The sequence below is a fragment of the Amblyomma mixtum genome, chromosome 3, assembly GCF_055824585.1.
Source record: "Amblyomma mixtum isolate Tamu chromosome 3, ASM5582458v1, whole genome shotgun sequence".
Classification (NCBI taxonomy): domain Eukaryota; kingdom Metazoa; phylum Arthropoda; class Arachnida; order Ixodida; family Ixodidae; genus Amblyomma; species Amblyomma mixtum.
In genome coordinates this window covers 161,226,231-161,297,822 of record NC_143014.1, presented here as the reverse complement: position 1 = coordinate 161,297,822, position 71,592 = coordinate 161,226,231, and the positions used below count along the sequence as shown (strand labels likewise).

General features: G+C 49.6%; 2 protein-coding genes across 2 annotated transcripts; one reads left to right on the top strand and one right to left on the bottom strand.

Annotated features, from left to right (window-relative positions):
- Positions 1-27,809: 27,809 nt before the first annotated feature.
- On the bottom strand, positions 27,810-57,431 carry LOC149352532 (cathepsin D-like). The gene is made up of 7 exons (XM_089575703.1): positions 57,427-57,431; positions 55,988-56,072; positions 53,795-53,909; positions 51,861-52,332; positions 32,605-32,749; positions 28,660-28,758; positions 27,810-27,992 (listed from the first exon to the last, which is right to left on the bottom strand). The coding sequence occupies exons 1-7, from the start codon at positions 57,429-57,431 to the stop codon at positions 27,810-27,812; spliced, it is 1,104 nt and encodes a 367-aa protein (XP_089431829.1).
- Positions 57,430-68,732, top strand: LOC149352531 (uncharacterized). The gene is made up of 5 exons (XM_089575702.1): positions 57,430-57,484; positions 59,056-59,135; positions 60,351-60,518; positions 65,158-65,253; positions 68,670-68,732. The coding sequence occupies exons 1-5, from the start codon at positions 57,430-57,432 to the stop codon at positions 68,730-68,732; spliced, it is 462 nt and encodes a 153-aa protein (XP_089431828.1).
- Positions 68,733-71,592: the final 2,860 nt, after the last annotated feature.

Below are 71,592 nucleotides of genomic sequence, written 5' to 3'. Positions count from 1 at the left end.
TACCGAGGGATGTTCAGAGAATTTCCTTGATAACATTTGATGCCAGTCGCTGCACGTGACTGTTTCGCGGAAAGGTTCGTTTTGCTCAGTCGTTTGAGAGGGCGCCACCAGCGCCACCGTGATCGGCTGTGCGCACACCGAGCTCCAGCAAAATCACGTCTACGTCCAGGTTCCTGACCTCGGATCGCCACCAACCGTTCTACAGGAGCGCTACTTCATCGCCTGTACGCCTGGTAACCAAAATTCCAAGCGTTCTGCGCCGTTTTTTGGCACATCAGCATCTGGCTGGCCGCCCACGCCGGGCGCGCTAAGCCAAGCCTACATCTGCACCGCCGGGGCAACGCCCCCCGCGCTCGCCAGCATGCTCGCAGCCGGAACGGCGGGGAGCTCGCCTAGCCAGTCAGCAGCCCAGGCGCTGAATCACAAGCACTGTGCTCCCGCGGCGCCCCGGCAAGCCACCGCAGCCACGATCGTCATGAAATTTGCGAACCACCTCAACCTCGGCAACACTTTATTCCCTGTGCTCTGTCGGTCCGTCATGGATTCCGCCCGCCTAACCAAGACTGAACGTGACAATACCTACATCAAACTCCGCACCTCGCAAAACATCCTGGCCATCGATACCCACCGCCCAGCCGCTGCGGACAAGCTGCTCCAACTCAAGCAAGTTTCACTGAACAACATACAGTACGAAGTCACCTCGTACGTAGCTAACGACCCCCTTAACGCCCGTGGTGTTATACACGGCATCACCATGGACTTTACCGAAGACGACTTTGCCGCTAACCTTCGTGTTGACGGCACCCGACTCCTAAGCGCCCGCCGTCTCGGACGTACCAACACACTTCTGCTCACCGTCGAAGGGCCCCGTCTACCACGCTATGCCGTCTTCTACAGCGGAGTGTACCGCGTCTACCCGCAAAAGCCGCACAGCAAACAATGCACGCATTGTCACGCCATAGGACACCGTGCCGACGTCTGTCCTAACAAGCCTAGCCTTGTTCGGTGCTCGATTTGCAGCCAACCGTTTCCTCCTGACCAAGACCCAACGACTATCCCACACGAATGTGAACCACACTGCTGGAACTGCAAGGGCGACCACACACCGTCTCATCCTGAATGCCCCGCAAGGAAAGACGCCGACGCTGCAGTCCTAAAGTGGCACCGCGCCCAACGACGCCATCGCGCCCGCGCCGCCCCTCCACCCCCTAAAGCCGACGCGACCATCTGGCCGCCCCTGCCTACCTCGAACCGCTACGAGGCCCTTCAGCTCTCCTGCAGCAGCAGCAGCAACAGCCCGGGGCACGAGACCGCGCAAAGAAGTCAATCTCGAACCAAGCCCTCTGCCAAGCGGCCACCGTCCACCACTTCTGGTGCGGCAACCAGCACCTCCACCTCCTCTACTAAACCGCAAGCTTCCGTGATGCAGTCACAGACTCCACCAAGTCACCAGGTGAGCGGTCCATCTCCCACATCCATCGCACCCCCTCCCCCGTCCTTCCAAAACCGGTTTTACTCACGCCCCTCCACACCTACTCCACTTTCACCCCTCCCTACCGACAACGCTATTGCTCTCATACAGCAATCCCTTGCTCCCGTCCTATTGGCCTTACAACAACTGACGGCTCGCGTCGAGCAACTAGAGCACCATCTCCTCTCCCTCGCGTCCTCTGCCCCACCCTCTCCCGACGCAGACTCCAATGCTCCCCCTCGAAAGCGCGCAAGCGCCCCTCTAGTGCCTAACCTCGACACAATGGAGGAAGACCGGCATGATGAGTGATATCATGCGACACACATCCCCACCCCAAAACCCTCTAATTATTTGGCAGTGGAACTGCCGCGGTTTTCGTCGCAAGAAAAATGCCCTCTTGCAACACATGCAGATTACTGGCGTTAACCCAGACGTCATCGCACTGCAGGAAACGCACGGTGCCTTTTCTATGCCAGGTTACGACCATTTTACTCAGCCAAGTATAGTCATGAAGAGAAAAGGACATCAAACGCCCCCTCCTCCGCCGACTTTGACGGTTACATACATACGGCGCACGATACCCACCATTCAGGAAGATACATCCCACCTCAACTCCGGGACGAAAGAGCATGTCCTGACACACTCCACCTATCAGGGTCACCGTATCACGATTTTAAACTGCTACTGGACTCCCTCCGACTCCAAAACCAGCATCCCACCTTTGCATACGGCCCTTCCTGCCTCTAATGTCCCTACTACTTTCATCCTTCTTGGTGACTTCAACTGCCCACACCCTGCATGGGGATACGACCGTACTTCAGCCTCCGGACGAAAACTCGACCGCTTCGCCAGTATTCATCACCTCACCCTCCTGAATGACACGTTCATGCCTACACGTCTAGGATGTGGAGCACAATCCGACACAAACCCCGACCTCGCATGGATTCGCAGCGATCTCCGCGCTTCTTGGAGTAATACGGGTGACACGATGGGGAGTGATCACTGTATTCTTCAGATAACGCTCACGTCCCAGCGACCCTCCAGACCACCCGGAACACATCTACCTCCCACTATGCTCGTAGACTGGCCAAAGGCTCGGCCGGCCCTCGACTCCTTATCAGTCTCACTCGAGGACCCCGAAAAATGGTGTAGCGCCATTATGGAGACCGTCTCCCAACACACCAAACATATCCACCGATCTCCCGACTATCCATACATTGACACACACCTACTTGGGCTATGGAAACAACGTCGCCGGGCCATAAAAGCTTGGCGCAACTGTAGATCTAGCCACGCATTGAAAAGAAAAGTTGCTGAACTAACGCAAGCAGCCCAAGAATACGCTGACCAACTAGCCACGAACAACTGGCTTCAGCTCTGTGATGACATGGTCGAGAGACTCCACACTCCAAAAGTCTGGCACATTATGCGCACCCTACTTGGACAGGGTAAACCTCGCAACACACTTCAAAAGCTACAGTTGGCCCTCTCCGTCTCACAAGAAGAGCTGGTTGAGCAAATCCGAAATCAATTTTACCCATCCTCTACTTCTCCTGCCAGCTCCCCGTCATACCCTTACACCGAAGAAGAAGCAGACGAACAAGGAATGAATTCCGACTTTACATTCGCCGAACTTCAGGCTGCTCTACGCTCCCTTAAGCGAAACACAGCACCCGGCCCAGATAAAGTTACCTATGGTATACTCCGTAATCTCCCCGATTCAAAACTAGACGAACTTATTCAGATTATTAATGCTGTTTGGCGCTCCGGGAAAATTCCCGCTGCATGGAAAGAGGCACACGTAATTATGATTCCGAAACCAGGAAAATCCTCTGCGCTCATCACTAACCTCCGACCTATATCCATGACTTCTTGCCTAGGGAAGCTGATGGAGAAGATGGCCCTTACCCGCCTCGAATGGCACCTGCATACCAATCGCTGTCTTGCTCCCACTATGGTCGGATTCCGCGCCCACGTATGCACACAAGACATTGGACGGCAAATCTATGAGGATTTGTACGCCTTCCCAAGCAGCGCACAGCTTCGAGTTTTGACCGGCGTGGATATCAAAAAGGCTTTTGATAATGTCGCCCACTCCGCAATTCTCACCAACCTGGCAGACACTCGCCCTGGGGTCCGCATGTTCAACTACATCAAAGACTTTCTTACAGACAGGACCCTCCGAATCATTGGCCCCGACGGCACACCTTCCGCCCCCTTTCCCCTCACCGCAGGTACACCACAGGGATCCATTCTTTCACCTATGCTTTTCAACTTGGCAATGAAAGAACTGCCCCGAAAACTCGCTGAAATTCCTGGCCTACGCCACGCTATATATGCGGATGATATCTCTCTCTGGTCTACCACAGGAAACGCCGGGGAGCTAGAATCCACTTTGCAGCAAGGCCTCGACGTCGTTCAGGAGCATGCACGCCGCATAGGTATGAGTTGTTCCGCCGAAAAGTCGGAATACATCGTGGTTTCTAACGCTCCTCAAAAAACCGCTTCTTCCTACCGCGAACTCATTCAACTCTCTCTCGCGCAAACCCCTATTCCCCGACGGAGCCACATCAAGATCCTTGGCTTCACTTTTCAACAAGATGGCAAGTGCAACGTGTGGCTTAGCCAACTCCTGCAACAACTGAACCAAATTCGCCACATGCTGTCCCGCATATCTCGTCAAAAGCATGGACTCAGAGAACACGAACTCCGTCGAGTTATAGAAGCACTCGTTTATTCGAGGGTCATGTACGCCTACCCCTATCAACGCCTCACATCCTCTCAAGTAAGCAAACTGGAAGCCTCTCTGCGGCGCTTCACTCGATTAGCCATGGGAGTTCCCATCTACGCCGCAAATGCTCTGATCGCAGACGCCGCCATTTTCAACTCCCTCGAAGAACGCGCAGCAGCACACCACCGAGCCCAGATACACCGTCTCTCTACCTCCGAGCAAGGCAGAGACCTCCTCAGCCTTTTCGGACACACCATTTCCCAACTACCCCCGCTTCAACCATCTGCTCCCCCGTGGAAAAGCCTCCCGCGTCTTACTGTAAAACCCATTCCACGCCACATGTCTCCAACGATAAATCCCGGGCGGCGTGAAGCACTGGCGAACCATTTACCCGTACTGGGCCACGACACTTACTATACCGATGCCCATATCCTCGAGCACCAAGTAGTTACTGCAGTAGTCGGCCCTCGAAGCACCTCCACACATCTCCACACAGGAGTGCCCTCCTCAACCGACGCAGAAACTCTGGCCATAGCAGAGGCGATTACGCTTCACGACCACCTGTCCTCCACCATCACCATACGTGCAGACTCTCAGGCTGCCATACGCTCATTCGAATCACAAAAACTCCCTCCCCATATCCTAGACACTTTGCTGCAATACCTAACAGCCCACCCTACGCTCCATGTCCGCCTTGAATGGATTCCTGGTCATCAAGGTATACCGGAGAATGAGCTTGCTCATGCTCTGGCCCGTGAAAAAATACCACCGGGCCCTCCGACTGCCTGGCCAGCCCATTATAATCCCAAGGCAGACCGCGCTACACACCGACAGGACCGCCGCGAACACCTTCGCAATTTGCGGCACATGCGACGAACCCTTCCGTCACCCTCCCATTTCCTTTGCCGTGCTGACGCCTCTCTAATTCGACAGGCACAGACTAACTCCCTTCCCTGCGAACTGTATTCCCACTATATCCTTCATAAACCTGGAAAACCCGCCTGTCTCGTGTGCGGAGAGCATCCCTCCAACATTCATACATATTGGTTATGCCCCCGCGCAACTAACTCTCCCACCATACCTTCCTCGCATACCTTGCCTCCCCCCTTTCACCTCACGTGGGCCCGATGGACCGCTCCACCAACCTCTCTGCAGCCCACCCTCTGGCCGCTCCTCGCCGCCCACATCCGACGCATCCAAGGGACATGTGGCCCTACTCTGCCACCGCCGATAAATAGCGCCCACCAAACGGGCAACTAAGAAGGCTCGGACTTGAGCTGAAAAATAAAAGTTATCTCTCTCTCTCTCTCAGTCGTTTGACGTTGATGTAGCAGGGATTCATGCACTCCCACGTTACGAAACTGGAAGCTACCTGCCATCTTGTTAATGCAATAAAATGGCAAATAAGCGCAAATTTGTCTCGTGAATGAATAAGAGCGACCTGCAAAATTCACCTGGATACTTAGCGATTACCGACAATTTTAGGACCAGATTTCGCACCGACGTTGCCTGCAGTCAAAAATGAACTGAAACCACTATCACTGAAAACTATCACTGGAGCGCAGTAGCTGCATAGATTTGGCTTCGATCAGCACTGCAAGCCGCGATAACCGGAAATAGTTTATGAAAATTTCTTTCAGCGCTAAAAACCACTAAATAAACTCCGAAGAAGCATCTACACTAGCGCGGCTATAGGCGCGTTTTATGTGTGGTCCTTGCTGCTTTTTCGTGCTGAACGAGGTTTTCATCACGAAATCATTTTCAACTTTTTCTGACTAACCTTGCAACGTGATGCAACTTCCTATGCTTAATTCTACTTTACATTTAATGTGTGCAGAGGAAAACCAAAAGAAAAAGAACTTACTATGGGCGGTCTTGTCGGCTGAACCTCGTCGACGACATCCTCCGACGCGCTCGTGTCCTCCTCCGAGGCGTTAGTTGTGCATGGTAGAATAGCGCACCAGCAATTCAAGTCCCTGTTGCCGTCGTGTGCGAGGACTGCTCTCCTCCGGGACGGAACGTACCCAGTTGGGTCGTCCGGAGGGCTTCCAGTTCTCGGTTTGCGGCTTGTCCCCTCCGTGACACGGCATGCCGAAGTGGTCCGCTGAGACGGCTGGATTCGAACATTACCTGACGTGCTCCTTCTCCCTTCGGCTGTCGCACTCCTGAGAGGGTCACTAATGGCCTGCGTAGAGACGTGATACGACATTGCATCTTGCCGGCCCAGCCTTATGCGCTTCCTGGTCACTGCGCGCTTTCTGCTGGCGCTCAGGCGGCTGCATTCTGCGCCCATGCTGCCGGGCGGCAACTGCTGAGCAAGCGGAGGGCAAGACTTAGCGATAGAAAGCGCTGCTTGTATCCCTCACTCGCTCTCTCTTTCTCTCTCTTTCTTTTGTGCTGCGGACGCACTTCAGGCGGTTCTCACTATGTGGGGTGCGAACAGTACAGCACAGCGGCTGAGTACGGCATCCTTGCCCCGCTTGCAGTGCTGGGTGTTCCGCGCGGTCGGATGCAGTCTTTCAGTGGCCTCCTAAACCGCCGCAGAGCAAGCGATCGGCCGAATGGAGTGCCGTAGTTACATTAACTGGTTCATTTACGGGAGCTAAGAATGCATGCTTTTAATTACTGTGGCTATGCTGCACGGTTTGCTGTCATAATTCACTCGAAGAATGGCGTGCATAAGTTCCTCTTGCAGCACAGCCATTGAAACGAATGAAGAGAAGGAAATATATGCCACTAGGGCTGATGTAAGCACTGATACAGGCGTCGCTGGCGACATGTAGCGGTGGCCGGAGGAACGAAACAGGGATGGTTTCGTCGCCGTTTGGAAATACCCGGGAAAAACTCTGCTGCCTTTCCTAAACCATTTCTTTTACTCTAAGGTCAGTAAGGTCATCTTTCAGAGTTCTGAAACATGGTTTTTTGTTTGTCATTTGCCATAAGCTTCCGTATATGTGTAATTAATTCAAGTTCTTTCATTAAAAGTGTGCAGCGTTCTTGAGTCAAACGGTTCAGAAAACTTCGATGATTTATTTATGTTCTCTGTCTTCTCACGCTGATTTTCTTCAATCTACGAGTAAATTGTAGTAGCCGGAAAGCGATGTTCTAAGCTGCTCCGACGACCTATTCCAAAAATTGGAGGGGACACTTATGCTCCGCCTGAAGTATATTTCACGATAGCGTTAATTGGTTAATGCCCATATATGCAGGATTAGTCATTGTCTCTTAACCTTCGTAGATCCTTGGGAGTCCCCATACCACTCCTGGCGCAGTGGTTTCAGGGGTTGAGCGATGCGCCACTGCCCTGCGATGGCAGGTGCTGCCGTCAGCGGGTCTTGTGCTACCCAGATTGCTATTCCCGAGCAACCTCTCACGACCAATCATTAATTTAACTGCAACCTGTCAAGGTAGTCAGTTTGCTCACAATCCGGCGGGCAAGTTGTGATTACGCCACTAGGTTACGTGACCTGGGTGGCCCATATGCCTCCGAAGTTGCTTCTTTGGGGACTTATATTGATATTTCGCTCGCGGTCAACGACGACGACGCCGGATTTTCTGCGACACGAGCTCCTTGAGGCTATCGCGTAATTTTTATCCACGCGCGTGCCTGACAAAGATGCGCGTCAACTTTTAGTCTCCCGAAAGAAGTCAGTCTTCCAAAACTTTATCAGCAAACAAGATAGCCCACGTACAGCGATCGTATCTAATTGAAACAATTGTGAGCCTCAGCCTCTTGCTATCACTTAGTGCATATTTGCTAGTGGCGCTTTCGACAGGCCGAGTTTATTCCCGGATAAGCCTTTGAAAGGGTTTACATTTCTTGTTTGGTCACTGGCTTATAGACCTTCCAAATGTACCCTTATGGGCCCAGCCGTATTTCCACTGGGCTGTGGCAGTAACGTTTAAGTAGCGCATTCCATACAGGCAGCTTAATTCACAAGCGCGGAACAGTCCAAAGCCTACGTGCGCTCCGCCAAGCTGTAAAGAATGAGAGAGACATATATAAAACTTCATAGGCTTCTTAAATGTCCGCCAACATGAAGACAGTGTTCACGCAGGGCAGGATCCATGTCTCGCGCACTGTTTATCAGGCAGTGCTTCGCTTCCTGAGGGAATCGTGCGGCGCGACAGGTTATGATAGTGTCGCATGCTCGCCCCCTATTGGCGCCGTTGACTCTTACGTTCTGCCTCTCGTTCCTCTTTCCTATTACTCAGTGCAGAACAGCAAACTGGAACCCGCTTCTGGATAACCTGCGTGCCATTACTTCATCTCTCTCTTCTCAAATGGCTCCCGCAAGAGCAGGGAACATGCGCAGTGAGCACGGCGTACAAAGAAAAAAGAGCTGCCTGAAGTTTACCAGTTGTGGTAAGCGGTTCGAAATGCTGATGCCACTCGGCGTGTTCAGAAACTCTGGGTCGAGGTTGTTCGTTGCATTCATGCCGAATACACACGCCGAGCTGCACTAAGCAGGCGATGTTACCCGTCGTGGAGCACAGTGGTAGCAGTCTAGGGTAAACTGCGTCACGCGTGGGACCTTGAAGGTCACACACGGTCACGTACGGTTGCTTATTCTTCCGTATAAGGCAGGCGTCCAGCGTGACATGCACAGTGAGGGAAACGGGCAAGGGGTATCTAGAGCGGTAGAGTCCGAGTGCGCGCCGGTTGTGTGAGGTCCGAGGAAAGGCGGGTGCGCCACAGACTTGCGACAGGCGACTCGTGCCGAGAATTCGATGCGATTGAGACACTCGAACACTTATTTTTTCTCTGCGTCACTTTATCCCAGCCGCATCGCAAGATGATCGCGGCCAATAGTCTCTGGAACTCACCCAAAACTATTCAGAAGCACCATCACACCTATAGGCGGACAGACATAATATAATGTGAAAAACGTGCGACAAAACTAGGTATTCAAAAGCCCGAGTGATACATATCGCCAGCCCTTAGTCCGGAGAGCGTCTGCTAGTTCAGCACCACTCGGGGGGGGGGCACGGTCAACGGGGGAGGGAATGTGGGGTGGTGCAGGAGGAGGGAGAAGATTCCGCTAATCTTAGATTGTTGAGGGGCTTTAACCAGAAGCACTTTCTCTCTCTCTCGACTTCCAATGCGCACATGCACTGATGGGATCATGACAGAACTGTTGACGCGCCACTACTGGAACCGAGAGCCCGAGGATGCTATTCACGGGTCGACCAGCGATACGGGATATTCTCTGGTTTGCTAAAGATATGCTGACGAATGATGGACCGTGCTTAGGCAGTCTGTGAGACAGATTCGCGGAAATCTAGCTGAAGCCACTCAATCAGCATTTGAAGCTTAAAAATAATGCTAACACTTTCTTTCTGCTATCACTCTTGATGATAACAATCATTAGGCACTTTTATTTGAGTGAATGCAGTGAGCTTATGCCCGCAGCGGCTCTGCGAGTAACAAATGCGCATGCGCAGAACGCTACGTATCTCGCTGCTTCTCGTGGGCGCATGCATGCTACAAGACACAGCGTGCGCACGATATGGGCAGGTTACTGGATGAGTTGTCGATATAGCGGCGCGTTTCTCGCCTGCTTCGAACAAATGCATATCACCGCTGCGCTCTGAGACGCGATAGCTCGCCCTAAATGCTATAGTTCGCTTTTATTTTGCACACTCTCGCCCACACGCAGATGTATAAGCGACAGCTAGCCCCTGTTTTTCAGAAAATTTGGCCATAGCAACTACACCTGGCGAAGCAGTTCAACTTTTAGTCAATTTTTATATTTTCCTCTATTAGCATGGTTTTTCTTCTTGCAGAAAAAAAAAAAAATTGGAAGGGACACCTAAGCTCCGCCTTTAGGCACAATAGCTTTAGTGGGTTAATGCCCATATACCCAGAATTGGTCATTCTATGCTTTACATTCGTAGATCCCTGGGAGTCCTCATACCCCTCCTGGCGCAGTGGTGCCGCAGTTAAGCGATGCGTCACGGCCCTGCGATGGCAGGTGGGGTGCCACCGGTAGGGCTTGTGCAACCCAGGTTGCTTTTCCCCAGCAACCTCTTGGGACCAATGGTTTGGTTTATGGTTTGGTTTATGGGGTTTAACGTCCAGAGAGGCCGTAGTGAAGGGCTCCGGAAATTTCGACCACCTGGGGTTCTTTAACGTGCACTGACATCGCACAGTACACGGGCCTCTAGAATTTCTCGTTCAAAGAAATTCAACCGCCGCGGCCGAATTTCTTTGAAGGAGAAATTCTAGAGGCCCGTCCCGCGGCTCGCGACCAATCATTAATTTAGCTGCCACCTGCGACGGCGGTCAGTTTGCTCACAATCCGGTGGGCAGGTTGTGATGACGCCACAAGGTCACGTGACCTAGGTGGCCTACTTGCCTCTGGGGCTTTTTTCGTGGATTTTTCGTTGACGGTCAACGACATCGACGACGACGCCGGTTATTCGGCAACAGGAGCTGTTTAACGCTATCGTGTTAAAAAGGCTCGCAACGCACCCGCCCTTGCAATCAGTAATTACGGGGGGAAATTTCTTCAACTCAGCGTTGAGGTGCTTTGACGTCTTGTCGCTAAATGACGCCACTGTGTATACGTGCAATTGAGGGGCGTTGTCGTGTTTCCGCCGTTTACAGTGCACGCAACGCAGTGAGCGATGCGTACGCTACCTTACTGCGTACGCCCAAATAAAGATGCCTTTTCTTTACCCCCAAGTCACGCTTCTTCCGGCCTTTCTTCAAGGTGTGTTACTCTCTCGGGATGACGTGATTGCAGCTGACAAGTCTTCGAGAAAGCTCACTCCCCAGCTCACGTCTTTCTTATGGATCAAGCCGTTCTGAAAGCAGTCCGTTTGGGCAGTGGGAAAATTCGAGGCTGTTTCGTTACAAAACGGTACGCCATATTCTCCATGCAGCTCTTGTAAGAATGCAACCCTTACTGCTCTCTGTTCGCAGTGGACCAGTGACCATGTTTCACGTCCTTCACGGGTGCCCTCACCAGGCGGACAAGAGAGCAGTACTTGGCGTCACTGTCGAAACGATTGGACGCGAGGACTGCCTTCACTAACTGGGCGGAAATCAGGCAAGCCCAGTGCGTACCGAAGGCTCTAATCCAGTCTCGCTGTGATACAGGCCTGGACGCTCGTCCCTGAAGCAAATGTGTGTCATGTGTGTCCTGCCGAAGCAGTTCGCCACATTCATACAGACCGCTTCAAGTCATTCATCGAAAGAGTAACGTAAAGCCTGTAATAAGCCCACCCCTCATGTAATACCCCAACTGGGGCATTTGAGGTATAATAAATAAATAAATAAATAAATAAATAAATAAATAAATAAATAAATAAATAAATAAATAAATAAATAAATAAATAAATAAATAAATAAATAAATGTGCGCGTCTTTAGACACCACATGCGAGACCGGCATGGACGCCGGCATCGGAGGCGCGAGTTAAGGCTGTGTTTGTGCGTGTGTGTGCTCGTGCGTGCGCGCGTGCGTGTGCGTCTTCGGAAAAGATAAAGGACTAATTTTTGTTGGCATTTTCATTATACCTAGATACCTAGGATTTGTGGTGTATTAAGCAAACCGTTAGTTAAACTATTTGCGTACGCTCAAGATATCTATGTTTCACTTTTCAAGAGCCCACTTGTGTATCCCATGCGCTCAGTGATGGCTGTTGGTTACTTTCATTTACATTCAGTGATGTCAGCTACGTATATCTCCGTAGCAGTCTCTTCAGCAATGCATGCGTTGTATTTGGTTTGAAATTGAAGGTTTCTCAAGAAATGGTCGAGTACCTAAACTTCTCCGAGCTATATTCAGGAACACTGTGAGCTACTTGGTGTTTTGTTCCGTCATTTGTCACATTTTCTGCAGCCCCTGCATGCAGCTTCTTTCGACATTTACGCCTCAAGGCACCGTTCCTCGTGGGCGGGCCGTTCACATCGTTAACAGGAAGCAAAATTTTCACTGCGTTATCGACGCGCTAGGGCCGGGCTGATAGCACCATTGACTTTGTCAGCCACTGGGCGCCTTGGTTTTTCAGTCCCGGACTGTCCGGGACTACTTGCGGTCTCGAGTCCGGCATACGGTTTTCTCGGGCAGCCCGAAAGCTCCGCCCACCAGTCTGAAAACTGCCCGCATCGCCATAGCAACGCGTTTGTTTTTCGCCTCTGCCAGTCCGCGGGCTACTTGGGGCTGCGACAGTAGCAGACGACAGCTGCCCGGAAAGTGAAGCGTGCGTTAAACCATGGAGGAAAAACAACTGAGGAGGGAGCGCGACGCCACGCAGCCAGCCCTCGCAAGCCAAGTGCTCGTGAAGCGACTCCCTTCCTCGTTTTTCGCTCTCCCAGTGAGTCATTTACGTTTTGGTTCTGGTATGTTTTAGTCCGCGCGTCTGCGCGGTCCATGGCGCGGGGCATCTACAGCAAGGAGGTTGATCTACAGTCAGTTTGCCGTGCATGCGCGCGCGCAGCGGGGCTATATTTTATCGCACGTTATCACGAGGTGTGATCACGGGGGGACCGACTCACTCCTTTTTACTACATTTTTGCTTGTTAAGACTAGGCTTCAAGGCTGTCGCCGGGCTCTCCCTCCTCAGTTTTTTTTCCTCCATGCGTTAAACCTCCGCATGAGCTCCGTAGCTACTCTCTGAGCCATCCTAAGACTTTTTTTCTTGCATCTTCGTTTTATTTTCTTGAAATCCACTACACACAGACGCGCGTTCAGAGCTGCGAACGCGTATTAAGGCAAAAGCCTTTAATGGCTCATACTCGCGGCCATGACTCTGTCCGTCCATCCGTCCGTTACATAAAACCATAGTTTCATTATAAAACGTTTGTGATTTGTGGCGTTTACAACAAGTGGCGCCACCCATTTGAACGTGATAACCACTATGCTACGCCGGCTTCCTGCCGCAGTTCTCCTTGTCTAGCGTAAGGACTCTGGAGAGCGATGCGGGAAAGGCTTCCGCCTCATGGCGCTTTAGATCACCAAAGTGCCCCCTAGAAATTTTTTGTTTGCTCGTGTCGTCAAGAGGTTCTTGTTCGCTTGTTCTGTGACATGCTGTTCGCGCTTACCTGAGCGCATCGCAGGTTAACCACTCGCATACTGGAGCAGCTAGCGCTTGCTGTCAACATTTTTGCGAAGGCTTTCGTCTGTCTGTCTATTCGCAACGAGTTGGGCTACTTTGTGCGAACTTCGCCGCGAGCAGTAGCGGCGAGCATACCCCCGAAGCTGAGTTCTGTATTGCACCACGCTAAGATTACAGTATGGTCTTCAAATCGACTCAGTGATCGTTATCGAACGCACGGCGTTGCTTCTGCGTCGTAGTGGCCATGGCTTGCGTCGTCTGCTTGCAGATGACAGCGGCCTGGTACGGTAACCGATGGGGAGACCGACACCGGCGGCGAGTCCTCATCACGGTGTAAGATATATCTTCCACTGTGGTCCACAAGCAGCCCCTGGCAAATAGATCACGTGACCATGACGGTGTTTCCTGTCAGAGCGGAAGCCGAGACCTGTCAGCAAGTCCGGGACTGGAAAATCGAATATGCCCTTGCCTTTTTTTCCCCCCCTGCTCAGCACTTTCAATAAGTTGTTTGCGTCTTTTCTGTTTAAAGAGACGATGAGGACATTGGCAGTCTGCGCTATCGGCCCGGCCCTAGCGTGTCAAAAAGGGAGTGAAAATTTTGCTTTCTGTGGACGATATGTGAACGGCCCGGACACGAGAAACGGCGCCTTGAGGCGTAAACGTCTTTTAAGGAGTTGCATGCAGGGGCTGCACGAAATGTGACAAATGGCGGAACAAAAAGCCAAGTAGCCCACAGTTCGGCTGAATATAGCTCAGAGAAGTTTAGGTACTTGACATAGTCATGGACGGCCACCCGATCCCATAGACAGACAAAATGCGATTGCTAGGCCTGAGGTTACAAAAAGGAGGAAAGAGCGACCACACGATCAAAAACAAGTTACCCAAATTCTCTGCCCTCAACCTGGGCGGGTAGGAACAACGGCAGCTGCAATGTACACCGCAAGCCTCGCAAAATCCGCATCGCATAACGAGTGGGGATGATTAGCTTTGCCGAAGGGGTGCTGTAGCGTGAATTTCAAGGGACACTGAAGACAATGGCAAATTTTGTTGGTAGTGAAAATCCTTTCTGTGGCTTTTCATACTTATGCTGATGTTTGCCCGGAAGCAAAAGACAAATTTATTTCCGAGAAAATTTTAAAAAGTTTCCTCCTACTCGATCCAAGCTAGTGATTTCAAGACCGAAAAGGACTCGGTAAACACCGTTTCGATGTGGATTGCGGTGCGGCCAAGCCTTAGGGATCCAAGCGAAACAACAACAAAAAAAACTGCCTCGACGTACCGCAGTTTCCTATCGAAAATGGCCGGTAATAGCGACACCTATATTTCATTTTTTTTCGGCCTGTGCTAGGTCAGTGAAAGTTGTCTATTTTTCATTAGAACGCGGCTGTGTTTCAATGCAGAACTTTGATTTTCGTGAGGGAGCCTTTTAGTGTGTGGTTCAACTGGTGGTTCGGCTGTCCGTAAACGCTACACGACACGAAAAATGCCTCGACAAACTGGCGCGTTCCTGTTATTGATTTTCAGTGTACGGAAGTTAGAAAAGAACGTTCGTAGTTTTGACTGTCTGCATGGATGCTGCAGTCGAGAAATTTTCCTTTTTTTAAAGCGAATTTTAGGAGTAAAATATAGCTGAAAAGGAATCTTCCTGGGTTTTGTGGCGAACTATAGGAACCGAAATTTACTCCTTTTTTTTTTGTTAATTCCTGGCTTTTCCAAACTGCTGCTAATAAACATTGCCGGAAGTAGGAATTTGGTGGGTTTAATTAGCGGAATTTTCGGTTGCGGCATGGAACACCGCCGATAGTCTAACTTGTCGACAGAACTCAGTTATCATGTCTAATGTATGTTTTGCGGTAATAAAATTTAAATAGGGCTCATGGGTGAGACCTTGCTGCGTGAATGCTTAGCCTGCGTGCCGCAGAGATGCAGCCTCAGCTGTCGGCGCTGTTTCTTTCCAGGATGCGCCAAATAAACCGGGAAACAATGTGCTCGACGATTTTTTTTTTTTTTGCAAGGTGCACGCCCCGAATTCAGGCTGATGACTCCCTTGTGATATGTCTTTGTCCGATCGAAAGTTATTAAGTTCGCTTCCTCTCCTTCTTTGAGGCGGGTGCGTCACCGTCTATGGATGACCATGAGCTCCGTTTTTTCAGGTGCAATACTTAACCCGATCACGTGGCGCAGGAGCGGACAGTTTCGACTGCCTGCTGTAAAGTTCTCGCTTTTTCGTTCATCGATCTATCCACGGTGCGGTCATGTACAACTGGCAGGGTACAGACGATTGCAGCGACATGTACAGCGCCTGACAAGCATGCTCGAGGAGTGACAGTCGCCGGGCTGAGAACATAACGCTCATCGACTGTCCAAAGGCCGACCGGCGGAACGCGTTTAAAACTTGCGCTATTCTGATGGACCTGTGACGACGCGAGACTCGTTGCAGCTGTGGATGCAGAGTGGCCGTCATACAATGCGGTGGAATCGAACAGAAAAAGGACAATCTGTGCGTTCAGGAATCTGTAATGACGACATTAGGAAGTTTGACTTCAAATTTATTTCATTCAAACCAGGCATTCCCAAAAACGGGCAGAATCTCTCAGGTGTACGCTATATGCAGCTTCTGGAGCTGATAGACAGAGGGCACTATCATTAAATATCTATTTATTTCCGTTCGCTCTTATACATGCTTGAGCGCTCCCTTTCGATATATCGTACTGGCGTTGTAGGGTTCGGCACGCTGCCGGTTCTTTTCGTACCTGTGTTGCGAACATTCCGCGAGAGGGCAGTGGACTAGGCTGCGCGTCCCGTGCTGTTTTGTTTTAGTGCGCGCCGTTGGAAGGGGAGGAGCAGCTCGAAAACCCATGATCTTCGGTTCGTCTCCCCGTTCGTTCTTGCGTTCTTCCTTGCCACTCCAGAGCGCGGGGCTCTCTGTCGGCGTCGACCTTGGGCCTCTGTCCCGCGGCTACCCGTAATCCCGTCTCCCAGGGGGAGAAGCCACCGGCCATGAACAAGCGAGAAAGGTCTGGGTTTCGTCGCGTTAAACGACGGGCTGTGTACTAGGCCAGCACGGTAAGGAACCCGAAAGTGTCCGATAGCCCCAAACGTCTAGCGTGAATCCGGTCCACTTGGCGGAGGATTGCGCAACCGCGTACGGAGGAATTTCGGGGTGAGGGAAAAACACTGCCATCAGTTCTGAGCTTTCCTATTCGTTAAAAGTGATGTCAGGCGGGAAGCTGCAGTTAGCACAGTTTATTTTTGCGTATGAAAAGGGGCCCTTCAAGCGATGCATCCAATTTCTGGAAATCACCGGACCAACACCACTTGCACACTTTAATGGCGGGATTTGGTATGCCATAAATTATTTAAATATCCGTCTTTTATTTCGCAAAGCATTTGTTAGCGAATTGGAACGAGCGCAACTCTACAAACCGAATGGAATTAATGGGGCTCAAAACGGGGGCGTCCCGTGTCAAATCAGTGACAAAATGAGTGCGGAGCAGACATCCCACATGCGCTGAGCCTGCTGTGCTCTATCCATCTCAGCAAACATGGGCTCCCGTCTTTGAGATTGTACATGGTCTTCTCACGTGAATTCAACTGTTTTTGTGTTCGGACACTGTGTGGGATATACAAATATCCTTCATCGCCCCCGCGCCGCCGGTTGTGGGGAGAGGGGGCACCCGGCCACTCTCCACTCCTAGCTCGGACGTGACGTCACGCCTACGCTCTGGCGTCTTAGGGAAGGGGTGAACGACTCCTCTTGATTGCAACCAGTTGCTCAAGGGGGAGGCAATGTCGGAGGGGTTTAAGGAGAGCTCGCGCGGGAACAAAGGCGGTCGAAGCTGCCTCTCTCGCCGCGGTGCTACGGCCGCTCTGCCCCGCCGACACCGCTCGCCCGCGCCTGCCCGGACTATCCTACGCCGGTCGACGACGACCTGGTAAGCTGCTGAACCATCTATTACCGGATAGAACATTCTTCCGCAGTGTGCTTTGCCTGGCGCTAGGTTAATAAACGGTTTCCTAGCGTACTCTGTTCGTTGCCTACTTCGTCCGAACCCGCCGTGGCTGTGACTCTGCGCCACGGGTTGGGGACACGAGAACGCCCGCGCATAGCTGGCACGGAAGCTTGCCTTCCCGGCCGGCTGCACGCGAGCGACCCCATATCTTGGCACCCGAACGTGGGGCGAACTAGGCATTGAGCAGTGTACTTTGTTGGAGTGAACGACTGTCGACGCGCTAACAAAGGATGGCAGCTGATAGGCCTGACTTCCAGTCTTTGTTCATGCTGTCAGAGCTAGCGGCACAGAGCCAGGGCTCCCTACTTGACTTGCCTTTGGAAGGTGTAAATCTTGAGTGTTCCACGCGGAATAGCCGAGTTGCATTCCCGGGCGCGTCGGCAGGACTTAGTCCTGGTACGGAGGGCACCACATCGGGCACCTCGCCGCTCCGTGGTGCGAACAATGGGGCACCTAGGCCTCATCATTCGACACCATCAGCGGCTGCGCCCAACTCCGGGGGCGTTAGTCCGCAGTCATCCGAGGTGCTCTTGCAGAACGCGATGCAAGTTATGCAGAGCTTAGCGGGTATGTTGCAAAACAATTTGCAAGCCCCGGCCCAGGCACCCCGTCTTAGGATAGACATACCTACCTACACGGGGTACCATGACAGAACAGGGGCTAATGAGTACCTCGACCGTCTGCTGCGTTATCAGCAAGCGACAGGAATCGCAGACGCCGAACTGCTCGCGCGTGTTGTGCCTGTTTCTTTGACGGAGCAAGCGGCCCGCTGGTACCGACTAACCGGCAACCGAGCGAGGACAATGGAGGAGTTTAGCGCAAGCTTCCGCGACGAATTCCTTCCCGCTAACTACGAGTGGTGTTTGAGGAGAGAGCTGGAACTCCGCACCCAGCACCCCGACGAGTCTTTGTTAGAGTACGTCCGAGCGATGGACGAACTGTATCGCCTCGCTGACCCTCGCGCCACAAATACGGAGAAAGTTGAGCGTGTCACACGACAAGCGCACCCGACTTTCGCGGCCTACCTGAGAGGAGGCAGGTTTAGAGACCTGGACGAGCTAGCAGCTGAGGCGAAGCGCATCCAGGGAGACATCCTCTCTGCGCGAGCGTATCGGCCGCCGCCACCCGCATCGCAGTCACTTGAGCCGCGCTGCGCGTGGAATGGCAGCTCAGCGCGTAGTCCGTCTAGAGCTGAAGCGACAGCACAGTTTGCTGACGAGCGTGTCCCGAGAGGTTGGGAATTGTCCGACCGCGCTTTGGGCCCCTACAGCTAGGCGCTGCGAACAGCACACGCTGCCGCAGAGCGGAACACCTGTAGCCGAGATCGCGAGGCCGACACTCGGCCGCACGAGCGGCCCCCACCGTCCGCACCGCGAGATCGAGATCGAAACGACCGACCGGAACGTGGCGACCAGCGCCTAGCCCGTCGGAGCCCGAGCAACCGCTGCTACAGGTGTGACCAACCGGGGCACTTCGCCCGCGACTGTGGCCGCCTCCCCGCCCGTGACCAAACACAGTCGGGAAACTGCCACAGCCGCCGGTGATCGACCTTCGATCCCGCGCGGCGTACACCGAGAACACCGGTTTATTAGCGCCCTTGGCATGTCGCGTAGGAAGATCTGTTGACTTGCCAGCGCCGTTCATTGAGCTAACGATAGCTCGAAAGAAATTCACCGCGTTACTCGACACAGGGGCAAGCGCTTCTTTGTTCGGTGACGAAGTGCTAAACCATCTCCGCCAGAACAAAATCCGGTTGAGAGAGTGCGATACCACTTTTCGCCTCGCGAGCGGCACAGCGCAATCAAGCGGTGCAGCTAGGATAGTGGTTCGCTGGGAAAGACGCGTGCGGCGACAACGCCTCGTTCATCTTCCCTGTTTATCCGTTCCTGTAATTCTTGGGCGAGACTTCCTAGCGAAGACAGGCATTGTGATAGACATAACCAGCGGGGGCTATCGGGAGCGCACCACCGGCGCCTTGAAGCTTTTTGCAAAAGCGCCCGCGGCCTCGCAGTCAATTACGGCTCCGAACGCGACGCGAGCGGGGAGAGACCGTGGAAAATCACCCCCGCCGGCCCGGAAACAAGCATGCAGGCGGACAGTGGCCGCTGAGAGAGGGCCCACAGAGAATGTTGTCGCGGTAGAAAGCTGTTCTACCGTGCCAGTGAGGGCAATGCACCCTTTGTTGTCGGAGGTGAACAGCGTATCGGAGAGGGAGAAGGCACGCTTGTCATCTCTCCTCTACGAATTCAACGCGACATTCACGGATCGGCCTGGCCTCACTACACTAGTAAGGCACAGAATAGACACGGGTGATGCACTGCCTTAGAAGTGCAATCCTAGACCAATTAGCTTGGCTAAGAGAGAGCACTAGACGGCGCCTTAGACGAACTTATCGATACTGGCGTTGTGGAGAGGTCTAACAGCCCTTGGGGCTTCCCGGTAGTCTTAGTTCCAAAGAAAGACGATACATATCGGCTTTGCGTGGACTACCGCAGACTGAACGAGGTTACGAGAAAGGATGCGTACCCTCTACCAACCATTTCTTCCCTAGTGTCCAACCTAGGTGGGGCGAAGTACTTTACTACGCTCGATGCTAGCCGCGGATACTTTCAGGTTGAAATGGATGAGCGTGATAAGGAGAAGACTGCTTTCACTTGTCACAGAGGTCTTTTCCAATTCAGGAGAATATCTTTTGGCTTGGTAGGAGCACCCGCTACTTATCAGCGCCTAATGGACCGTGTTCTGGGAGATGCGAAGTGGCAACATGCGCTCGCATACCTAGACGACATCGTGGTGTACTCAAAAACATTCGAGGAACACCTGCGCCACTTGAGGGACATCCTAGATAGGCTGAGGTCCGCGAGAATCACTTTGAACTCGAAGAAGGCGCAGATCGCCGCGACCCGAATAACACTGTTGGGGTTCACGATCGACAAAGGCCGCATTCTGCCGTGCGAGGATAAACTCGAGGCTTTGCTTAAGTTTCCGTCGCCTTCAGATCTAGCTGGTCTCAGACGCTTTTTGGGAATGGCGAACTTTTATCGCCAGTTCATCCCAGATTGCGCAGCGCTGCAGGCACCTTTGACAAAGCTTTTGAAGAAGGGCGAGCGCTGGAGTTGGGGTCACGAGCAAGAGGCTGCACTGCGCAACCTCACCAAGGGGCTCGCGGACACGGCTGAGTTGCAGCTACCCGACCTAAACAGGGAGTTTGTGATTCAAACCGACGCAAGCGACCTGGGCTTAGGAGCAGTGTTGCTTCAGGAGCATGAAGGCGTCCTCCGACCGGTAGCGTTCGCGAGCCGTTCACTGACGCCGGCAGAGAGAAACTATTCGGTGACTGAGAAGGAATGTCTCGCGATAGTTTTTGCTCTGCGGAAGTTCGACTACTACGTCGACGGGGTGGCATTTGTGATCGAGACGGATCACATGGCGCTCACCTGGCTGAGACGACTCAGCGAGCCGAGCGGCCGCCTGGCGCGTTGGGCCCTGTTGCTGCAGCGTTACGACTTTACCGTACGCTACCGCAAAGGGAAGAACAACGCCGTGACTGACGCACTCTCGCGAGCGCCTGTCCAGAGCGAGGAAGGTCACGCGACCGACCGCCCGACACAGAGAGAGAGAGTGAGGGATTGTCGCCAGCCGTAGCCGATGTAAGGGACGCGGGCCGACCGTTGATCCCGGGCGAGAGCGTGAACCACGTGGGCTACGCGAGTTCCGTGGGAATCGTGTTCAGCAGAAAGGAGTTGCTCGAAGCTCAGCAGATGGATTCGTTTTGTCGAAAAGTGTTCGACGGGCTCCGGGAGCCGGGCGGCCGGCCGCCGCGCACACGGGGACAGCTGGTTTTGCTGTCGGTGCGGAGCGCTTGGAAACAGCTGGTAGTGCTGTGAGCGCGCTGGATTCTTATCTGCTGGATTCCGACGGCATCCTGCTGAGGTATATCCCCTCCGAGAGCGACACAAGTGAGGCGTTCAAGGTGGTGATACCGCGGGTGTTGAGAGCGGCACTGTTACGTTACTTTCACGACTCGTGCATCGCTGGGCATGCAAGCGACCCCAAGACTTACATTAAGTTGTGTCGCTTTGCTACCTGGCTTGGCATGAAAAGGGACGTAACACGCTACGCCCGCTCATGTCATGTGTGCCAAAGTGTGAAGCCCCGGGGTGGACGACCGCCCGGCCTCATGCAGCCGATTAACAGCCATACTCCCTGGCAAATCGCGGCGTGTGACATCATGGGACCGTATCCCACGACACCGAGTAGGAACAAGTTCTTGCTGGTGGTCACGGATCACTTCAGCAAGTGGGTTGAACTTTTCCCCCTGAGAAAGCTGACGGCACGAGTGATCATGGAGAAGCTGATGGACGTATTCACCAGGTTCGGGTTCCCAGAGCAGCTGATAACGGACAACGCGTCCTACTTCACTGCGAAGGTGTTCGTAGATTCGTGCGCTGCACTCGGCATTAAGCACAAGAAAACGACCACTTATCATGCTCAGTCGAACCCCACGGAACGATTCAACCGCAACATTAAGCACATGCTTGTCGCGTACTGTGAGAGGCACAAAGATTGGGACTCCTATCTGCCAGAGATCGCGTTCGCTTTGCGTTCGACCGTTAACCGCTCGACTGGGTATGCGCCGTCTTCTCTCAATCTGGGTAGAGAGCTGCTAAATCCGATGGACCGGGTTCTAACGGACAGCAGGAAGACGCCAGTCGCTTCGTCAGCACGAGCTGAATACGCGACGCAGCTGCGCGCTAAGATGACGGAGGCCTTACACAAGGCTCGCCGAAACCTGAGCACCGCTAGGGCGCAGCAGAAAGCACAGTACGACCGCTCGCACCGGGATGTTCACTACGAAGTGGGCGATCTGGTGCTTCGGCGCCAACACGTTCTGAGCGATGCTAGCAGACAGTTCGCGGCCTCGTTGGCGCCGAAATGGATCGGGCCGTTTCGCGTGCGAGAGAAGCTTTCCTCGCTCGTTTACAGGCTCGAGGACTTGCGGTCGAAACCAACAGGCGGACCGGTGCACGTATGCGACCTGAAACGTTACGTGCAGCGAGATGAGTGGGTCCAGGACACAGCCCGATCCGCGCCGCAGTCGGAAAACGAGCGCTGCGATCAGCCGGCAAACTCCGCGTCCCGCTATAACTTGCGCCGTAGGCAGGAATAAAATCTGCCTGCGCGGACTAGAGCGAGGGCGCAGGCCGACACGCAGTCTCGTTAGATGCATGAACGTACGGGCCGCTCATGCCGATCAATGTTACGTAAGACTTACTTGCGTTAACCCTCATGACTCTCGTGAGGGCCGAACAGCTACGTAGCACGCGCTGCGGGCGTTGGTTACATCTGTGTTGACCTTTTTCAGCGCAGATGGAAAAGAAGCAGGGCGCATCAGAACGACGTCGTTCACCACTACCACCAACTAGAACCATCTAGAGCCACCATCCAGCTTCGGCAACGCGCCGCGCCCATGGCCCGCCGCTACGCCCAGCCCGCGACCTGAAGCCGCCTCCCTGCTGCAGCCAGGCGCCCCTGCCACCTGCCACATCGCGTCGGAGCTGGCCGCCTGCCAACTGTACGTCGTCGCACCCGCCTACCCAAGAGCAAGCTGGCAAAACGAAGATAGAGCAGCCGCGGCCCCGTTTACCACCTCAACCCTGAGCCCTCGCCAGCTAACCGGGCACGCCAGGGCAGCCCAACCGCCCGGCCTCTACCATGGAAGCGCCGCGGCCCTCGCCTATGAAGCCACCTGACCCAGTCTCTGAGGGTGGCGCAGCCACGAACCTGGCCTCCAAGCAGTCGAAGCCGGTGCCACGGAGGCGGTCAACCACCTTCACCGGAGCGGTGCAAGCGCGGGTAATCGGAAGACGGCGACCGATAGCAAGCCACCTTTCGACGTCGGCATCTCGCGGGTGGTCAAGCCTTCGGACCAGCTGATCGGTGCGGGCGTGGCGCGGACATCAACAAGTGTACCGGCGGGAGCCGAAGAACTTCGATCCCTGGATGGCGGAGAAGATTAAGTAACGTTGCGCCCGCTTCTCTGTTCGGGAGGCTTCTTAAGGAGGGGAGGATGTGGGATATACAAATATCCTTCATCGCCCCCGCGCCGCCGGTTGTGGGGAGAGGGGGCACCCGGCCACTCTCCACTCCTAGCTCGGACGTGACGTCACGCCTACGCTCTGGCGTCTTAGGGAAGGGGTGAACGACTCCTCTTGATTGCAACCAGTTGCTCAAGGGGGAGGCAATGTCGGAGCTTACCGGTCGACGACGACCTGGTAAGCTGCTGAACCATCTATTACCGGATAGAACATTCTTCCGCAGTGTGCTTTTCCTAGCGCTAGGTTAATAAACGGTTTCTTAGCGTACTCTGTTCGTTGCCTACTTCGTCCGAACCCGCCGTGGCTGTGACTCTGCGCCACGGGTTGGGGACACGAGAACGCCCGCGCATAGCTGGCACGGAAGCTTGCCTTCCCGGCCGGCTGCACGCGAGCGACCCCATAACTGATGGCACTGCTTTGTGCTTTAATGTAAGAGTTAAGTGAGGCCGAAAACGAGTATTCATGCCTACATCTAGTGCAACAGCTGCAAACGTAACACTAGTTTAAATTCATGGGACGTTTTCTTGCAGGAAGTCAACGCTGCATCTATAGTGAATACGTAATAATAGCGGGAGTTCTTTTAGATTATGCTTTGAAGATCCAAAAGACCAGTGTGACCATGGCTGTCGACCGGAGCACCGAGACAACGACGGACGCCAACATTCTTTTTTTGCGATCTCCTTATCGCCATCTTTTGAACGCGCAGCGCACAAGGACGGGACAAGGCAGAGACAAACACAGCGCTGTGTTTGTCTCTGCCTTGTCCCGTCCTTCGTGCGCTGTGCCTTCAGTTTAAACCATATATCGACTAGCCCAGACAAATATCTTTCAGAAGTACAACTTCTGGGCTGCCACGCGAGGCGACACGACACAGGCCGCACACAGCTGCAGTGGTCAGTCGGCTCTTTATAAACGCTGCACGCCGCCGTAATTATCGCATAATTTTCAGTGGTCGAGATTACTTACAGAAGGGTTGAAATGTGGGCCAGTTGGTACATTGTAAACGGAGAAAAACCACTCACACAAGACGACGGACAAGAAGAGTGTACACACCACAACGACTGGACTAACAACTGAAGTTTATTGGAAAATACATAGTCCGAGCAAGGCCAGCAGAGCATGCGCAACAGCTTCATCACTAATCACTGAGCATAGGAGACAAAGACAAGAAATCTCATCTATCGTGGACGATCTAAAAAAGCAAATTCTTTTTCAAGTAAGCGCACCGAGGTTGTGCTAATACAATCAGAGCCTAACAAACCGATATGATATGCTTCCAAGATTTCCCGCTCCTGTTTTCCCTTGCCTCTACCAAGAATGGTGACATTGGTGAACAAAGGATAACAGCCACATTCATTGCAATGGCGAGGCAAGTTTGCACCGCCATCGGACCCCAGGGAGGAGTGATGCTCACGAAGCCGGTCATTAATACACCGGCCAGTTTGGCCGATGTAAACTCTCTCGCATGTGAGGGGGAACTTGTACACCACCTGTGCGACACACGCCGTGAACCGGTTCTCATGCTGCGTTCTGCAAACGTGGTTCCTTTCCCTGCCTCGAGAAATGCGCGAACACAGTCCCGACAGCTTGCAAGGAGCAGAGAACACCATTCTCACTCCCTGCTTGGCCGCAACTTTTTTGATGTTGTGGCTCACTTTATGCACGTACGGCATGACCTCGAACTTCTTTCGGTCAGTTGGCCCAACGTCAGTCCTCTTCGTGCGTCCTTTCTTAAGGTTCTGAAGCAGCGATTCAGCCACTGCCTTCAAAAGGGGTTTGGGGAACCCCGCGGCTTCCAAACCTTTGCACTGATTGTCAAGGCTGGTTTTGATGGCGTGGTGACAGCTTTTTCCCAGTGCATTGCGGAAACAGTTCATCGCAATCCCTCTCTTTACAATCTTAGAGTGCGCAGAACCGAAAGGTTAACAAAGCTTTCTTGCTTCTAGGCGAAAACATCCAGCATAAATGGCCATCGTCAAGGAATGTTAGTTGCAGTTCTAAGAACCTGATAGAATGATTGCTAGGGAGTTCATGAGTAAAATTTAGAGTGCGTGAAGAAGCTTTAAAAGCAGTCAAAACATCGTCTACAGCTGCGGGCAGAGTGTCATTAGGTGAAAGCTCTAAAAATACTAAAAAATCGTCCACGTACCTAAAAACTTTGCACACACGCTTGTCATGAAGTAAGTTTTGAAGTGTTCTGTCAAATTTTGCTAAAAATATCTGGGAAAGCACTGGGGCAACGCTAGAACCAATACATACTCCATTTTTCTGAAGGAACAAGGAACCTTTGAATTCAACAACAGTATAGATTACAGGTAAAAAGATAACAACTCCAAAAAAGAATCAACCGGCATGCCACATGCGTTCTGAAAGTTCACAGGACTGCAATAATCAATAAGATCACGCACGGCTGCAAAGAGTTCATCGTGGGGAATGCTGTAGAAGAGGTCCTCAATGTCAACCGATTACTCAAAGATTACTTTGATTAATGTCAAAGATTACTTATCCTGCGACTCTCAGCGAGGCCGTTGTGTCCCTCGGCGACGGCTTTTGCAGGCCCTTCGTTCACTATTGCGACTAATGCCTTCGGTGTGCACAAAAACTTAGCGTGCGATTTTTGTCAAACCACGTGCTGCCAGAAGTGCGCGAAAGGATGAGACAGTTTTCAGTAATGCAGCGAGTGTTGCTTGAAACGGTTCATCTGCATGCCTGCTCTTTGCGCGATAATGCGGGAATACATGCACAGAATGTTCTAATATTGTTTCTTCTCAAACCCCCCGAGGCTGGCACTTGTTGCGAGCCCCGAAGCCATGGCGGATTGCCCCACTGGATCAAATTCATTGGCTTCTATCGGTCATACTGCAAGCCACTGCGCCTTTCAGCATTACCACATAGAACAATGACGCTAACGTGTAACCAGTAAACGCAGCAAACCAGCGCTGCAGCTGCTGGCTGCACTTGTCTTTCTTGTAAATCCTAGAAGCAGCATTGGTACAGGGTTTCACTCGGTCGGTGTTATGGTTGCCACTGTGTGTTCAGGCCACCAACCACCATGGGTTCGAGCTTCGCGCAAGCTGGAGGCCTCGACCAGCCGTCACCACACGCAGACTGGGACACCACTGCGGCGCACCCAACCTACGCAGAGAGTAGAGCGGCAGAGCGGCTCGCCGTAAGGAATCAGGCCTCCAAGTCCACAAAGGCGACGTTTGTTCGCGCCATCCTCCAGCGACGCATACACTCAGAGTCACCCAGTCCTGAATGCTCAGAGAATACCTGCATGTTCCCATAACACGGTCACCGAATGCTAAACGTGCTGCTATGGCCACGCAGTTAGGCCGACCTTTTCAAACACAGTACTTACTCGTGGGTTGGTACTAATCTTTCTGTGAACGTCGCACGCAGGGCTTGAGAGACCAACTGCTTATTTTCCTGTGATAGTTTGTGCATCCGCAGAGAATGTAGTGGCGCCCAGATGACTTCTTGCATTTTCAAGAGGATGACACAAACTTGTTTAGTAAGCATTCACAGAAGTTACAAAGGCCACTTGTTGTGCATGGCGCAAAGGCACTTCTTAGCGTTATGGCAGCCCGGGGAAAGATGGCACCTGCTGTCTGGGTTTGAGAGTACACACGAGCCGGTCTCGGTGCAAGTTTACCGTACTCTAGTCTTTACATGTTTTATTTACGGGGGTTTAACGTCCCAAAGCAACTCAGGCTAGGAGAGACGCCGCAGTGAAGGGCTCCGGAAATTTCGACCACCTGGGGTTCTTTAACGTGCACTCACTTCGCACAGTACACGGGCCTCTAGAATTTCGCCTCCATCGAAATTCGACCTCCGCGGCCGGGATCGAACCCGCGTCTTCCGGGTCAGCAGCCGAGTGCCATAACCACTGATCTACTGTGGCGGCATTAGTCTATACATGTGTCGTCTCTTGTCGTTGCTTACTTTGCATTAAATTGACGACTGTATCCTTCCGATGCGTTTCAGTGCAGCGCACAGACCCAGAGCGGAAACGCACGACCATATGAATATCGTCAAGCGCGCTGTATTAAGATTTGAAGTGGAACGAGCTAGAAGTAAGCAGATAAAAAAAGGAAAACAAACTGAGTATTCGAGATAATGCCACGTAGGCACCATAAAAGCCTGTACTTTCCACATAAAAAGGCAAATACAAACTAAAAATATTCTACGTTTCGCCTAATACAGCGTGACCCGCCCAAAATATTCCTTGTTTCAATAAAAATAAGGAGTACACTCAGTTTTTATGGAACGTAAAACCAGGTTAATTAACTAGCTCGCACGGACTTCTAAGGTTTAAAGCTTGCGCGAGAGTCCAAATAGTATTTTTTTTTATTTCAGACTGGGAACGTCTCCTCTAGGCGCCAGTACTTTGGTACACCGCCCGAGGTTCGTACACTGGGATGCAATGTTCTAATGCGCTTCGGCGAAACCAATTCTGTTCGCCTCTCTGTCGAAGACGGTGTAGTATTTGCGCATGAAGACTTGGCCCAAAATCCACAGGGGCTTCTTAGTACCGTAGTCGTCAGTGGTTCCGAACCCAGTGTAGCAGCGCTGCAGATTGTCGGATCCCTGCGGATTGTCGGGTCCCAGCACCTGCATCGAGCGAACAAATGGAGCCGAGACGATTAACGAATGACGATGCATGCAACGTGGGATAAAAACAGCATTTCTTTCTCCTGTACAATGCTAGTTGGGCCCTTATCTATGCACAGTGTAGTTGCTCAACCATCCGCTCACAGCGAGACTAAGTATTCGTGAAAAATTCCTTAAAGAAATGAAAGAGCATGAGCACAAGTGCACACTGCTTCTACTGACTAACGGTAACAGAGTGGCAGTATTGTAAACAAATATAAAAATAGCCACGAAATGAGTAAGCTGATTGTTCACACTGTGAGACAGCCTCAGGAAGTGAATTTGCGCAATGTAATTCTCTACAGGAATAGTTGCGAAACAAAGTAAAAAAAAAAAAAAACTTGCGAAAACAATTTCAGTTTAAATATGACCGTTAGACCACATCGCCACAGGAGCAGATATTATTCTTTTATTCACGTTAATTCTGTTCGATTCTTGCGAGTGTATTCTCTGTCATTGCCTGTCTTCGGCGAGAGTCAACATATCGACGCACTGTTTATTTCACTGAAGGGACTAGCGAAATGACCCATTTCCATGTGAAGGAAACCTTGTTGAGGTGATGTTTCGATACGGGTCGATAACTGGGCTGATGAAATAACGGCTGCCGAGTCTAGGCCCAGCGGCTTACCTTGACTATGTAGTCCGCTCCTTGAAGCGCGTACTTTTTTCCACCGATAGCGAAGATGAGCTTCGGCAGCTTGCTTACTTCCTCGCAGTCCACACGGTACTGCACAGTTTCACAAGAGTATTTTGCCTGTTATTATCTTATCATTTTGTAGACACTGCCGGTTGCTATCCCTCCTACAAACAAGGTAGCACAAATATGGCAGCACACGCTGTCTATTTTCGTAAGAACACCACCCGCAGAAAACTCGTGTGCGCCCTAGGGCCAACGGAAAATATATGGCGACCGCTTGCTTAAGTGAAGCCCCTTGGTTCGAATACCGAAATGCAGAAGATGCGCTATATGCTGAGATATCAATGTACTCAGCGAAGAGCTTGCAGTAGGCGTAGTTAATACGAGGCTTTCCCTTGTGCGAAAAATTTTTGGCCATCTATTTCCTCTGGTCATTAGGCGCAGCAGCCCGAATTTTTGTTTTCCTTGCGCTGCAATATTAGAGGTTCGCAAATCATGAATAAATCTAATTGCAAGTTACTGTTCTCAGGCAATATGTTCAGGTTAAAGCTTTTACACAACATTAAAAACACGTGCACAACGACCTCATTGCCAATACAAGAGTCGAGACAATTCCCAAAAATCAGACCATAACAAAGACGCATAAATGCATTTAAATTTTCATTGTTCCCACGAACTGAGTTTCTGCAGCTACAATAGGCTTTTTTTTGTGCAACTTGTCGAGAATTCAACACACGACGGTGATATTTTAGACCTTATTCTAAAGTCTGCTCTGGAGAGGGTCAGTGTTATATCTCATAATAAAGGATTCAGCGCTCATCACTTTGTTCAGTTATCTATTACTGCCCTTTTTTTCACGCCATGGTCAACCAAAACAAATTCTAAATTATAGAAAGGCTGACTTCAACGTTATTAATCGTGGTCGAGAGCGCTTACGTGAATGCTGTGCTTATGATTTCTCGCCTCGGGCTGTTAACAAAAACTAGAATTTTACAAAGAAAATTAATGCAAATTTTGTGAAAATACGTTCCTCGAATACCTTGTCGTGTTAACATGTCTAAACCTTGGCATAATAAGTCACTTCCAGCGCTAAAACAACAAAAAAAATGCTTTTTTTTTCGGTGCTGTGAAGCGATTGCGCATGAATCATTCGCAAGAGCAAGATAAATTGTGTTAAACATAGCACTGCCGTGACATCCGAAAGGCGAAACATAAATTTTTATCACAAGCCCTTGAATCACTCATAAAAAATAATCGCGCAGAATTTTGAAATACTGTCTCCCCGTCATGCACGTCTGACAATATCTCATTGTTTGATAAGAACGGGTGTCCAGTTGCTAAGGGGAGCTGTCCTGCAATGTTTAACGATTACTTCACATCTGTATTCACTAAAGAAGACCATATCAACCTACGTCAACCGCAAGAACTAAATTACCCATTCACGAGTGCAATAGATATTACAATAGAAGGCATTGCATCTCTAATTAAAAGTATCAGATTATCAACTTCCTCAGGCGTAGAGGGAATAAATACCAAAATCCTGAAACGCACTGTAAATTCTTCCAGTATCATTTTTTGCCATATTTTCAAGCATTCATTAGCGAATGGAGAAATTCCGTATAATTGGAAAATTGGTAAATCAATCCCTCTCTATAAATCCGGTGATAAAAACGCTGTTAGTAACTACCGGCCCATATCGCTATAAGTGTACTATGTCAGTTACTTGAACACTCATTGTATCTAACACTGCCTGCCATCTGGAGAGCGACGGTTATTTTTTTCCCGCGCCAACATGGGTTCAGAAAATGGTTCTCCGGTGGCACAAAACTAATTGAATTCACTACAGATCCATTCAAGAACATGAACGAAAATAACCAGACTGGATGCATATTAATTGATTTTTCCAGAGCATTTGATGGCGTCGCACATTGTCGCCTCGTAGCTAAATAGTCGGCACTTATTTTAGACTCCCTCGTTATCTCCTGGATACGGAATTTTATATTTCGGGAGCAGTTCACGGTTCTCTTTTCATGACCCTTTAGTGACGTCACATCTGGCGTTGCTCAGACAAGTGTTATCTGCCCTTTATTATTTTCAATATAGATTAATGACGCCTCATAAAATAGATTATCCGCCCGACTTTTCGCCGATGACTGTATAATTTATCGTAAAAGCTGTTCAACCACTGAGCATGTCAGCCTATAGCAGGACTTGGAATGGTTAATTAGCTGTTGCACATCAGGGAAAATGACTTTGTATTGACAAGGCAAAATCATGACAGCCGAAAGCATTCAAATTCGCCGTCGTTATTCAATTATTCTCATAACAGCAATACGTTAACCCACACATCTTATAGATATTTAGGTCTACATCTGAGTTCCTATATTTCTTGGGCGACGCACATTCAAAGCATAACCATTAAATTATCACGCATGCTTGGCTATCTGAATTGCCACGTGCTTTATTAAGTATTGGTTTATGGAGGTTTAACGTCAGAAAGCGATTGAGGCTATGAGGGACGCCGTAGTGCAGGGCTCCGGAAATTTCGACCACCCAGGGTTCTTTAACGTGCCCTGACATCGCACAGTACACGAGCCTCTAGCATTTCGCCTCCATCGAAATGCAAAAGACAAGGCCGGGATCGAACCCGCGTCTATCGGGTCAGCAGCCGAGCACCATAACCACTGCGCCACCGCTGCGGTTATATTAAGTGTTGGAAAACTCTTCCGGTGTGCATTGCTAACGTGACCCGTTATGGTTTTAAAACGAATTGAGCACCTTCTTTCGGTCATATCTCATTGCACAATGCGGTCACCATGTACATGCTGAGTTCGCGCATTGCTGCTTACTATTGTATACGGTTATTTTTTGTGCTTGTGTGTGTCAATATCATCCGTTTTTCTTGCATGCTTATTAATTGCTTGCAGTCCAAAATGTATAATTTTGTTTACTTTTGTATTTTTAGACCTTGTACCATTTCTTGTCTCCAAATTACTGTAACCTTTCCCCCTCACGCATGCCCAAGTTTGGAACCTGCGAGGTACTTGAATAAATAAAGTTGCAGAATGGAATTTGTTCCCGGATGAGATATTGCGAGCACCCAGCTTTCCATCTACCATAGAGCCTGAGCACCAGATGGATTTCTTTTAGACCACACTTCCACTGTACTGGTTTATGCATTGTGTAACAAATTTTGTGATTGGAGTTACGATAAGAGTTGTTTGTATCGTTTGGGATTATAACTGATTTTATGATTTTGTTTGCGCTAATATTTCTACATTTCTGTTTTCTAAATACCTCCCACCTCCTTGCCATAATGCCGATTGGGCCCCGAACGAATTAGAATAAAAAAAAAACAAATAAAATGCGAGAGTGGATGGATGGTGCCGAGTCCTTTTTACGGGGACGCAGTTACACCAGTGAAGAAAGACTGGCGCGGACATGCTCCAACTGTGTGCTTTGTTGATGAAAAGGCAGCATATTTTGAGGCAATATCGTCAGTTTTCAGCCTGTAAGCTCGAATAACAGCATACTGTGACTGCTGTCGGCAGCTATTGGCTTCCTTCCTATGTATGTCATAACGAACCCCTCTTTTCCGTACCCTTGTCTGCAGTTGATGCCATATAGGTACCATAAGAGGGTTCCCGCACAATTGCCGCTCTCGTTGTTGGATCACATTCCGCGGTGCACTTGCGATAATACAGGCAGGACGTTCTATGATTGCCGCAATAGACTGTGGTGGCGCTGGTGATCCCTCTGAGGGATAGGTGACAGGCAAAAAAAAATACGTAAAAAGGCAGTCTAAATTAATTCACAGCCCTCCACTAGAGGATCCCTCGCAGTCCTCATGTGTCGCTTCGGGACGTTAAACCCAACGTACAAATACAGAGCAATTGCAGGCAGCTCGCGGGCTTGAAACAAGAGTACAGTACGTACGCGGCCGTGTTGTGTCTTCTGAGCGCCAATAATGACGTTGATCCTGTCTATCTCCTTACTAGGCCCTTCGATGAACGACGAACCCGTGTCCACGACCGTCCAGCAGCCACCCACGCAGAAACGCTTGTCACTTCCGGCTTGAACCCTAGAAGGAAAACGTTGTATTTAGTTTTATGGCACATAAGCAACTAAGGCCATCATGGGCCAAACGCAAGGTTTAATGAGCTTGTTCAGTGGGTAGGCAATGAACAGTTTTTAAGGTATTATGGTTTGTTTAGGATACTTGCTTCTTTAAGGAAACCAAAAACAGATGAAATTTCAACAAGTGCATCGTCTCCTACGAGAAAGCTTGGGCGGAAAAGATGTGTTCATTGTAGAATAGAGTAAAATGTTTTTTTTTTTCTTAGCTATTCGAGTTTTGTGCAAACAAAAAGTGGTTAACTGTGAGCTCAAGTCCACATTTCTCATGCAGAAGTTTGTCTTCTTTTGTTTGTAAGAAGTTGAATATCAAGTGTGTGTGCGGCGATGACGGCATAAAATCACTTCGATTAAACGTTCATGTGGGCGCATGATTCCATTCTCCTACCATGGGTTTACTCTGTGAAGCTTATTTGAGCGCAGCTCTTAAGCGCCCGTTCGTAGGTTGAGCCGTGGCGCCCCCATCGGTGTAACCGTAAATAAATAAATAAATAAATAAATAAATAAATAAATAAATAAATAAATAAATAAATAAATAAAACCATAACCTTAAATATATAAAAATACTTATTGCCGCGGCTGGGATTCGAACCCGCGGCAGTTCGGCCACTGCACTAAAGCACTAGGCTATCGTCACAGCTGATCACGCCTCGTGTTTGAATATCGCGTCGTCTTCAACTAATACTGCTATCGGACTAATATACACATTCTCGCGTGTTGTGTGTGCATTGCACGTTGTCTTCATCAAGTAATACTACTATTGAACTAATATAGTCTCCACACGTGCCGACGACCCAGCAGGGCAAAACAATGAGGCTACAGAGCTTAAGACACCTGCAGAGCTGTGCTCAAATATCTCATCACAGTATCGTAATCATCCTTATAATTTTTATTTACTTCATTATTCTATTTAGTCAGCCATTTAATTCTCAGCTTATACTGTACTAACTTCATGCAATCTTTGTAGGTAATGTGTACTTTTTTTGTTTCAATCTGAGTTTGCGCAGCGCAGCGTCGGCTCTCTAACTGCCGCTTATGCCGATGTGATTTGGAATCCAACAAAATCGTATGTCCTTGTGTTGTTACTTTTTCCATGTTATGAATGTGCATCCCACGAATGGTTCAATTCAATTTCTGAGATTTAATGCCGTGATTAGGCTCAAGGAATCAGCATAGATGATGCTGTTTTCGAAGTTCTGATTTATTATTTTGCCAACACCTACACAGACAGCATAACATTGGGTGGCAAACATAGATGCACACTTAGGCAGCCTTACTTACTGAGCTAAGTCACTCCGGGGAGGAAATGCAAAGCATAATGAATTACTTATACAGGCAGAGCAGAACGATGGGTCTAAAAATGAATATGCAGAAAACCGGAGTAATGTTCAGCAGTCTCGCAGGGGAACAGCAATTTAGAATTGGTAGCGAGGCATTCGGAATACGTGCACTTAGGGCAGGTAGTGACCGCACATCCGGATCACGAGAGAGAAATAACTAAAAGAATAAGAATGGGGCGGAGCGCATTTGGCCGGTTTTATGAGTGGCAGATAACCAATATTCTTAAAGAGGAAAGTATGTAATAGCTGTCTGTGTCTTACCGCCGCTAACCTGCCAGGCTGTAAAGTATAGGCTATGTAGTGTTCGACCAGAATTCAAGACAACGCAGGGTGCTATGGAAAGGAACATGATAGGTATAACGTTAAGGGAAATGAAGAGGGCGTAGCGGGTCAGAGAATAAACGCGGGTTAATGACATCCTAGTCGAAATCAATAGGAAGAAATTAGCTTGGGAAGGGCATGCGGTGCGAAAGCAAGGTAACCGATGGTCGTTAAGGGTAACGGAGTGGATTCCAAGAGAAAGAAAGCGCTGCAGGGGGCGGATGGGGTAACGAAATTTGCAGGGATAAGATGACCGCAGCTGGTATAGGACAGGAGTGATGTGGGAGAGGCCTTTGTCCTACAGTGGGCATAGTCAGGCTGACTATGATGATGATGCTGATGACTGTTTTTCCCAGTCAATTGCACTACAGCTAATTTTCTGTTATTGAGCCGTCTCTGTAAAATTATAACTACTTCAAATATTTTTTCTTCTAGTGCCAGGTATTTTGTAATATGTGCTCATGTGGTGCTTGCTTTTGATGAAACAGTGTTAATGTGACGTTGCATACAGAGGGGAGGCTGCACCAAGGTGGTAGTGAGTCCTTTCTTGGGGAAATAATGGGAAGGACATGAGTGTTTCCGATTCTTGGCACATATCTTGGAAGCGAAGTAGCAAAGACTTGATTGAATGGGTTTTATTATTGTATAGTGCTTTGAAAGAGCACTTTGTAACTGTGGGGTAACAAAGATGGTTCGGTAGGGACCTTATTTTCACTACGTGTGCGCATGTCAGCGTTGTTCGCCTGTCTACTAGGGGAGGTCAATTTGTTTCTACGTAAATACTATTTATGGGAGGTGTTCTGCACGCGGCAGTTGAGAGACGAAAACCGAGGTTATGCACTGGGGCCAGTCGCTTTAGATATGACTCTCGCAGACCCATACGCAATTAAACCATAATCTAAACAAAAGCGTATTACGGAGCGGTAAATGTGTAACAGGCATGTCCTATCAGATCGTCAGTGTTTCCGTGAGGGTACTCTGAATATGTTCAGGAATCAGGAAGCGTTCTTCTTAGCGGTATTTATGTGACACAGGAAAGTGAATTTTTTTGTCAAAAGCTATGCCAAGAAATTTGTATTCATTTTTTACTGGCAATAGGATTTCATTTAGGTTTTAGGGTGGGGTCGGTCTGTATGCCTCGTTTGAGCGAGAACATAACCACCACTATTTTCTGTGGAAAAACTGTAATCCGTTTTTGTGTGCCCAAGTTGCTAGTTTATTTAGTGTTTGCTGTGCTTGGCTCTCACATGGTGATATTTCGGAGGACGTGCAGGCAACCTGGAGATCATCAACATAGACTGAATACATAATGGACTTTGGGATTATACTTTTAATGGAATGTAAGTTGTGCCACCACGGTGGCTCAGCGGCTATGGTGCTCGGCTGCTGACCCAAAAGACGCGGGTTCGATCCCGGCCGCGGCGGCTAGAATTTCTTTGGAGGAGAAATTCTAGAGGCCCGTGTACTGTGCGATGTCAGTGCACGTTAAAGAACCCCAGGTGGTCGAAATTTCCGGAGCCCTTCACTACGGCGTCTCTCATAGCCTTAGTCGCTTTGGGACGTTAAACCCCATAAACCAAACCAAACCAACCAATGTAAGTTGTACAAAAAAAGAGTGTTTTGCTTGAAATACACCACTATACTCCATTTACCTGAAGGAAGTTGCTTGAGTGGGTTGATCCTAGGCGTACATGAAAATAACGGCAGGAAAGGAGGTCGTTCAGGCAGTTCAGCATCATGTGGATGCCTAGATATATGCTGGGTCGCAGTGAATTCGTACTTTCAGGTTGTGTATAAGCCTACTACAGATCAAAGAAGACTGCAAGACAGTGTTCTTTGCGAATAAACGCTTTTCAGACGGTGTTTATCAACTAGAATAAGATGGTCATTTGTTGAACACGTTTTCCTAAAACCACGCTAATAGATGTCAAGAAGTTCACGGGTTTAGATAGTAATATTCCGAACACTTTCGAAAGATCTGACCAGACAACTTTTAGGGGCTATATGTCAATAACTGCTATCAGGTGTTGGTGGTTTTCCTGGGTTTCAGAAAAGGTACAATGTTTGCCGTTTAGAGCGCAGGGCAGCTGACCACGGGTCTGGAAAATTTTGAAAAACAAGCCCACTGCATAGATGAGGCATCGAAGATAATCTCTGCAAGATACTAGAGCCATGCGCGCCCCGAAAAGCTGTAACAATTCAAATAAAAGCCCGTTCGTTCTTTCCTTCGAGAAGCAAACGTCCTCAGCCTCTACTCTGGCTCCCGAGCCTTCGGGTTGACGTCATACTGAAAACTTTTGCAAAAGGCATTCCATTGGTGCGTCATTCTGACTAACGCGCGAAGGGTGGGCATAGCCGGTTCGTCGCGTCGTCTCCTCGTTGTCGTACGCTTTCCGCAGCGCCTTCCGTTTTCGCACACGCATACATACCCGCATAGAGAGAAAAAAAAAAACTGAGGAGTGAGCGTCCGTCGACAGCCTTGAAGCCTAGTCATAAAAAGTAAAAATAGTTGGCCCGCCCCCCCCCCGCCCGTCGTGATCCTAACAGGTGATAGCGTGCTGTGATATCTAGCGCCGCTGCGTGTGCGCTCCCTCCTGAGTTTTTTTTTACCTATGCACTCCCCCCCCCCCCCCCCCTCGCAACCAAAAAAAAAACAATGTTTTGGAAGGCTGCAAGGTTTTGCAGCGTCGTGTGTCGTAGAGCCTTTCCCTCGCACACACACTGCTTATCGCTCGTTCATCTTGTCTACACTGCCACTGTCCTAGTTTGTCTTGGCTCCGTTGAACGACAGGAGCGTAGAAGAGAAAAGACACCACGGAGAAGTGCAAGCGGGCGGTTGCCGCGTCCGCGCTTCGATGTGTGTTTCGAACAAAAGCGACTCCCACCCCTCCGGTCGTACAACGGTAGGGAGGCCTAAAAAAACTTTTATGAAAAGGAGGCTCGCTAACTGGGGTTGTCACTGACAAAAACAAACAAATATGTGAAAGGATGTGCTCGCTAGCAAGTTTAGGTGGTCGAGCCGATCGAGTCTCTCGATCAATCAGTGTGTGGAGAAGATGCAACGACGCTATTTCAACGTTGAGGACAAGCAGCCTTAGATAAGACGAAGGCGTGGAGTGAAGAAAAAACATGTGTGAACCCAGCGGAGCAAACAATGCCCAATGACGAGAACAAGCGGGGCACGAACATAGGCCGGTAAAAGACAGGGGTCAAGCAGTTTTGTTGCTCACCCAACCAGGAAGGGCAGAGAAGGGGGTCAAGAAGGTGAAAAAAAAAGCTTCAGACAAACAAAAAACAACTGGGAAGAGGAAGGACAAAGAAAAAAACCGCGCCGAAACACCGCGAGGAGACCCAGCAAAACAGAGAGGGTGTTGGGAGACCCGCCGCTCCTCCCCCCGCCCCTCATTAAATAGACCGGGTACAAAAATCAAGAAAAGAATTCTTTTCAAGGCGGGGCCATGAGGTAGACATGCGACGTACTCCCCCAGACACCACGCCTCCCACTAACATGGAGAAGGAAGGGCGATTTTCCGTAGTGGAGCTTACTCGACGAGGCGCGAGAGCGAAAAATCTTGACGAGGGAACGGAAGGAGAGAAGCATGGCGAAGTAGCTCGATTGCGATGGCTGTAGCTACGCTATTAATAAGTCTTTTCAAGAAATATTTGCGGCCGCGCCTTCCGGGCACGATGTCTCGCTACCAGAGTGGTAGCAAATATTTTCGACCAGAGGGTAGTCCGTGACCCTTTAAGGGGGGGGGGGGGGGGGGTTGCTGCTAACGCCGGGCGAGTGTCCACCACATTCGCAGCCGGGCTTTCGTCGCCGACATTGTTAAGCGCCCGTTCGTGGGTTCAGCCGCGTCGTCGCCGTCGCTATAACCGAGCCAGAACCACAAGTAAATAAATAAATAAAAAAAACCCAGCGCGCCTGGGACTCGCAGTCACGGCAACGAGAACAGATCATCTTCGCTGGCGCCCCGCCGCAGTGGCTAAGTGGTTACGGCGCTCGGTTGCTGGCCCGAAAGACGCGGGTTCGATCCCGGCCGCGGCGGCTGAATTTCTTGAAGGCGAAATTCTAGAGGCCCGTGTGCTGTGCGATGTCAGTGCACGTTAAAGAACCCCAGGTGGTCGAAATTTCCGGAGCCCTTCACTACGGCGTCTCTCATAGCCTCAGTCGCTTTGGGACGTTAAACCCCAATAAACTAAACCAATCATCTTGGCTGGCCACTGCACGAGACAACTAGGCTATCGCCGCAGCCGATCACTCTTAGTGTTAAAGTGCAACACTCTCGCGATGTGCATTTGTGTTCATTTGTGATTCCACCAGAAGGTTCATTTGTGATTCCACTAAAGGGAGTCTGTGTTTTTTGGCTATATTTTTGTTTTGTTTTTTTAATGACAATGCGTAGTGTGAAGAACTAGAAACTGCAGTGAAATGCTTACCTAATATGTCTGCCTGTTCCTCGATACTTGTCTGAATGCCTGGCGTTGCCAGGAGAGGGAATCTGAATGGGAAGTAGCTGCCATTTAGGTTAAGAACCTGCTCCAACTTTTTATATGTGATTGAGCTGTTTATTGATGACATATAAATTTGCCAGGATATCTTTTCAGCACTGCGACGGACATACCGTGCTATTTCTCACGCTTTTTTTTTATCTTTAAAAGCTTCTCCTCAGTTGAATATCTGCAAAAGACACCTCAGACTTTACTTTGTTTTCTCTTTGCCTCTTTATATTCTTTCGTCCGCCGCACTTCGTGGTTACGTTGCACTTCGCCTGAGGATTGAGGGATAGCTAAGCGGGCAGCAGTCAGCATACAAGTTGTGAAAAGTTCGTTTAGTCTGCACGAAAAGATTTCGTGCCGACTGGCTTTTTCTCTAAACAATACCCTGTCAGCTAAATGCAGTTTCCAACGCCACGGTTTGATGGCGATGATTGCAGGTGAGGATGGTAAGCTGATAAAAACTGGCAGGTGATCACTTCCATGGGGGATGTCTAAAACATGCAGGTCCTAAAGGACGGCTCAAGGTGGACGGACGGAAACCGGACGGACAAAGTTTTTTGCACAAGGAGAGGCCGGCATTTAGGTCGTCGTCTCCCAGAAGTCTCCAGAGCGACACCGCCCAGACGGGCCCCCGGGTCCAGCCCATCCCCGGAGGTCCTGCTGTTGTTCCGTAGTCCACCGCGCTCCTCCAGCCGTGGTGCCCAGGGCAACCGGACCACTGATCTTCCGCCTCCTGTTCAGCAACCAATCACGGCTCAATGCTTTCAGTTTACCTTGTCGGAGCCTGTTCCGGCAGACCTCACCGATTCCCTTGAGGCGGTCGTCGGTGTCGGGAAGGGGGGGGGGGGGGGGGGAGCTGCGGTAACTGCAGCACTTCGGCAGCCTCCTCGTCGATAGCGAAAGCAATAAAAATGGTAGCGGCCAGCACGATTCTTGTAGGTGGAAAACAAGTGCCAGGGGTGCGATTTGCTGCCTCAGTGGTTTTTGTGACTGCCTTCCGTCCCCCACCACCTGTCAGCGACGACTCCTCCGTCGCAGCTTTGAGCCCGTATGGCAAGGTCCGCAGCGACCGAGCCTGTCTCCGAAGACAAGAGCCATGTGCGCAACGGAGCCACGCTAGTAAGTTTGATTTGCAGCGGGCTCCACCGAACTTCATCACCGTCGCGGGGCACCGTGCGATGCTGGAATATTGCGGGATAAAGAGGGTGTGTGCCAAGTGCGGCGCGGAGGGCCACTTTGGCGCTTCCGTACTGCAGTGCGTTGCGACTGCTGCGCTGCATACGGCCACGATGCGGAGGTGTCAGGCAGCGTGCAAGCGGTGCGGCGTTGCACACGCGATCTCGGACTGTGTTACCGCGTTCGTACGCGACCGCTGCTGCGGCTGCCGCGTTGTTACGCAAGTTGAGCGAAGGCGTCGGGGCGACTACCGACGAGCGCTCTGCCCCCCCCCCCCCCCCCCCCCCCCCCCCCCAATGAGCTCAAAGTTCCCACCACGACCCCGTCTACCATGACCCTGGCAGTGGAGTCCGAAGTGGCAAGCTCTGACCCCGCGTTCGACGACGACGCGTACCGCGCTCCTGCACCAACAGAGGACTCGGACGTGTTGCCCCTGGTGGCTTTACTGCTGGAGCTTCCGAGCTTGGATGCTTCCCTTTTCGAGGCGCCGTCCACTGCGGCGCAACGCACGCAGGCCGAGTCGCATTCCGAGTCGCCCGTATCCCCTTCCCGGCACGTTGCTCTGCACACGCTGATGAAGGACGTCAGCCAGGGTAACGTCCAAGTGGGCACGACGCGACTTCTCTCTGGGAACCTCCCGGCTGCTGTGCCCTCAAGCACCGTGACGTCGCTGCGACGGGGAGTGCACCAGCGCTGCAACTTGATGTCGCCGACGAAACGAACCGGTAGCATTCGTCCTCGGAGAGCAGAACGGCGTCATCCGCGCCTCCAGCTCTGAACAAGAAACCGAAGACTGGGGACGACGACGGCGCCGCGATGAACGTCTCGTCTTTAACGCCGTAGCCACAATGGCGTCATATATGGCTTCCAGTTTCAAAGCGCTCAGCCGTTACGGTCCCCCTTCCCCCTTCCCCTCCTTCTCTTCCTCCCTTGCATTGCGGCGGCCCGGGCGCCAGTTGCTCGGCGCTTGCTGCTAGCCGCCGCTATCGCTTCTCGCTTATCGGCGGAACGGTTCTACCGGCGCGGAGGACGAACAGGGAACTGCGTATGAGTTGTGCAGTGTGCCGGTGTGTGCATGTGGGACTGTTGTGACTGGGGTTTTAACAGTGCAGCCGCTCACATCGCTCGAACTTTTGCACAGCCCGATAATCGCAACGTATCGTCGCTTTCCCTCAGCAGCGGGGCCGTCAGCTCGAGCGCCAACGCGGGCCTGGGGCACCCCTTCAAAAGCCCCTTGCCATCGCCGGTGTGCGCCTTCACCCACAGATTTGCCAGCAAAACTCTGCCGTGAGTCCGTCGCAGTTTGTGTACCTGTTTCCAGGTTTTTTGTTTTGTTCTATTGGTTTCCTTTTTCTTATGGCTCAATTTCGCTTTCCTTAACGTGCAAGGATTCCGTAATCCCTACTAGCAGCCGAAAGTGCACGTTCGTCTCGTGCTGACGTTTTGTTTTTATAGGAGTGCAACTTCCACACTCTTAGCGATGTTATTTCTTTCCATTCGTGTTTTAATGCTTTTGCTTGCTTTTCCTCGACGGACTCACGGTGTTGCGGTGTGGTTGTTTTCTTGACACCAGAGTTTCGTCCGGGTGCGCATTGAACTTTTGGGCCTGACTTTCGGGTGACAGTGGTGGACCTCTTAAGGTCTCGACGGACAGAGGACTCGTTTGCCAGCGTGTACCGTCTTTGTCAAAAGTAACCAAGCAGGCGCGAATGGCCCCGGAGCGGGAGCGCTGCCATGAGGTGGCATTGAGCTCGCTTGTGCTTGCTGGCGAGCGCTCGCTCAGATTGCCCTTGATGTTGCTTTGCGCCCTCACACCTCACGCTTGCTGCGTGGATGGTAAAAATTTGGAGCGTAATAAGTGCGGCCGGTGCTTTCATGCGATGAAAATGATTGATTGGCGTTTGACTCCACCACCCCTACGCGTTGCGTAGAATGGTTGTCAACGAGATACTAAGGCCCTTAATCTGTCACTGGCAATGAGCGAAGAAGAGGGTGGTCAAACACAAAAGTACATGTTGGTTCTGACACCATGAGCTCAGTATTTGGGTATGAATGCGAGACCGCGTTGGCCAGATGTAAAAGGCGGTTATTGATCAGCAAGTAATTTGGTGTGCTTCAATTGCTGAGCACAAGAAAGACGTCCTGCACTTTGATTTTTAAACAAAAACGTTACCTCCAAGCTAACTCAAGAAAACATTACAATCAAGCATTTACAAATTTTAAAAGGCGTAGTCTAGGAGCAGCAAGCAGATGCATCACAAAAAAATGGCTGAGGCTTAGCTAAGGTTAAGCCTAGTCAGATGCGAAGCATATTGATGGCTAGGCTTGGCAAAGTTCCTCGCTTTATTCTTCAGTTGTTGTAGAACGTTGTCGCCGAGCCGCATATTGAGCACGCCGCTTAGCCAGACGTTCATCCCGCTCTTCATCGGTCTCTGTGGCACGCTGAAGCTTTCGCTTCTCGTTCAAATCAGCCCTGCTTCTAGGCGGCATCCCAACACCTGGCCGCCTCGTAAGTGCCCGGAGAGCGAGGCAAGCTCAGCTTTATACCGCTGCTGTAGCGTCACGTGGTCAGCTGCAGCGCCTCTGATGTGGAGCCTCCACCGCCGCGGCCGACCGCGCGAGCCGGCAGCCCATCTCTCCTCTGCTGTGACGTCATGTTGTCACGTGGTGTCACGTGGTCACGCTAAAGGTCAATGGTAGCTCCACCGCCGCGCTCGACGGGCTGTAGTGTAGCTCTAGTAATACGCTTCGCATAAAAAAAATTTGGCAAGGTTGGAAAGGACTTCAAAGAATCCGCATATTTTCGTACTCGAAGAGCATAACGCTGTAGGACGCAAAGCACTGCGAAAAAATGTTCCTTGAATTTCAAGATTCGTGTACCTGTTGTGGTGTGCAGGCCCTTGAAATGTGCAGAAAAGCGCTGTTTTGCCTATCTGTTTCGCAAGTGGTGTATAGAACCAAAGCGCTCGTTACAGTAGGCGAGGTGCGTTTCCGAAGTGAACACAAAGAACCATGAGAAAATCGTCTGCCAGCTACTTCCGTTTGCAAATTTTTCCCATGCACTGCCTTCTGCATAGCAATTGCCCTGCATTCGTGCATCGTTTATTCGCTAATCTATTTGTGCTGCGACATTGCGTATTGCACTGCATCACCGTAAGATCAACGCGTACTGCGTATGAACGCGTCCTGAGCGCGGAAAATGAAAATAACGAAAGGTACGAGTGTTTTTTCGTGGTTATAATGTGTCAGCGTAGGCTGGCTGTTCTGCGTATGCATGGCGGTCGGTTGTGTGTGCGATTGAACTAGTTTAAAGCTTTCGTCATTATATATCAGTTTTTTTTTGCTGCACTACGAAGACAACGAAGGGCTGAGCTTGCAGAGTTTAGCAAACGGTTCATGTATTTTCCTCACAGCATGTAAAAGCTGCCAGTGGGCTATAGCGGACTATCCATTCATGCAACCGTGCGCACAGCGCGTCTCAACGTCTCAACACATCGCACTGCATACGCATAGAATACCTCCTACCGTTTACATTATTTTGGTTGTACTTCATGCGAAAACGTGCTACGAAGCAGAACACAGTCGACGTCGAGTTGGTCTTGCGTTGATGCAATACAATTGGCGGTGTTGCAGCGGAAATAAATTAGAGTAAGAAGCGAATTAGCACTGCGAGTACTGCAGTGAAGCAGTCGAGCAGGGGAGAAATTTGGAACCGGAAGTAGCGGTAGCAGACGATTTTCCCATGAGCCTCTGCGCTGGATCTGGAAATGCGCCTTACTAATTATGAAGCGAAAAACCGCTTCATGCGAGCTTCGTAGGGCTTGTCCAAAAGCAGCCAAGATCACCTTTGCTGCGCTCAGCGCCCTCGCTCAGTTCTACCATGCTCCGGCGGTACAGGCGCCCAAATCTTTAGCTGGTGTGCGCGAGCGGCGACTTTTCTGTTCGTCAGCGCCATATGACGGACCGAAGTTGGAAATGGGATGAGGCTAAGCGCATGCTCACAAAGTCCGCTCAGCCGGGGCCGTCGTCTGCTAGGCTGTTCCTTCTTAAGGACGTCACCCCTTCATATCGCGTTTCGACGAGCAGGCAGCGTGAGTAGGCCAATGGTTTTGCTCGCATTTTACGTTCCGAAGAGCAGCGTTGTAGCAACCAAGCGAGGAAATAAAACTGAAAGATATGCCGAACACGCCAAATCATGCAATAAGCCGGAGAACATGGGTCGTTATCATTATGAATGGAGAACATGGGTCATTATCGTTATGAAAGGGTTGTCGCTAGCTCAGGCAACAATCTGCAAGTCTTCTTTTTTCCTGGTGAGGTAGCGAGCAGCATCTTCGATCCGACCTTCGTCCCAGTAGACACGTATGATTCTGCCCACTGAAGCCCCAGCCACTCCAGTTGCTTTAGCATCTCCTTCTGCGATGAGCCGCCCAATGACATCCCTATAATTAGGAGCCTTGTCGCTTGACATACACGGAGTGGCATCATGATAACTGTTCCGAACTGCTGCGAGCACGGCTGCAGAGCAGCTTCACTTCAGTTTCACAGCGGCCTTTTAATTTCGTCACCAAGCTGAAGCATAAAGCACGCAGAGTGTTGATAAGCGCCCTTCGTGCAGATGAAAATAGCTTTTGCGTCAGCAAGTAACACATGAACGATATATGTTCTCCGGCTTATCGCATGATTGGGAGTGTTCGGCCTATCTTTCACTTTTATTTCCTCGCTTGGTTTCTACAACGCTGTTCTTCGGAACGTAAAATGCTAGCAAAACCATTCGTCTACTCACGCTGCCTGCTCGTCGAAACGCGATAATAAGGGGTGACGTCCTTAAGAAGGAACAGCCTGGCAGACGACGGGCCCAGCCGAGCGTGCTTTGTGGGCATGCGCTTAGCCTCATCCTGTTTCCAACTTCGCTCCGTCATACGGCGCTGTCGAACAGAAAAGTCACCGCTCGCGCACGCCAGTTAAAGATTTGGGCGCCTGTACATATTACGCACAAAGTTTTATCATCCACGCAGCGAGGGTGAGGGCGCAAAGCAACGTCATCAGCGGTAGCTGCAGAGCAAGTGCCGGCGAACGCAATGCCACCTCACGGCCTCGCTCCCGGTACGTTCACGCCTGCCTGGTTAATTTTGTCGAAGGCGGTACGTGCCAGTAACGTGTGCACCGTGGCATTAACTAATGAGTTCTTGCGCTCAGCCAAGTCCCAGAGCCGCGATCCCATGCCACATGCCCTCTTTGGGGAATTTTGACTGTGTTGTGGACATGAAGCGTAGTATTAAGGGCAGGGAGCATCTGCTAACCACGCCCGGAAACTCGGCAGGTCGGTTCGGCAGATCAGCGCCTCCTATGTTCATACAATGCCAGCCACATCGCCCGCTTCGCAATGGGAGCCGTCGGTACGCCTCATTTCAGTTAGTCGTCGCACTGCGGCGCTACCCAGATGGTAGGACTGCTTGCGTCATGCTTGCGCATGGTCGCGTGGTGCTGGCGTTTTTTTTTTTTTTTATTCGAGCTGTTTGCCACCAGGCATAATGAAAAAGAAAAGAGAGTTATAAAAAGGAGTGCAAACAAGCCTCGCTTAAAAAGCGGCAAAAGTTCGTGATATAGCGATTATCTAGAGTCCACTTGGTATACTCGTCTGCAACGTCCCATCGCAGGCCAACCTTTCTTAGTAAACGTCGTCTCACGGAAGCTGTAGCCGGGCAAGTCCACAGCAAGTGTTTTTCATCACACTGGTCGGGCGCAGCACCACAATGGGGACACTTGTCTGTCACTTCGTAACGTTTGTCACGCCACCGATGACGCACAGAAGGAGTCAGAGCCGCTCCTGCCCGAATCCGGCGCACAGATACCTCCTCCTCCCGAGTGAGACTCCGGGGGAGAGGGTACGAACACGGAGGAATTGGTGATAGTTCTGTCCTACTGCTACACCACGCGCATGCCACTGGTCTGTGAGATTCTTGCTTTCTACCCCTTGTGTAGCCGTCGCTTCATCCGTGGCGCGGCTGCTTTGCTCGCCGTTTGCAGAGATGGGCTGAGGTGTTCGCTCCGACTATCACTTGTGGATCGCGGCTGGCATACTTGAGGCCCTTCTTTAGGTGTTTGCGCCGCTTATTGGTGTTCCTTGCCAAACGAATTGTTGTCACGTTCGTTCGTTTCGTGGCTCCGTGGTTGGCGAAACTTGTTTTGCGCGGGTAAATGTTGTTGTCCGCGACGCTGACGAGGTGTCCTCTCAGCAGCAGTAAAATGGCACCGGTTATGTTCAGTATGGCTGCTGCTTTCATTTTTGTGTGAGGTGTGGGAGATCTTATGCTGGTTTATGTGGAGCTGAGGAACTTCGCTACACAGACTGTAGAAAAGAAAGGGGACGTTTACGTGCATTCAGTTACATATATATCAACCATTTACAGTAATAGCATATGCAATAATTTGCATGTATCTGCTGCTATATGCATTACCACTCTTTGTATTTATTGTATTTTCGAATTTTGCCTATTTGCTAGTACTTAGACGATTTTACATTAGACGTATTTACACGCATTAGAAATTTGCATTGTAACGTAGCCACCTTTGTACGCGCGAAGAAGAAAAAGTATCTCGCGCGCGAGCTGAAGACAGCAGCGAACGCAATAAAACACACCTAACGCCCGTCTTAAGGCCCGTTCACACTTGCGAGTCGCAAACGGTCGCCCTGGTCGAAAAGCGACAGTCGCAAACGGTCGCCCTGGTCGAAAAGCGACAGTCGCGGGCCAGTCGCTCGGTGCTCGATTTTTCAGCCTCGCGACTGCGAGTCGCAAACCTCTGAACCAATCAGCGAGTGAGCCAAGCTTCCGGCAACGACACCGCTCGCGGGCGCGCCGGGCGACGACCTGCGCTGCTCCCAGCGGGCTGCCGTAGTCGTCGCTAAGCCTAGCCGGTTTCATATCGATGTCGCAACTGAGGGCGCTTCGGATCCTGGCCAGCGCTAGTAATTAAGATGCTGATTTCGTCACCACTTTATTGCGGACCTTGTATCATAATAATATCAAGACATGCTCGACTTCTGCGACGCCTTCAGCAGCGGAGCTAGCAGACAACAGTCGAGCCGCATGGAGGAGCAGCAGCAAAGCGGCTCTGGGAAGAAATTTGCTTTTGTCGCTGTTATCCCTTCTACCAGCAACTCGGCACTGGCCAGCGATCTTCAAAAATTATTCATTTTTTACATTCCTGTACCCAAGGGCTTGGTATGAACGCGAACAAGCAATCTTTGCGCATTTTTGTGACGCCGCGGCGGCCGACATTCTGCAAGCTGGTAGGCCGGCCCTACAGAGAAGCGCGCCTCTGTCTTCGTGACGCTTGTACGACCTCGGTGCACATCAAAACCGTCACGACAACCTAATCTTCGCTCGGGTAGTTGTATTACATTGCGAATAGCAGTGTAGACTATCGAGCGCGAGTACAGGAGGCGCGGCCAAAACAGACGAAACTCTCGAAAGCGCGCGAACAACGTCATTCCCGAGAGTTTTCGCTTCAAACGAGAATCTAACGAGAAGGCGACCCGCTGGTCGCGCTTGCAAGTGTGAACAACGGTGTTGTCGAGCTGCTACTTGGTCGCAAGCGACTGCGAGTCGCACGCCCTTTGCGACTCGCAAGTGTGAATGAGCCTTTAAGGTGCCACTCCGAACGCCCTTATACAGGGTGTGTTCTGAAAGTAGTAGGACTGGTTTTTTCCTGGATGAACGGGCGGACGACAGGCGGTCTGCGCGTGCAGGATCGCTGTAGGGGGATATTAGGAATGCTGGGGAAAATCGGCAGTCGACTCTCGGCTGTTGAAGAGAGCAGGTCGCTTGTACTGTCAACCCCTGTCGAAGCGTCTCGTCACGCAGAATCATGAAACGTTTGCTTGATCAGCGATACGCGATCAAATTTTGTGTAAATCTTGGTAAAACGGGCAAAGAGACTCACGACATGATTAAGGAGGCCTACGGTGACGCTTCCATGGGTAGATCAGGTGTTTTTTGAGTGGCAGAAGCTGTTCCGAGAAGGTAAGGAAAGAGTGGTAGACGACGACCGCTCCGGACGCCCTTCGACCAGCAAGACCAACCAAAATGGGTAGCGAGTGAAACATGAACAGTGATCGTAGGATGAGTATCAGAATGATTGCTGATGACTTCAGCATTCCTCTAAACGACGTTTTTGATATCGTGACAGAAAACTTAACCATGAGGAAAGTGTGCGCGAAGGTGATGCCGGGAGTGTTGTCAGAGGAGCAAAAGGCCAACCGGGAAGCGATCTGCCAGGATCTTCTTCATCGTGTGAATGAGGACCCCGATTTTTTGCCCAGCATAAGGCGGCAACGCTGCCTCAGCCCTCCTACAGCTCCGACTTGTCCCCGCCAGTCTTTTTTCTATTCCCGAGAATAAAATCGACGCTCAGGGGAAACATCACAGATCGGTAGAGGAGGTTCAACAGGCCGTCACGAGGGAGCTAAACAGCATTCCGGTCCAGGCGCTCCTGGAGGCGCACGAAAACTGGAAAACTCATAGGCAGCAGCGTGTAGGTGCGGAAGGGTGCTACCTTGAAAAATTCTTATCGTTTGTACTATTCACATGAATAGATTTTAAATAAAAAAAGTGAGTCCTACTACTTTCAGAACAAACCCTGTATGTTGGATCGACCTCTCCTGCGGCGCCGAGCGACAACGGCGGTAGAAGAGACGCTGCCTTGTGGTTCGGCCTTTACGGTGACGGCGCTTGAACAAATGTTGAAGTGGACTTTATTTCGTTTTTATCTGCCTCCTTTTCTTTTTTGTTTGCATTGTTTTGGTTGCTTTTTTGTTTTGCATCGTTTCATTAGCGCCTAGTTTTAGTCGGGACCAGACAGAACGTCTGAAATGCTTGGCATCAGCTGCTGCGCCGTGCATTTGCGAATGGAGTTCACATTTCGCTTCTTAAAACAATCGTAGCTGCATGCTTCCACGGACAGAGAAAAATCTTAATCTAGTTGTCGTAACTATGACAGCTTTTCCTGCGAAAGTAGAGCTACGACTTGAAATCTATTGCTACCTGGTAGTTTCTAAACATGCCTTCTCGGAAGCATTTACCATGCCTTCTTTATTTCATTCTCCCATTTTTGTTACTTAACATATTTAATCGCAAACCAATATAGCAAAACTCATTACTAACTACCTTTACCCTCAGATTTCATATTTCCGCCAAGTAATTTTATTGCCTCTCCCGGAACGTTTCATCGTTGTAGCTAAAAGACAAACACGATTCGAACAAGTCGCCACAGCCACAGCCTTTTGTTGCAATGCCAACCCCGCTTCACCGCACTTTCTGTCGCTCCTTTTAAACTTAGCGCCTGCAGCGGCTCCGCGGTTAGCAGCGTCACGAACGGCGCGCTCTATGACGGGCCCATATACCTGACAGGCAGCCTGATGATCATGAGTTAATCATGAGAGATGCAGAGCGCCGCCTCGCGAAAAAAAAGAGAGAAGGTCTTAAAAATTGTCTTCGTCCGCTTTCCGTCACCACGCACCACTCAGATGGTACTCTCCACAGACGCAGAACAGACGCGAAGGCTGGCCGACGGAGGAGAGTAGGATAGAAGAGGGGCTTGGACGGTCGGATCGGCCGTATTCGGCAGGCATTGTAAAAATAGAGGAGGCGCTGGGCAGATGCAGCTCTCGGAAGCTTGGGTTTGGATGCGCCGTCATCTTTTCACGGCAACTCGCGCAACGGGCCGTATTGCGAGTAGAATACACCGCGTCTATACCTCCCATCCGCTCTTGGCTGAAGCTCGGTGTCGTGTGACATGATCCCGTTTGTGACAGGTGTACATGACCTTGACGAACACATCCCTGTTTTGGTCACTCTGAGGAGCGCGTGAGGCTATTGTTAACACGCTCGAGGCGTGGAGCATAGACGTGTCTGTTACGAGTGTATGCAGTGTTCGCGACATTCAGACAGCGCCGGCTGAGTCCGTTGCTGTTGTTGACTTTTTCACTCCCGACGTGTGGGACGCAATTAAGGTTCAAGGGCGTAACATCCTCATGCGCGTCGGTAGAGGGAAGCGTCCGGCACACCGCAGTGCTTAATGAAGTCTTGCGCATAATGCGCATCGTCAAAGAAGGCGGGGGCCTTACCTTTGCTATGCGGAAGTACCTAGAAACGCTTCGCGTCCGTTATAATTGCATTCTTGAGGAGGGGTCACGTTCTTCACAGGTTATCAGTTCCCGTGTGCATGCGACAAAATACTACCTCCTCTATCGCGCACAGTTGTAGAACGCCAGATACAGAAAACACTAAATTTGTATCTTCCGACGATGAAATAAAGAAAACTTTTTGCATACAACTGATCTGTTTGAAACTGGATTGCAACACGCATATCGTTGAGCAATCCTCGCACACGTAATTGTTGCTCAGGCCGGCGAGAGAGTTCACACACGCAGGCTACTTCCGTCTCACTTCTCCTCCGCGCGATAGCACTATAGATTCCCCGCAGTTGAGAGAAGCCGTAGTAAAGGGCTCCAGAAATTTCGACCCTTTGGGGCTCTTTAACGTGCGCTGATATCGCACAGTACGCGAACCTCTAGAATTTCGTTTCCATCAAAATGCGACCGCCGCGGCCGGTATCGAACCCACGTCTTTCGAACATGGTAGAACATGGTAATCTAATAAACACCAGTTGATAGTTTGCGCTCTTTCAGTCTCTCTCGTGTGTTTTCCTGTGTGTGTCTTTTGTGCGCAATTCGTACCTACAACAGTATGCACCAACTCGCCCAACAAGAAGTTCTTCTTAACTACCCATAAACCGCTGCAGCACTACTGCCGCCGAACACGAGATGTGTGTACCAGGCATACGGATAACGGTGATAATGATTTAATTTCTTCCCTTTTCTCAGTGCTGCCCGTGTCACCGCCTGTACTTCCATGCAGTCACCACCAATGCTCTTAAAGCACTTCCACGTATTAGCACTGCGACAACCTAATTTTCTCCGAGTGGTTCGGTCTAAGCATTTCTATCCATTCCGGCCATCTAAACAAGTGGGGCTCATGAATGGAAACACCTGTTAGAAACAGATTCGTTCATCCTTGCGGCTACAGTTGAGTAGTGTAAGGCGCAATTTGAGCCAGCTATGGGTTCACTCTTGCAGGGGTTGCGATCCAGCAAGGTTGTTTTGTGCTTTTTTTTTGCACTTCGCCTTTTATGGAGAAATTTTTCAGTTTTGCTTCAGTTCCACCGTATTTTTTTTTTTTTTTTGCCGAGAATGGGGGCTGAATGCATTTCATGACCAAAAAGGAAACGTAGTTCCCGAAAGCTATTCTGCCAGTTTAACGTGAATTTGTACGTTTATTCTGTCCCTTATGGTTTCGCTGTAGCGTCCTTTCAGAAAAGCCATAACTTGTCTATTGTACTAAATTAAGCGGCACTTGATTGCCCTGATTATACGATGTTTTTTTACCATGTTCTCGTATCACCAACTAGCCCAACTACTGTCTTGTCACAGCCTTGCTTGTCCCCTTATTATGAGGGTATGTACTTCGCCGCGGGAATTTCCCCTGCAAACCATCACCGAGATTAGATATATTAACGCTAAAAAATCCAGCTGCGGCGTATCGCCCATAGCTAAATGTAGGCACGCTGGCATTTAACATGTACGAATTCCTCCGTTTACGTGAACAAAAACCACGGTGTCTCGGAGTGAAACACTGCCGCAGCCGAAACACGTCTCACCGGTCCATCTGGAACTCCCAGTGCTTCTTCTTCGTGACCGACACGTAGTGCAGGCTGCCCTTGAAGCGCTCATGGTTGATGCCTCCGAGAACGAGCTCTCCTGCTGGCCGCGTTTGCGACTGGCGACCCAGGTAGAAGGAGAACACGGACCTGGGCACAAGCTTGTGCTCCATGATGGTGTCGAAGACAGGCTTCACCTTTAGGGCCGAAATCTTAGGGTAGGCCAGCCCGATGATGCCGTCATACGGCACGTTCCTCGTGGCCCACCCGTCGAAGGGCTCGGGCCGGAAGATGCCCGAAGACGCGTGCGTGATCTCGGCGAACGGCTGAGAAGGCACGGCCCCCTCGCCCAGGTGCAGCGTGTCGGAGGCGAGCCCTCCGCGCACTTCACCGCTGCCGTACTTGATTGACACATGCTTGCCGTTGTGGATGTGGGAGCTGGACTTCGAGGCGTCGTACTTTTTACGGTCATCTGCGCGAAGAACAGCCGCGTGGAACGCATGAAATAACTACTCATTATGCATGAAAACGTCCACAAGTAGCGAACCTCGCGGTACTTTATAACAATACCGTTACAAAGTTGCTCACGAGGAGCAGGTTTTTCATTTATTTTTTTTTTGTTTATTTACCGGCAAGGCACTTCATAGCACATCAGTTCTTATATAGTAACTCTCGAGACCCATGTTAGATCGCTTCTACTGAGTGCGAAGAATGCACGGTTATTTGTTTTTATTCTTGCTTTTGCCAAGGCAGCCGTGCATATACTGAAAGAATAAACTAAAAGCGATGTGGCTTTAATGTTGCGCTTTATTATCTATATATATAAATAGAGAGACCATAATCATTCTGAACAGGCGGGATGGCCAAACTTCGCACAGAAATAAAGCCTTTTCACGTGGTTGTCGAGAAGTGACACGACGCAAAATTCTGGCAAGATGAATTTCAGTACCAATTACCTCACCAATTTTCGCGGCCCTCGTGGATTTCGAATCATGGATATTTAGTGGCGTGGTACAGTTTTAAGCTCGTGTGTTGTCCAGTTTGGTCGCAGCCCAGCAAGTTGACAATTTGGCAATCTCGGCATGCATTTAGGCTCAGAAAGTAAAAAAAAAATTGCGTGTAACCCGAAAATGAAGTCCTTTTGACCTTATGCAAGAACGCTTAGCACTTTCTTTAGCTCAACGAGGTAGCGCACGGTGCCAATAGCAATCACAAAAATGCAGCGCACGTTGTATTTCTTTGCTGCTTGTGCCGCGCAGACGATCCATGTTTCGATACATTCGGTGCTGTATACTCGCAAAACTTGTCCTCTACGTAAGAGTGGTCTAACGCTCGTCCGCGCCTTTATCACTAGCAAATGTGACTGACCAGCAAGTTACGCAACGCATACCAGAGCCTCGTCGCAAGATGCAGATGCGATGCCGATTCATCCAAATGTCGTGATGTCCATGCCATACACTTGACCTGCCGCGACAACCGTCGGGGTAGCCAAAACGTACCAGATGGCGCTTACGTATTTAGGGCTCGAATGCCAGCCCCAGCCATACTGTTCTTGACGACCGTTGACCGCGACTTCCACTAGCGCCACCAGTTAGTTTCTTTTTTTTTTTTCGGCCTCAAGTTCCCCACTTGCTTTGGATTTCACTTCGATTTAGCTATGCGCGTGTTACTACCCTTACGTGACAGCGTAAAGTTTTGAGGAAGCCAGAGGCGTGCTAGATGGAAGTTTTCACCTCGGGATGCACCAGTTCGCTATATTTTCTTCCTGGTCTCTGGGTCAAGAACTTAAAAGGATAACGCATATAATGTCACACAAAGGCGCTCTTCTAGGTACGGGTAACGTTACTTACTCACAAATTAAGACTACCTGTGAAGTTTTTTTTTTTATCCAGTTTTTCAAATGCGGCTTTCATCACTGTGCCAAGCTTACTCACCGCAACCCTCCGAGCAACGAACGGACGGCACCCAGAAGTCTGCAGAGCCGGTGTCAAAGATTATGCGGAATGTCTGGCCCGGCGTCCCAAGCTTCACTTCCCCAATGTAGTCCATCTGCAGACAAAAGGGGGAAACGTTGTAGGTGCACGGAAAGGGGATGCTTCGTCTAGCGGCACTGAAGAGAGGGTGCAAAATTTAATAGCCTCGTAGCTTCAGAAACTGGATTATATGATGTGGGCAAGTTTTCTTACATGAGCTAGAAAGCACCGTACGTGCGGGGAACTGTTGGTTCGTGTTCCCAATAGTCCCCTTGTCCCTTCCTCCTTGCTTGCTACTATATGCACGCTTTGTCATATATCTGCTGTTCGGAACGAGTCCACGTTCTGATTAGTTCCATCATTAAAGAACGCAGTGCTTGGAGAAGTGAGTGTCAGTTTCTTTTATTGTTTCGCAGATTTCGCGAGACCACAGACTTGATCCAACTGCTCGACACTGGCGAGCGGCAACTCGTTGTTCACATTCGATAGCGCGCCATGTTGGTTTTTCGTTTCGACTCGTAACAATTTTTGTTAGCTTCAGCTGTTGATGGCTCTTTTCAATCTACTTTTCGAACTAGAACTGTTCAATACGCCGAGTTTTACGCGGAGTTTTAGAAAGTGACGGCGTTTATAATAAGGCATTCGCTTATTATCATGCGCAGACGTTTCTCAAGTAGCCCGGTTCCCATCGTCAGCGCTGTCGTTCGCGAGTGAAGCAGTGAAAATGACTGCGTGGGAGAGATGGGAAACTATGGAGGCGACGAAGCGGCGCCTCACACACTAGTGGCATTATGCAGCGGTGCACCGGATTGCAAAAATCGACAGGGCACAAGGCTAAGACGAAGTTTTCGCTGCCCTCGGGAAGTTTTTAAGCTTCTTTTTCTGTTTTTGGCTCCGCCTCGCCGTTAATTCAGTGGTGACCCAATCCAAATATACCATGTGTTTCAGGAAAGGTGATGACTAATTTTAAAAAAAATATGGTTTTTAAGGTAAAGAGAAGCTTTTTGAGCCATAGCAATACCATTGTTTGCGGACGTCAGAAAACAGGCCAATCATGTTAACTACTAAGGTGATTAACAAATTTCTAATAGTTAAGTTTTGAACTATTACTGATAGGCACCTCATTGCCATTAGAGGTTTGTAGCCGGCCTTTAGTAATAGCCATATCAGTTTTTAGAATTTCGGAAACTCGATCATCTTCCGCGCTGCGGCTTGACAAAATTTGTCTGTATCGATTAGTTACGTGCACTGGAAGGTACTTTTCGAAGGTGCATGTATTTTGGCACGATGTTGCCAAATTTTGTCGATCCACAGCGGCGAGGGCAATCACATTTTCAAAATTAAAAAAAAAGCTGATGTGGCTATTACTAACAGCCGGCTACAATTCTCCAATTGCCAATGGGTAATAGTTGAAATGTTAACGATTAGAGTTCAGTTAATCACTTCACTTGTTAGCATGATTCACCGGTTTTTGACGTACAACACTGGTATTAGTCATCATCATCATCAGCCTGACTACTCCCACTGCAGGGCAAAGTCCTCGCCCATATTTCTCCAATTAACCCTGTCCGTCGCCATCTGCGGCCCCTGTATCCCCGCAAACTTCTTAATTTCATCCGCCCGCCTAACTTTCTGCCACCACCTGCCACGCTTGCCTTCTCTTGGAATCCACTCCGTTACCCTCAAGGACCAGTGGTTATCTTGCCTTCGCATTACATGGCCTGCCCAAGCCCATTTCTTTCACTTAATTTTGACTGGGATGTCATTAACCCGCGCTTGTTCCCTCACTCACTCCGCTCACTTCCGGTATCTTAACGTCACATCTATCATTTTTTTTTTCCATAGCTCACTGCGCTCTCTCACTCTTACACTCACTCTTTCATTCTCTCTCTCTCAATCGGGCACAGCGCGTTGTCAGATATATGTCATGTGCGAGGCCCTTCCCCAGGCCAGCGGAGAAGGACATTTCTTTGCAGTGCACCCACCTCTCCTGTTCCCTCTTTTTTTGACCACCTACCCCCATGCCTTTCGCTTTGCACTTCGCCCCCGCCTCGAAGCACATGCCTCCTGTGTCTAAGTTGCATGCTCCGAGGAATTAGGTGCGCAGATTCGTTTGAAGTCGACTATAGGAAATGTGTTTGTAATTATACTCACGTCTACGTGATTGTCGAGGCGTTCATGGATCGGCGCTCTACCGAGGGAGGAAGAACGATTCGTCTGGACAAGGAACAAAGGTACGCTGGAAAACGGTGCGAAAATGATCACTTCTAGTTGGCAGCTTCTGAAAACGATGCTTGAGTCGTATTTTTTGGCATGCAATACAATAATACTCTTCGGAAGTAGCACTTCCGAACAATATACCGAATGTTCTGAAAAAAGGCAATGAAATTTTACGCACCAGGCTATGAAACGCACCGCAATAGAATGCACCAAGCTGGTTTCGAGCACGCGGGGTTCGTTTAACGTGCACTGACACCGCACAGCACACGGGCAGCTTTTGCATTTCGCCTCTCCCAAAATGCAGCCGCCGTGGCCAGGATTAGATATCGCATCATCGGACTAAGCAGGCGAACGACATAGCCACTGAACTACCACAGCAGGTCCGACTGGTTTACCACGGAGGAGGAAAGAGTAATCCATTTATTGTAGCTTCAATAGAATTAAGCGTTCAGCTCAAGCTTAATCGGCATTTCGCCCTCGACAGCACACGATAGACACCACCATATCTGCCGATTTCTGCCGCATAAACCTGAAGAACATGACAGCTGCGATGCATTTAGTGCATCGCATTTGTAGACGCAAAGCGTTGATCTCTTGAAACCGTGATCATTCGTGAAAGGTTAGAATTAGAGCCCACTGAAAATTTACCTGAACTGGCACGAGACAGTGGCAACGAAGCATAACGCTGCAGTCAGTGCGAGCTGGGAGCTCGTCATCTTGCAAGTCTTCAGCACCAAGCCTTTTGGAAAGAGCTTAGCTTCTGTACCGTTTTCTTTGCAGCCACTGCATTATATGGCCACGTGCCTTGCCATGTTTGCGGCATATTCTTATCACCGAGCTCCGTCAGCCCGCTCGAACCCGAAGACATAGAGGGAAAAACTTGCCATTTGCACACGCCCGCCACTCGGCGTTTGTGCTTGCCGAAAGCAACTTGGGGGTTGCAAGCCCTCGCTCTCGATAACGGGCCAAAAGGGCTGCCTCGTGCCGTGCTCGAAGTGCTGATCGTGGCAGTCTGCGTAACTTGCTCCTGTCCGCAACAAAACGACAATGTTGGACTGCCTTAACAGTGGTTGCTCTGGTAAACCATCCACTGCAGCACACTGTCTACCGCCAGCCCTTGTACGGGTACCCGCGAATTAATAACTAAAGGCGTGTTTATAGTCTGATGTGCCCGGAGTGGGGGCAGGCGTCGCTCGCGAAGCGTCACTCTACGCCGGTTTAGCTACGCCAGACGAAATGAGCGCGCCTTCGGCGGCTCTCTTCGGAGCATGCGCAGAACGACCGCAGACGCGTGCGCCTATCGCCGACAGCGGGCCGTGTGCATTTCGCTCGCGCCTTTTTCTTCGCAGCCTCTTCCGTTTCGCTGTGCCCACGTCATGGCGGGAGATGCAGCATTGTCCCTGCAGCCCTACTTAATGCGCCCTTACCACGGCATGCAACTGAACGACACAGAAAGGGTGCTTCACACTTAGGCTGTCAAGGGCACGCCGTTGCGTTGAGAACGCGTTTGGACAAACAAAACTGGCTGCCAACAAGCTCTAGCAACGCCTAAGAAAGGCCGCTAAGCGTACGCTTGACCACCACTGAAATGACCATACCATTGTTGCCACTAATGAGGTTGTCAAAATGGCCTCAGTATCAGCAACAGAAGCGCGGACGCGGCCGGCGTAAGAACCTCTTTGCGGTCATGTAGTGCATACGCGGCTGCTCCGGAGCAAAGACTCTGTTGGATGATATCTATAAATAACAAGCTTTGCTTATGTACTCGTTTCGGACAATTGGCGTTATCTTCTGGGTGGTCGCTGTTGCAAAGGTAAACAGCTGGTAGGGTTATCTCAGGTGCAGCTGTTAAGAGAATGGCCTTCGCCATGAACACAGCAGCGTGTCGCCGACTTGCACGCTCTGCAACTATGCCCGAACCGTCGGCAGTTATTAAACTGTAGGGGCGAGGATACTGGGGGTACACCCGTTATGCAACTGGGCAAATTTTTAGTTCTGAAGGGCAGGACGATCTAGAAAAAGTTATTACTGACTCCATAGCAACGCGCAAGCCACCTGCCTCCTTGCTGCAGCGGTACACTGAAAGTACCCCAGCTCCCGCGTCTTGAAATTCCTCCAGTACTCCTTGTGCGGAACATGATGAGAATTAGTCCCAACCGGCAGTGATGAGAATTTTTTTGCGTTTTAACAAGTAAGACACACAATCTATGTCTGAGTACATGCAAGCGAATCCTCTCCACCCGAACTGTCGCACCTCAGAGGTCTTAAGAAGCGGTTACTAAAATTCCTGAATTTCTGTTGAATTGTTGTGAGGTTTTTCGTTTTGATTGGTAAATTCGTTTTTGAGGAAAGGAAATGGCGCTGTATCTGTCTCACATATCTCGGTGGACACCTGAACCGCGCCGTAAGGGAAGAGAGGAAGGTGGGAGTGAAAGAAGAAAAGGACATACCCATAAGGATGATTGGCCATAACCAGGCGGTGACTACCCGTATTGCAAATTGCAGGCGGCAAACATGGGATAGTCTAAAAAAATTGGGCAACTCAGTTTCCGTGACAGAAGTGGTTGAGGGTGGTAAGGGGGTCTGTGTGGTGAATAATGTTCTGATCTTCTTTTCCTTCTTCCCTTCTTCATATGAAAATACGAATAGCCCCTTTATCAGAGGAAGCGCCGTGTTTAATAGAGTATCATCATTATTACCACCATCACCACAGCCACCACCGATACGCAGCAACGTATGCCCTTTAGCTTCATTGTGCCGCGGTCCTCCTCAGCTCTGCGATGCGCGCTGATTCTGTATCCTGCTCACCTTGATCGCAGTGAGGTCTCCCGTGGCACCGACGTCCTATAGTACTCGCGAATGGCAGCCTATCAAGCCATGAATGATTACTGTTCGTGCCTTTCTCTTTCACCAGTTCATGCATACGAGTCAGTGCCCGCTACTTGCCACTGGCATCATGGGCTTCAGTTCACGTTCATACCACCTTTCTCTTTGCTTTTCAGATGCTATGTTCGCGCTTTCGCTGGGGTCCGGGGAAAATTACATTAAAAGCCTAAATGGTATTTTGGCCTGCACAGAATTGGTGAGTACCTTCACGAAGCTCATCGTGCATGTCGGTGACATGGGTACGTAGCTGGGCTGTTGTAGTGCTCTCTCTCGCACGGATGGCCAAGCGAGGAGCACTCTGTCACGATGTTAATTTCTCTGTCACCCGCCTGAATGCCTCAGTGAATTGGGAGGTTTGCTCCTGATCCCAAAGTCATGGGATCAAATCCCGGTCCATGGCTGCCGGATTTATATGGAAGTGAAATGCAGAAAGGCCCATGTGCTGTTTGATCCCAGTGCATGTTAAAGTACACCAGGTTGTCTAAATTAACCAGGAGCCCGACACTACGGCGTTCCTCATAGCCCATGTATCTCGTCGCGACGTTAAAACCCACAATTTACAATCCCATTGCCGCAGCCTGTGTGATTACGGCGGGTTGGAAATTTTTGCGCAGAAGCTTAATGCTCTGCGACAAACATAACACGCCGCAGTGACATGCGTGCAGCCATCTCTCCAATTTCCGTTGCAATGCTCAACACAAGATGGTTCAGACTAGTCACACCTCGGAAGCAAAATTAGCAGCCGCTAACAGCAAGGTGTGAGCGCGATATCTTCAGGGTGTAGGAGCTGCATGTTGCTACATACGAAATTGTAGTTTCCGCCTCTTTGACCACATGATTGTGTACTCTAACTGTGCGGCACCATGAAACCTAAAGTGCGTTGAAAAAGCCAGTAGGTACAAGGTAAATCACCCCTATTAATCGACTATCCTTCGACTGATCCCGTAGCACAGAAAACAAACTGCCTGAAACAGCTAGGCTGTTGTTAAAGCGAATTTACTTCCCGCTCCCGTTTGGTAATACCATTCGGATTAAAAACACTGGGCCTCGCAAGCAGAACCTGCGAGAGCACTAGCGGATGTGTGTCATTACTTACGACGTATCGGAGAATGTACACAGGGCAAAAGACATGTCTAGAACGACGGAACTGTGCGTTCCATAGATCCCACAGCCGCTGCGACCAGTGGAGCAAAAAATGAAGATGAAAGGTTTAGCTGCACATGCTTACATTCAGACTATTTTTAACCAAATGTTATTGCTAGATATCGCGTGTTTAGACCGAAACACGCTCAGAACGTGTTCTAGAAAAGCGTTTTGCCCTCTCTACTTACATCTCATGTCTGAAAAGCCGGTGAACGACAGTAAGCCTTTATGCTACTACTCAGACACTTTTATCCTTTCGTTGATGCAGGTATTGGCTACCTTCGTCTTCTTCGGCATGTTCGCAAGGCGAAAACTAAATTTTCCTCAGAAGTTTCTACTCGCTACGGGTCTCTCTTACGGCCTCAACGATCTGAACGTTGTGTTCTCGTCATGGTTCTCCAACAACACCGCGGACCTGTTGCCCAGCGTTTTTTACGTAAGATGCCCGCGTCTCCCGCCACCGCCTTGCTGACGCTGCATGGAATCAACGTTTTTGAAGCAGAGCTCCTGTTCCAACTTGGGGGTCATAGCTTTCCGCGTTTGAGAGGCATTCGTGCTTGTGGCCTGAAAACCGCGCCTTCTTCGTCTGTACGAAGTTTTTAAAGCTGGGGATTGTACACTGCAGAGGAAGTGATTCTGGCCACAGCCGATTGACGTTTTATACGCTCCAAAATGCAGCATAAACGGGATATTTGTCAGGGGGCCAGATCGTGAGAAGCTCCATTATTTTTTTCACCTAGTGGTAATGCTGCTGTATGTACTGCTCGATGGCCTGATTTTTGTCGTCTAAATTTTTGTAGGAATTAGAAAGACACATTGATTTAAAGCGTCATCACTGACTACAAAGGCGAAATCTGTTCTGGCTGCCACCTTCAGGAATATGGACCGTCGGTTTCACTCGTGTTCGGACGCTTTGGGAAGCTATATACGAGGTCTGTTAGAAAAGTATCCGACCTTTGGCCGAAGAAAAAAAAACTGGCATAACTGGAGCGTTAGAAACCTAATAACCTTCAGAGTAGTCCCCTTGGGGCTCCATATACATCTCCCAGCGGTGCTGCCATTGTTGTAAGTATTCCGAAAAGGCCCTTTTCGGAATGGAATTTAGCTCTCCTGTCGTTGCAGCCATAATGTCCTTTCTTTTCTGAAATCGCGCTCCTTTCAATGACCTCTTGATTTTAGGAAAGAGCCAGAAGTCGTAGGGGGACATATCAGGAGAGTAAGGAGCCTCTTGAACTACAGGAGTCTGGTTTTTCGCCAGAAAAGTCTGAATCAAATGCGAGGAATGTGCTGGAGCAATGCCGCGAGGGTTGCGCCAATTTCTTGTTGACCTCAATTCCGGTCTCTTGCGCCGCACAGCACCGCGTAGGCGATGGAGGACATCCCTGTAGTACTCTTTAGTCGTTATTTGATCCTGTGGGGAGCGTACTCGTGGTGTGCCACACAGAGGGAGTCAAAAAAGCAGTCAGAAAAACTTTGACATTGCTGCGCACTTGGCGGGCCTTCTTTGGTCTTGGTGACGTGGAATGCGTCCTCTGTGACGACTGGGATTTGGTTTCCGGGTCGTACCCGTACACCCAAGACTCGTCACTAGTGATTACGGCGTCGGTGAATTCAGGGTTACTGTTTGTGGAATCCAGCATATCCTGTGAGACTTCAACACGAAACTGCTTTCGCTCCACCGTGAGCAGCTTCGGCACGAATTTCGCCGCCTCTATCTCCATGGCCAAATCTTCGGTGATAATGTAATGTGCAGAAAAATTGCTGATATCCACCTTTTCCGCAATTTCTCGGATAGTCACACAACAGTCCCGCATCACCACAGCGTTCACTTCAGCAATTACCTAGTAATTTAGGCATGTTGATGGCCGACCGGAGCGTGGCTCTCTCTCCACAGATGTGCGGCCGTCTTTAAACCAGGTGCACCACTGCTTAATCTGTGTGCTGCTCATAGCATCATCACTGAAAGCCCTCTGAACATTTCGAATGGTTTCCACTTGGCTATCGCCAAGTTTCTGGCAAAATTTGAGGTAGTAGCGCTGCTCCTCTCGCTCCGCCATTTTCCTTGCAACAAAAAACCGACGAGAGCACTGCGCACTGCCTCACTCAAACGCTGCTTCCCAGCGACTGACGCTATCGGCAGGCGGCAAAAAATTCGTGCATGCGCACGAGGGTTCAAGGTTGGCTGCTGTAAGCGCGCTTGTTTCATATCCATCAGGTGTTCGCAAAAAAAAAATAAAGTCGGATACTTTTCTAACAGACCTCGTATACTGTTAAAAGTGCGTTGTAATTTCCGTCTTTTCACCCAAAACGCAGATCAAGGTAATTTGTTTCACTTCAGTCTGTCTTCCTGCTTTGATCAGACAATTTTTGGGCCTGCCATTGAGTGGGACAACCAGAATACCTAGCGGGATGTCTGATATTTCCATATTATAAATAACATCGCTAGTATGAAACTAAATCACGGAAGTCCTGATGCTTCCGCTTATGGCGATACATTTGTTGGTACTTTTCGCCGCTCCCATCATTACTAGACCCCTTTAATAGCAGAAAATCGTTGTAATCGTACTTATGTCTTTCAAATTCCGCGACTCATGCCTTGTCATAGCTGCTATTTATTAATCTTTGTTGGCCTGAATGATAACCCTGATTCATAACTTTTTTTTCCCCATTTGAGCGTTTTAGAACTGGTTTTGTGAACTCACTGAAAAGGAAGCTGAAACCGAAGTTTGGGCTGTAGCTGGCTGCCGCTTCTTTGCGTTTGACTAAGTCAGACAACGATAACGACTACGGCATTGTTTAAATTACTTGTTGTGGTAAAACATGATCAGCGGTAAAAATTCTTGCTGATAGAAGCACTGCAATGCCTCCGAGGAATTTGTCGTGCTTAAACACTAATACCTTAGTACAAGTGCAATTGTGTTTTTTCGCAGTGTGATATCGTCAGTTTCATCATTAAAGGAGAGGGAAAGTATATGTAAGAACGAGAAACTGGGATTCCTTTTTCCTTTTATTCACTGTGTAAGTCTAATACAAAGATAATTTACTTTTCAAAACGCGTTCATTTTCTTGCTTATTCACGAGAAAGGATCTTTGCAGTTTTCATGTCAAGATCATTCGTCGGGCATTCGCTGTTTTGATGTTTGGTTAAAAATTAGTGCTTCCGAAAGTGGAAATTTCATTTCTATGGAATAATAATAATTCTATGGGGCATAATAAAAGGAGCACTAGTTTTACCCTGATGTCACAATCGGCGGCGGGATATGGTATCAATGCTAGTAGTGATGGAAACACGCTGCTGACGTTTTTTTTTTTTGGAATTTTTTAAGTTCACTCTTGTTCCTACGAGTGGAATCGCTCTCCGATGTTTTCTGATCCAAAAAGAGGGTAAATCTATAAACATAGAGGCTAAATTCTCTGAAGACATATTCAAACCTCGGTAGCTTTGCCCTCGCTCGCGTCAAAGCTGTAATGTCTGACGGTGATCAGTGTAGAACTAAGGGCTTGAACGTGCGTGTGCGAACAAATAAATTGTTCTGAACAAACTGTTCACTACTGATGTTTTAGGATAGAAACTGGACCTGAATGGATGAATATTTCCCCTGGCGAGAATACAAAGTTACTGCACCAGTTTTCATGTTTGAAGATATCGTGACCTTAGTAGCATGTTGAAAAACGCAGCGATGGTCATTTTTTTTTATTGCAATAGCGCATGGGACCGAAGACAGCACTGCCGTGTTCATGAGTGGCTAGCTAGAGTTACGAGAGACAATCACAAACAACAGGATTGGGAAAGAGCGATATACAATGTGACAGCATGCAAGTAGAAAGAAAGCTAGATGGAGGTCTTTGAACAGAGCCGCCGCGGTGGCTCAGTGGTTGTGGTAATCTGCTGCTGACCCGAAAGACGCGGGTTCGATCCCGGCCGCGGCAGTCGCATTTCAATAGAAGCAAAATGCTAGAGGCTCGCGTACTGTTCGATGTCAGTGCACGTTGAAGAACCCCAGGCAATTCAAAATAATTGGTCCGCCACTACGGCGTCCCTCATAGGCCGAGTCACTTTGGGACCTTAAAACCCCATAAAACCTAAATGTCTTTACACAGACAGCCTGGAATGGCACCTGGGTGCGCGGGAGGAGACACAACAACGCTCATCGCGCACATGTGATACAGCTCTGTTCGGGAAGACGTTATTTAGCCAGCCGACACATGTTGAGGAAAGGACTGGCGCAAAGGTGGGTGCACACTCACTACGCACAGAAAACTTCGTGTTTTCTTTACGGAGTGTGTGCTCACATTTGCGACAGAACCTTTTTCATCAGCTGGCTCTGCCTGGTGTCGTCAGAGTATCTAACGATGACAAAAAAAAAGCCGTCCATTACTAATAGTTAAACTGACGTGATCAAATTTGTCATGTTATTTCTCTAATAATTACGAATATGATTCAGCTGACCAGATGAGTCTTACTGAAAAGCCTGCCGAGGAAAAAGAAAACACCGAAAGACTGTTTGCGCTGCCACATGCGGTTTTCACCAGGAAACTGAAATGACGTCAAGTGCTCTTATGTTTGCCGATCTCAGAGATTAGACCATACTGCAGCATTCATTTTAAGGCAGTTATCACGGAGCGCTTAATGAAATCGACGTGATCATTAAAGTCGTGAGTTTGAATAGATTAGTGGGAAGAACTTTTTAATTTCTAATTCCAATTTTCTCGGGAGTGAATATCTGTTTTGCTGTCCAACGTGAAAACAGCCGCAAAGCGCCATGGATTTGAATTTCGTTCAGAACGAAAAGTGGGCGCAGTGTCCCTTTAATTGGGCGAAATATTAAAATTATGCTGTGCGTGTGTACCCAAGCCCACAAGAAATCGTGTTTTGTTTGTCTACGTATTTAGTTCGAAATAATTTCAATTCATGATAAGTAGCAGTAGAATCGGCGGCCTCGAGGAATTATAATTAGCGCGAGTCTATGTTAGCCAATTCTCAATTGGTATAGAATGCAGATCTAAGTGGACTTCATGGGACAGTAATCTTTGTCCAGCTAGACTCTCTCGCATAACTGCTCTGTTTTCAGCAGTACCTGATGTACCAATTCACAGCGATGGTGTCCTTCACTCTTGGCAGCGTGCTAGCGTGTATTATTCCTGGACACAGTCGGCCAGCTTTACAGGCGGTAAGTCCAGCCTCGTCAAGGCTCTGTTCAGAACCAAAGGGGCATTAAGTACATCTTCACTTACCCGTGTTTTAGTTTTTGGTCACGTGCACCAAAAAACTTGTACCGTCCGCACTGTTTGACACCTTGACGTAATCCCATATTATTGTAGAACTGCCCCTGAAATTTCGTTCGCCTAAGCTGCGCGCTTTCTTTGCTGAGCTTCCCTTGCCTTCATCTCTTAGCATCCCTAGTACGCCGGAAGGCTTAGGCAGGTCCTGTGCACTTTGCGCAGTGCCCCCTTTGCTCTGCCAATCGTATAGTTCATCGTAGTGCTTTTTTTTTTGTGCCCTTGTCGTTCATAACAACAAAGGGTGGGATATCACGATGTATTCAAAAAGACAATAAAGTAATAGTCAGGACAGCTTGAATTTTCCCTATATAGATACACGTTCTAATCAGACTATTCTCAGTGGAAACGAAACTGTTACAAGCTAGAAAAGGTCAAAAATTAAATACAGGTATTTTGACCACCGGCTTTTTTTTTTTGTTTTCCACTCCGATACATCAAGACAGTTTTAGCGCGCAGATCCCTGGTGCTCGCCGCCATTCGTATCTAAACTGTCACCACCGGGTCTTTTCCAGTCACGACGCCTTGAGTTTGGTTCGACGAAAGGAAAATTTTGCAAATCAAATTTTCTCAGCTATAAATGAATACTTTGCTGCCGTACAAGCATCAACATAGCCCGAAAGAGTCACACAATCGATTCTTGATAAACCTGTGAATTTTATGGAGCCGTCCTCAGCGTCCCTAAGAAAATCACGGGCCCTCTCCGTTCAGGCTAACTGCAACAAAAAAAATATATATACACTTTTCTCGAGACGGCTCTGCGTACGCTATTCAGCGTTGGAACCTCCGGTCTTTGTTTCTACCGCTTCGCCATCTGGCAGCCCCCTGTTCCTGAAAAGCGAGTCGAACGCACTGTAGTAGGGCGGTGGCATCGGTCGGAATTGCAGGAAACTACAGACACACGCAAAACATATTTTGTGCGAAAAAATAAATGGAATCAACTGGGCGGGCAGCAGCATCTGCCCCTGTAAAGAGGGACTACGAACGTGGAGAAATGGTTATCCGTGGATGGAATTTTCTCCGGACTTTCAAGATCGATTACAGTGCATGCTGCATAAAACAAAAAAAAAAGCGCACCAAGATGTTCTAATGATCATTTAATGCCAACATCATAGCATTTATTTACTACTAGTGGTCATTTTATATTGCATTTCGTTTGATTACGTACAGAGGGCAAAACGCTTCTCTAGAACAAGTTCTGGGCGTGTCTTCGGATAAGCACGCGATATCTAGTGATGACATTTGGTTCAGTAGGGTCTGGAATTAAGCATTTGCAGTTAAGCTCATAGGATTTCATCGTAATTTTTTGCCTTCCAGGTCATATCGGCTGTGGGAGGTGCGGACAGACATTTCAGTCGTTCTATGCATGTGTTTTGCCCTCTGTGCATGCCCGTCCCGCATGTGATATTAAGAGGTAGACACAACTTTTGACACGCCGGCGCGGTGGCTCAGTGCTCGGCTGCTGTCTCGAAAGACGCGGGTTTGATCCCGGCCGCCGTGGTCGAATTTCGATGGGCGCGAAATTCTACAAACCCGTGTACTGTGCGATGTCAGTGCACGTTTAGAACCCCAGGTGGTGGAAATTTCCGGTGCCCTTCACTACGGCGTCCCTCATAGCTTGAGTCGCTTTGGGACGTTAAACCCCCATAAACCAAACAACTTTTGAGACATTTGTTGTAAGTTCTTCAGCGTAAACTACAGTGCAAACGGGCAACTATGCAAACGCGCTAGTAATGAGAACTTACGAAAGTCGACAGTGAATCATGATTTATTCCATGCCTTTTCTCCTTAATTTACTCCGATGCGATGACACATTTGTAACCTTCTCTTTGTGGTAACGAATGTTGCAGCAGCCGTTAGGATGCAGACATGGTAAATATCCTGTAACATATTTAAAGGGGCCCTCAAACGCTTTTCAGAAAAGGTGCGGTGTACACTCAGCTTGAAGGACACTCCTTCGTGAATCTCCCCCCAGAAGATTTTTTAACGCGGTTGTTGAAACGGGTTGTCGGTAATCTGAACTTACACTTCACTATCTTGGCAGCTTTTTTTTTTCTCTCAATGTTCCTACCGCGCTGAGCTAGCTGCCTCTCCATCGGCCTCGCCTAGCGAAACGTCATCGTTGACGTAATCGTGTAGCTTTTTGTTTTCACTAGTTTATCTCGCGAGGTAGATACTTTCAGTAATGACTCATGGCGCGCGTGAGTGTTCAGACTGCCAACGCTGCATGGACGTGCTCCGTCTGCTCGTCATTTTAGTTCCACTTTCACTGTACTTGCTGAGTGGCTTTCCTGTTATGCTTGGAGGCATCTGACGAATAGCCGTCACTAAACCTATGCACTTAGACGCATTGCACTGGAGTTTTACCCGTAAAACGTCAAAGAGGAAGCGAGCTTATTTGTGACGTTCGAAGAGCGTTGCAGGGCTTCTTTAAGACGCTAAGAACCATCACGCAAGAAAAAAAGACGCGCAGTTTGAATCATACGTTTGACGCATGGCAGCCGGTGTTGCTAACACGCCACAAAACCCAGCGCAACCCGACATAAGGGATCTGTTGAAAAATGGCTTGTGTGGGGAAAAAATTCACGCACCAGAAAAAATAAAAGCACTCGTAGTGTGCCACACGCTAGCTGTCGGTAAAGACTGCCGAGAAGTGTGGTACAAAGTGGTAGTATTTGTATTTACTGGGAGTGAGCAGTTCACCAACATCAGACTATTTCCGACTGACCCAATCACTCACAACTGGTAATTCATGCACTGCTGGTTCTGTTGGATTTCTTGCTGTTAAAGCAACAGACGTGCGCTAGCGTTCGTCACTGCAATCTTTTTTAAAGCTCTACCATCTTGGATTTTAAAAAGTGCCCTTCAAGAATGTCTCTTTTTTGTTTTTTATTGAGAACAAACGCGAAAAGCATGTTCGACGACACCAGCCGTGTGGAGGACAGTGCAAGCTTTTCTCATTAGATTGTCGAACTTCACTCTTACCGCTAATTGCTAAGTGCTTCATGGTATGTGAGGAAGCGCAAAACGGGACAAGGGACAGAGAAAGACGCACACAACACAGGCGCCTGGGTTGTTTGCGTCTTTGTCACTTGTCCCGTTTTGCGCTTCCTCACATACCATGAAGCACAGTTACCGACTCGCCGAAGTTTCTACCCTTGTGCTAAGAGCTCCGCGCTTTCTGCAAGACTCGCATTTTTTATGGAGTATAATCGAACTCAAGTATCGCCGGCATGACAGAATGCATGACCGAATTTCTTCGCTCATGAACTGAACTGGTTGCGATAATTTTGGTTGCGCATTTCAGGCTTTCGGTCTGCTGTGCGGAGTGGTCCACATCGGTCATTTTACGTACCTCCTCGTGAGCTGACATCCACGGAGTGGCGAACAAGCGTGAATAAAGCGTGGGTGACACTTTGTGAAATAATTTGCTATCAACCATGTGGCTGTCTTCATTAACTGTAGTCTCAGGTGCCGCGGCTGAAGGCAGTGAGCTTACCTGGCTAGCACTGAAAGCAGGTTCGTACTCTACAGGTAGATCAGCAAAACGCATCTCATGATTGCAGCAAGATTGGGGGTGTGCGAATAGTACTTTTTTGAAACCGAGTCGAATACGAATAGTGTAGTTAAAAACCGAATCGTATACAAATCTAATATGTGTGCTATTGTTCGCTGCTTATGCGAATATTCGTTCAAAACGAATATTAATGCGAAACAGCGAAGCGTTAGCTAGCGGCGGCGCTATGAGTCGTTGATATAAAGCTGTACCTGTCGAAAGAAGCAAGAAAATGATCTCCTATAGTGTACACGCACACTAAGTCAGTGTGACACATAGGAAAATTACATTTTGCTACAAATCACAACAGCGAACAAACTAGGGACAAATCTCAGTTGATGGTAGTGACGAGAGTTGGAGCCATGACCTCAGATATCGACCATGAAGGCAGGGTTTGCTATGTAGAAGAATTTCTTGCTGGGCGCTCTTTCCGTCATCTTCTGGTCTTTCAAGTGTACGTTTTTTCGTGTGCGCAACGCCATCCCAAGAAAGGGTTTGCTGTACCTGGCTGAACTCTGCCCAGTGTTGAAGGCCATTTGCATGAGCATCATAAAACGCCACCACCCAAACAGACCGCGTCCCGGCGTTTAACCCTCTTTTCCCCACACAGACAGATCGCGATTGACATGCTGTGCGGCTTTTGAGTAGGCCCTGCTTTTGAAGTGAAAGAAAACTGCGGCGAGCGCTGTTTGATCTTGGTGCCAGAAAACTGTAGAAAGTCTTGACAGCGGATTAAATTCATTGCGACCAATTTTGAACACGCACTATTTGACATCACGGCTCACAAGCAGACTTTTTGGACTGTATACTTTTTGCAAAGACTGTACATAAAAAAAAAGTCACCGTGCGTGAATACCGCACACACAGCGAAATACCGAAGCCGAACTGAAATAAGAAGACTTCTGTAAGAAGTCAAAATGTATGCTATTATTACGAGTTGGCAGTTTTTATTGTTTGAAAATTGTGTGGTCTTTTTCGGTTTTTATTTCAGAACACAAGATTCGGTATTTTTCGGCAAATGTTATTTCAGAGAATTAAATATTGACTTTTTCCGGTCATTTAGTGTGGCAACTGTGTGTTGTCAAGTCTTTTAAAGTGTATCGGTGTTTTTGATATCCCGAACAATTTGTTTACGAGTAATTAACCTGCAAATGCTAGTTCTTGCTTGTAGAAGAAATTGGTATCGTCGTTAAAAGAATAATTCAAGTTAAATGAGATAGCCTGTCGACAAAAACTGCAGTGGAAGTTTACTTCTAAAAACTAGGTTGACATGTTATCTTTGGATTGTCGCTCTGGGTTGAGCGCCAGGACGGATCGTCACGTGATCTGCGTGTTGATGGCAACGATGGAACTGCCGCTCAATCGTCTGGCAGGCAGAGCATACTTTTTCGTGACGCCCATGCGCGGTTTCGTGTCAGTGTCCTACATGAAGTTGATTAACCTACTTAACCGACGAACTGCTCTAAGAAGGGGATGATAGCGTACAAGCAGCGCTTATTAGACAGAAGGCGGCAGGGAGGTGATGCTTCCCGCCTTGCGGATGCGTGTAAGCTAGCGGAGCAATGTCTTAAACTGCACAACAGCGCTGCTTATCCAGATGTCATCACCGCCTCATGCTGGCTTACCTGCTTAGCTAATTTTCAACGTCCACTGAATATAACTCTCATTCAACAGCCAGCTAGCTGTACCTCGATTGCCAAGGATCCTGGCCTTTTCCGGTTAAAATCGAATTTTGAAAACTGTATTCGGCGTACTTTTATCGTTTTCAACCGAAAAGTCCAACCCCTAGCTATTATAAAATGTCTAAAGCTTGGGAGTAGCGTAAAAGTGGAGTCAGAAGCAAACGTGGTTCTGACGTTGAAGTGGAAGGGGGCGCACCATGTTCTGTACTTTTCCCCCGTGCGTGAGTGTAGGTGCTTGACCCAGAAGGGGCAACTAACGCGGCTCGCACCTTCGCGATTCTATGAAGGCATTCCAGCGGTGACGAGAGTGGCTGTGACAGCCGTCTCTACGTCGAGCTCCTAACGGTTGTCTGAAAGCCAAGGTCGGTGTGAACACATTGGGACGGAGACCTTCTGAATACAACAAAACCACCGGGCGAGCAAGAAGTGACAGCGAGACACTTGGTTTTCGAGATCTGCTAGTATACGTGCCACGTGCAGCGAAATCTGCGGTAGCATTTTCACCGTACAGTTGAAGATAATGCTTTTACGGATGCCTTCGCCTAACGGTCTTACCCAAGCGAACGAAAGTAACTGTAACTGACTGCGGCCAGCGCATCGACCAGACAGGAAGGAGCGGCTGATAAGGCCGCCGATACCGAGTACAGGATAGGAAAACATCGTCACCGCAGTAGCCACAACAAATCGTTATCCCAACCCCCAGCCATCCGGACAAGCGGAAACCAGCTTGGAACGAGGGAAGGAAAAAAAAGCTCACAGGACGGTTACTAACGCGAGATTCAGTGACAGCTCTTATGGTCGTGAATATTTTACGGTTTATGCGTTTTCTTCTCTGGAAGAGTGCTCGTGACGTCACTATGCGGCCGCTCGTTACGCCACTGTTGTAGGACCATTTAGCGTGAAGCGTTGCCTTGGCACCTTGCAGTGACGTCATGCGTAACGTCACGACACACTGACCAGTTAGCGTGGCGCCTTGCGGTGGCATCACGCGT

Excerpts from the sequence above, each read along its gene's own strand:
- LOC149352531 (XM_089575702.1), top strand. The coding sequence starts at position 57,430 with ATGGCGGGAGATGCAGCATTGTCCCTGCAGCCCTACTTAATGCGCCCT. Across the intron at positions 57,485-59,055 it reads CTTAATGCGCCCTTACCACG|ATGCTATGTTCGCGCTTTCG; the intron begins GCATGCAACTGA and ends TTTGCTTTTCAG. Across the intron at positions 65,254-68,669 it reads GTCGGCCAGCTTTACAGGCG|GCTTTCGGTCTGCTGTGCGG; the intron begins GTAAGTCCAGCC and ends TGCGCATTTCAG.
- LOC149352532 (XM_089575703.1), bottom strand. Across the intron at positions 52,333-53,794 it reads TCGTTGCTCGGAGGGTTGCG|ATGACCGTAAAAAGTACGAC; the intron begins GTGAGTAAGCTT and ends TTCTTCGCGCAG. Across the intron at positions 32,750-51,860 it reads TGGGAGTTCCAGATGGACCG|GGTTCAAGCCGGAAGTGACA; the intron begins GTGAGACGTGTT and ends TTTTCCTTCTAG.